We start from the raw sequence: 67,951 nt of genomic DNA on the forward strand, positions 1-67,951 counted from the left end.
TGGAGGGAACAATTACTTCTTTGTCCAGGGGCATAATTCAATAGTAGAGTGATGGCCTGACTTGTTAAGGGCCTAGGTTTGATGGCCAACATTGAAGGAGAAAGAGGAGGAAGAAGAAGAGGAGGATGGCAGGTACAAAAGAGGAAGGAAAGGAGAGGCAGAAGGAAAAGGAAGGAAGGAAGGAAGGAAGGAAGGAAGGAAGGAAGGAAGGAAGGAAGGAAGGAAAACATGGAAGGAAGGGCTTGCATAGATGAGGAGCTCTGGAAGTAGAGAGGATGGTAGAGACAGCAGAAGACCAGATGACATCTCTGCTGAAGCAGGAACTTTGGCACAGCCTGGAGAGTTCCAGAACCACCTTCCTCAGAGCTGACATGGAGCTTAGTCATAGGGGAACCTTCCTCTTTTCCTCCAACCCTGCATCAACCTAGGAACTGAGGCCTGACAGGGAAACTGAGGCTCAGGGGGAAGTCACTTCTTCAGCACTGGGGCTGTGACTGAGGCCAGTCTGGAGTTGAGCTCCTACTTTTCGTTCAGGCCTTCCTCTGGCTGCATGGCCTTTCCGTATATGTGCAGCAATGTTCAGCGCTGGTTCTCTGATGCCTTCGTTGCTGGAGGGGACAGGACAGTGGCCTGCATCCCAAAGGCAGAAACAGTGCCAGGCCACCCTGGTCTAGGACCTTGACCTTGAATCCTGCAATCTGCAAAGATGTGTCCCCTACTCCCTCTACAGCGCCCCCCCCCCCCCAGGTTGGGTCCTGCCTAGTCTTCTGGCCTCGGGATTATTTTGTGACTAGAGAGCTGCCCTTTGTCATGCTAATGAACCATCGTAATGGGGTGTCAGAACCCATTCATCACCTTCCCTCTTCCTTCTACTTGAATAGCTAAGTAGGTAATAAACACCCATCAGGCCCAGCCAGCCAGGCCATCCTTCTAGACTGTAAATCATCTGAGGATTATCACTGTCCAGACGGATGCATGGACACACAGGAAGCCAGGCCATGTGGCCCTGCACCCCCACGAATGCCTCCGCCCTGCCAGTCTCACAGGTCTACCTCCCCCGTGCCTGCTTCACCATAGGCCCCTAAAAGGTACCTGACATTCTGCTAGGCTAGGGACACTGCCTTCCTATCCTCAGGGAGTGGTGGCTATCCAGGGACCCCACCTGGGACTCTCCTGTGGTGACACCAGGGAGGTGTGAGCTGTCCCCATCACCACCACCGCTGTCCAGGGGATCATGCTGAACCCCTGTGTGGGCTGGCCTCCCTCTTCCTGTGTCCTTCTTCCCCTAATGGATATGGTAGCCCTGTGTGTGTGTGTGTGTGTGGCCTGAATACCTCCAACCCTCCACACACACCCTTGCAGCACCACAGAGCTTTCCAGACATACCCCCTAAGCAGCCTGCAGAACCTCTCCAAAGCCACATCCAGTGGTTTCAGTGAGCCAATGCTGTTTTGAACTGATCCCCCCGCGCTCCCCACCACGTCTCTGCCTTTATCAAGCCAGTCTCTGAAGTAGGAGAGAGCAGGCCCGCAGAGCTGGGGAGCTCACCAACGAGTGTCGGCAGACCCGGCCACACACATCAGACCAGTCAGAGCTGAAACCAAACCCACCAAGCCCTAGGAGATGATTGGAAGAATCTTTTAGTTTAGGCTTGCCAAAACAGAATCAAGTTCCTGTATACCTCTCGCTCAGCGCCTTCCTAAGATTCTCCTTCTATGTCCAATTCAGATAGCCATCTTGTGAACATTCAAGGTAGCCAGGGCTACTTTGATTATATATACATATGTGTATACATATATGTATACATACACACATGTGTACATATATGTGTGTACATGTGTGTATATATACATACATACACATATATGTAACGTAGGCTGCTCTCAAACTTGAGACCTTTCCACCTTGGCCCCCCGAGGAACTGGCATCACAAGAGCTTGTACTTACACTCTGAATGCCAAAGAGCTATCCTAAAATTCTGAGGTCGAAACCATGTAGAGGCAGTCTCTTGGGAAAAAAAAGATGTAGCCTTTGGGGAATAAAAAAAAAGACATACTTGTCTTAGAAATAAAAAACACATTTTTCAAAAAATTACAGCAATTCATCACCTCAAGTCCATAAAACCCCCAGCTACTGGAATTCAGTTTCATCTAAAACTGCATGCAAAAACTTTTAATTTTACATTGCCTTGTAGGCATTGCCTTGAGCTCAGAGCCTGGGCGCTGTCCCTGAGCTGTTTTTGCTCAAGGCTAGCACTCTACACTTTGAGCCACAGCTCTACTTCCAGTTTTCCAGTGATTAGCTAGAGATAAGAGTCTCACAGACTTTCCTGCCTGCACTGGCTTTGAACTGTGATACTCAAATGTCAGCCTCCTGAGTAGCTAGAATAACAGACATGAGGCACCAGCACCTGGCATTAGAATTTACTTTGAAACAATTCCAAAACCTAAAATGGAATGATGGATGGTGACAGGGAGGATATGACAAATGAACAGGTAGGGAGGAAAAAGGCAAGTTTAGTAAAACATTAATTATGGAATCTTAATCCCAGGGGCAGAGACGTTCCCAGTCGAGGTTTTCCCCTCATTTTTTCTTCTATCTTTGAACATTCTCATGATCAAAAGAAGTGAGGTTTTCTTCTGGAGCTCGTACGTGTGCTCCTGTAATAACACAGCTGCTGTCTGCTCCTGAGTGGATTTGTCGTAAACACTGTTTCATCTAAGGACTCCAAAGGGCACATAAAAGGAAAAGCAAGCGAGTCCATCCAGCAGGCTGAGCCAGATTCACGCTTTCATGGAAACCAAACCAATGATTCCTTAGACCCGGGCTTGGAGAATTCTGGGCACTCCTCTGGTGGGCAGAGGGGAGGTGCAACAACCCAGGAATTGAGCTGGTTTGCCTGGACTGTCTACAGATGCATCAGCTGAGGAGTGTCTATGTGGGGGTCACAGCGCACAGGGCCTGCCTTCCCTGGTTCCAAGTCTTCCTAGTACAGGATGGACACATGGCTGAACCAGAGGATTTCCTCTCTGCCCCCAGACACTGTGATCGGCTCAAGGTGAGATGCCAAAGGACTTCTCTTCAGGTTTTGTGTTGTTATTTGTGCTTTCGTGGCAATTAGGTTTAAAAGATGTACTTACACATACTCTCCATTCCTTTATAACAGGCAGATGTAAAGGAAGCTTGATGGGTGAACAAGGTGGAAATCCTTGGTTCCTGAGAGCTGAGCTTCATCAGACTTGGTTTTAAACTTCTGTTAAAGTAGGCATGAACACCTGGGCACTGGTGGCTCACCCCTGGAAATCCAAACCAGTCCTAGCTACTCAGGAGACTGAGGCCTGAGGATCGAGGTTAGAAGCCAGGCCAAGCAGAAAAGTCCATGTAACTCTCACCTCCAATTAACCACCAAAACCAGAGCTCTGGCACAAGTGGTAGAGCACCAGATTTCAGTGAAAAAGCTGAAGGACAATGCCCAGTTCCCAAGTTCAAGCCTCAGTATTGGCACTCGCACTCGTGTATACACACACACACACACACACACACACACACACACACACACACACGAAGCAAATACCATGTTTGCATAATGAGACCAAAGGCTTGGGAGAGGCATTTCTTCCCAGGGCAGCTGCTGCCAAGAGCCTGGCATGGCTGACCACTGTCCTGGAGAGTGGCTTGCTTAGAGAGGAGACAGAGGAAAGCATTATTTGAGCGCGTGCAAGCCTTCTGCTCGGGGCTCTGCTTTGACGTGAGCCAATATTTATTTTTCTATTAGGCTGTTTGATTTGGTTTTCTGTCATTTGCAACCTATTCATACTCAAAGGCGAAACCAATCCCACAGTTGCCTAACACGTGGGACTGAGAAATGCATCCTGGGTGTTTTTCATGTCTGAGCATACTTACACCAGACTGCTGGGCCGAGTGCACACCTGGGCCTGCTGGAACCCCACATTCCTCACCCACCGGAGGGGTGCCAGGTAATCACTTGGCCACAATTTGCCGTCAAGTGGCTGTAAGCTGACCCTGGGGTCCCAGTTGATCCCTAACACCTGCCCCCTTTGTCTGTGCCGCCTCTTTCCATCGTGTTCCCTTCCCCTCTGAGGAGGAAGATGACTTCTTTTCTGTTTTCCTAAGAGGGAGGGCTGGAGAGCAGTTATGGCTGGTGGAATCTGAGTGAGACATTCCAGCCACGTCAGACAACATCCTTCAACCTCCCCGCGGTGGGACCGAGCAGATTACTAATGTTGCCTTCGTTCCCTCCACCTAACCCGGTCCACCGATGACGCCACAGCCACGGGGGAGCTCAAGAGCCAAAGAGGACATCCACCCTTGGCTATTTCCTTGGCTTTCTCTGTGAAGTCATCCACAGGCTGTGTGAGCTGATGACTTCACTGTGCAAACGCGGCCCACCCCAGTGAAAGGCTGCCTGCTCAGCTGGGCCCTAAGACCATAAACACTACCATCGGCTGGGTTCAAAGGGGGAGCTGGTAATGGCGACCGCTAATGAGCTCTTCATCCTCAGCAGGTTTCAGCCTGCTCTGCGGGGAAGAGAATGTCTGCCTTTCCCTCTTCTGTGAAGCTACGGCAAGCAGCCTCACCTTGCAAGGTGTAGTCTGTCCATCCTGGCTTTCCAAACAAGAAGCCTGAGTGAGCCTGGTTGGCACGCTGTGGGAGCTGGGCTCGCTGGCTGCTGGCTGCCCAGCTGGTGGGTTCCGAACCTGAAACAAAGCACAGCCAGTTCATAGATCCAGAGCACCTCTAGAAGGTCCAGGGCCCCAGGCACTCCTGCAGCTGCTCTGAGGCCTGATGGGCTGGAAAGGACATGCCTGCCCTGCCCCCTCATTGGGCATTCTGGGTGGGGATCTGTTACTGGAACTTACCAGTCACAACACACTTTTCTTTCTTTCTTTCTTTCTTTCTTTTTTTTTTTTTTTGGCAGTACTAGGGCTTGAACTCAGGGCTTGATTGCTTGCTGTCCTTTAACTTTTTTACTCAAGGCTAGCACTCTACCACTTGAGCCACAGCATCGTGGTGATGTCATTCATCTCCAGCTCTGAGCACTATGGGGAGTGAGCTGTGTAGTATCCAGGTCCAAGTCTGCTGAGGAAATGTCCAGAGAGAACAGGGTTAAGTTGAAACTCAAACTGGTCATTTCTGACCACAGGTTTCCCCGGGGTCTGTGGCATTTCACTTACCAGGTGACAGGGGAAGGCCACCACAGGTCCCTCCCCCAGAGTCAGTTACCTCACTGTCCCCTTCTTAGGCTGAGAGCCTCGACATGGTTTGTCACTCCAGAGATTGAGGTCTTGCGAGCTAATGCTCAGCATGGGCCCAGAAGAGGAGCAGGCCCGGAACCAGAGGAGGGAGTCGGAGGTCTGGTCATGTGGCCCCTGGTGAAGCTGGATTTTCTGTGTAACATACAGACCCCTCTGCAGGAGTCCTGCCCACGCCTGAAGCAGAGCCAACAGCCAGGACTGCGTCAGATGACACATGGAATTGTCCCTTGCCTCCAGCAGCCGTGGACGTGGCTTGTTGGCCACAAGCAAGAACATTCTAATTTCATTAGCAAGGCCTCAGTAGCAGGGCGTAGCTGTTTCTGCCCCTCTGGGGAGCACAAAGGACCAAGCCCAAGGCAGCAAGGCCTCCTCTGGGCTCTGCAGGATCCTGGGGCATCACTGTGCCTCAGGTTTATAGCTCAGGGCCTCCACTGCCCACCTGAGAGGGAAATGTTCTGGGGTCTGTGGACAGGCCTGGGTCCAGCTCTCTCTCTGCTTTATCCTGGTCCCAGGTCTTGAATGTAGGCTGGGTCATTACTTGAACCACGCCTCCACCTCATTCATGCATTATTTGCAAGGTAGTCATTCGCTTTATGCCCAGTGCCTACCTGGGCTTCCATCCTCAGCTTGCTCTTTCTCTTCCTCGATGAGGTATCAGGTATAGACACCACACCCAGATGCGATGGATCTCGACCCTCCCCCACCCATCTCCAGATTTCTGCCTCTCAAGCAGCTCGGATTACAGGCCTGTGTCCCCTCACCCAGCTCTAGTCCTTCACTTTTTTGCTGCACACACATGGGTGTTGCCCTTAACCTCCTCAGCCTCAGTTTCCTGGTGAAGGTATTACAGCACTGACTTCAAATGTCCTTTGAGAGGACCCAGTGGGCCAAGAGCCCCAGTGAATGCTTCCAAGTAACCAAGCCATCCTACCACAGGGTGTCCGCGCTCCAACAACCTTGCACCAAGCATCTGTCAACACTCCAGGCAAGACGCCGAATGCTTCCTCGATTCTCACGGCAAACTTGTGACTCAGGGCTATGGCTACCATATCAGCATTCACCTCACAGAAGGTCCTGGGGCTGTCAGTTAACAAGGTCGATAGATTAGAGAATGAGGACAAGATGTCCCCTCCCAAGAAGTGCTGTCCACAGCCAGATCGTGTTCCCATAAAATCTTCAGGGACCCAAGAAAGATGTGTCATACATAGTCCTGCTCACTCCTGCACATCTCCTTCCTGGACAGGGAAGCTGTTCCTCTAAATCTGTGGCACTGTGTCCTGAGATCTCCAGGGGCACTGGCACTGGGGTTCACTCCACAAGGAGAGCTGACTCTTCCAGCAAGGAGCATAAATGGAAAGCTCTTTCTCTTCTTGAATGGATTTTCCAAAATACCTGCCTGGCCAGGAGCATAGCCCATGTCCACCAATGGATGGACAGACTTGTGCATGTGCAGTGTAAGGGAATACTCAGCTGTGCGTGAGTGTGGCAGGTAGATGTGATATGTTCACCGTTTCCCACCCTTCCTTAGACTGTGAGCTCCCTGAGGGCGGGCACTCGGCCTGCTGGGTCACACTGTGTCCTCAGAGTCCAGCTCTGCTTAGCAAGGGTAGGAAGCAGGAAGTACTGTGATAGCAGTACTATAAGGCTTCAACACAAGGGTTTGCATGTACATACCAAACACACACACACACACACACACACACACACACACACACACAGAGGCAACCATCACCAAGAATGGAGAGTGTATTAGATTTAGCAATTGGTTTCAGCAATTGAAGAAACAAAACAGGGGTGGATATGGTCAGGTGGTGTGTCTGGACCCCCAGCACCCTATCCATGCAGGACTGAGGCCTTGGAGCCACCTCGTTTCAGGGGCTCACCCTAACATCCCATGGAGTACAGGACTCGTTTCCTTCCTTCTCCAGGAACGTGTGGGAGAGAGCCAGCTAAGGAGCTCCTCACCCAGTCTGCAAGGAAAAGGTGTGGTACAACCATGGAATTGCCAGGTAGGCTGCGGGATGCCTGGCTACATTTGAATTTCAAGTCAGCAAAACAGTAATTTCTCTTTGTTTTCAGTAAAAATACGTCCCATGCAGCCAGGCGTCAGTGGCTCAGATCCGAGAATGGCGCTGTGGCTCAAGTGGTCGAGCGCGGGCCTTGAGCCGAAGAGCCCCGAGATGAGAGCTAGCGCCAGAGCCAGAGCTCAGGCCACGACAGACAAGGGAAAGTGTCCTGTGCAGGGCACGGGAGTCCCGCTCCCAGGGGACACAGGAGTTGACGCTCTGAGGACGGAACGACGGAACCCGTCACACGGCTGGAAAGGGGGAGCGGCAGAGGCAGCGTACATGTGTGGGGAGGTCACGATGAAATCTCTTCCGGTACAACTCACATACACGGGCAAAGCATTTTTTCTTTAAAAAGTTGAAGTCCATACGGTTTATCTGAAACTCAGAGGTAACGTGGGCGGCCTCCGCTGGGACTTTAGCCCAGGCCTGTGCCTAGGCTGAGACCGCGCGGGAGTCCCGCGCCTGCGCGCTGCACCCTCGGTGAAGCACGCCACTCCCCGCTATGCGCATGCGTCCTCACATAGCCACAGCGAGACAGCGCTATGCGCATGTGCCGCGCCTGCTCTGCGCATGTGCCGCCTCCTCTCAGCGCCTGACCAGCGCTATGCGCATGTGCCGCGTCCGCTCCGCGCCTGACCGTCCTGGAAGGCTGACGTGCGCACGTGCGTGCCCAGAAAGCGCGGGAAAGGCGCGCCGCCCGGCTGGCGGTGTGGAGGCCGTGGAGGCGGTCACCACCACTTATTCTCATGGCTTTTGCGCCCATGGGCCCTGAGGCCTCGTTCTTCGAGGTCCTGGACCGCCACAGGGCTTCTCTGCGGGCCTCCCTGAGCGCAGGCGGCGGGGAGCCCCCGGTGCGGGGGACCCGCAGGGCCTCCAGGTACCCGAGCGCGGCGGGGCGCGCGAAGGGCTGGGCCTGGCCTGGCCAGGGGGCCCAGGCTCCGGAGGCGGCCGAGGCTCCCTCCCGGAGGCGGAGGCGGCCCAGGCTCCGGAGGCGGCCCAGGCTCCCTCCCCGGAGGCGGCCCAGGCTCCCTCCCGGAGGCGGCCCAGGCTCCCTCCCCGGAGGCGGCCCAGGCTCCCTCCCCGGAGGCGGCCCAGCTCCTCCCGGAGGCGGCCCAGCTTCGGCCGGGTGGTCTGTGGTGTGGGTTTTTGCTTTAGGGCGGTGGGTGTTGGGTCTGAACCCAGGACCTTGCGCGCACCAGAAGCCGTGCTTCGGCCGGCATCCATCCATTTGTTTCCTCTTTAAAAATAACATTTTTTTCTTTTCTTTTTAACTTACAAAGCCTTCAGTACCAGGCACCAGGGGCTCACACCTGAGATCCTGGCTACTCATGGTTCGGAGTCAGCCCAGGCAGAAAAGTCCAAGAGGCCCGCCTATCCAGTTAAACACAAAAAGCCAGCACTAGAGCAAAAAAGTGAAGGGAAGGGCCGGGCGTGGGGCCCCTTGCTAGTGCTCACCCAGCACGCACCAAGCTCTGGGTTCGAGTCCCTGGTACCTCATACACAGACCAAGGCCAGAGGCAGGCTGTGGCTCCGGTGGTAAAGAGCCTTGAGAAAGCCCAAGGACAGTGCCCGGGCCTGAGTCCTCAGGACTGGCAACAAGTAAATAATGGAAAGCACACACACGCACACACACTCTTCACAGGGCGTTTCAGTGAGGGGAAAGGAAAACGGGAAAAGGAATGCTGTGTCTCTGCTCAGTGACTACAGTTTCTCACAGCAAGGACATCAACACACATCTTAAATAAAGGGAGCGATTTGTTTAAAATCAACTGGACACTCTTCTGGTACTCAAGGTAGAATTAACTACAGAAAATGTGTTTACACATGTACTTAGTTAACACTCCTTTATTGTTTACTTAAAATGCTCCATTGCTTTGCTTCCTTTACCTGTTTTTCTGGTTTATCAACCAAGTTTTTTATTCTAATTGAAGTCTTTATTTTATTTTTGGTCTGTCTTGAGACTTGAACTCTGGGCTTGGGAGCTGTCCCTGAGCTCTTCAATTTGAGGCTACGGCTCTGTCCCTTGAGCCACAGTGCCACTTTTGGTTTTCTGGTGATTAATTGAGGTAAAACTCCCACAGACTTTTTAGTGCCTGAGCTGGCTTTGAACTGTGATTCTCAGATCTCAGCCTCTTGAGTAGCTAGGATTTTTACCAAGGATTTAGTTTGGGGAGTACTCCTTTTTTAAAAAAATCAGTATTGGCAAATTAATCTGCTTAGCTCCTCTTAAATCTGTTTAAGTAAGTCATCCCCTGAAACTATTTTCCAAATTGGGAAAAATGAAAGGCATAATTGGGTGATTTTTTAAATCTCCTGGTATTATAAGACATTAAATGTTTTAAAGTTGATTTTCTAGTTTTCAGTAAAGTTCTGAAATTGTCACAGAAATGAAAACTGAGCATTTCATCCATTTGCTAGATTTAATTTGGTTCCCCCAATCAGACTGTGCACTAACATTCTGACAGAACAACATTCTTTGAAGCTGATGGTTTGTGAAGTGACAAGTCAGCAGACAGAAAACTGGACTCAATGTTAATGTTCTTCTGGAAAGTGTCTTCAGAATTGGCAAATCAATCCTTTAGTGCAGAATTCACATTTATTCTTTGTGTTGATAAACTTTCTTTTTGAGTCACAAAATTCAAAATGGGCCGATTCTTAAGCATGAGATCAGATGGGGCAATGTGCTACATGAACAGTTTCTTTTGGAATTCTTTTATATCACATTTTTGGGAGAGAAATTCAAAGCCATGTCTTTTCTCATGGCACTAGAGTTTGAAAGCAAGGCCTTGTGCTTTCATTATTTCAAATTAAATCACGAATCACGGGCCGGGAGTTTGGCCTAGTGGTTAAAGTGCTTGCCTAGCATGCATGAAGACCCGGGTTCGATTCCTCGGTACCACATACATAGAAAAAAGCCAGAAGTGGTACTGAGGCTCAAGTGTTAGAGTTCTATCCTTGAGAACGTCCAAGGACAGTGCTCAGGCCCTGAGCTCAAGCCCAGGACTGGCAAAAAAAAAAAAAAAAAAAGTAAATCACGAATCACTAATATTTCAAGACAGTATGTTTGTATTAACTTCCTAAGTCAGTTAGTATGACTAGATAAAAATATATTTGCAAATATAGTTACTAATTAATGCCAAAGGGCAAGATTACTTCAAATGGTAACCTGACAAAACTGCTTTGTAAGTAACCACTGTAAATACAGTTGTTTTAGGGCAGTATTGAGGTTAGGATTTGGTGGGAGAGATCACTATTCACATGGATTAAGAACAACTAATGAGTCTGGTTTCAGTAATTCTAGCCACTTTGGAGGATAAGATCAGAGGATCAGTGGTGCCAGCTGGGCGGGAAAGTTTTTGAGACTCTTATCTTCCAAAGAGCCAGAAGTGGAGCTGTGGCCCAAGTGGTAGAACACCAGCCTTGAGCACAAAAGGTCAAGGGTAGTAGCCAAGTTCTGAGTTCAAGCCCCAGAGAATACATACACACACACACACACACACACACACACACACACACACACACACACACGCGCGCGCGCGTGCGCGAAACCAAGTTTGGTTGTGTATAATTGTAACCCAGTACCCCAGAGGCTGAATTCTAGGCCAGACAGCAGGAAGTCTCCTCCCCACCTCTGAGAAAGAAGGTTTAGTATTGACATGAGGAAATGTTTTATGTTGTAAAGCATAGTTTGTCACTAAAATCAAATCTTGGTTTGTTTATTGTTTCAGTTCTGAGGTTCTCGAATCTATAGAAAATACCATACAAGATGTGATCACAAGCTTGGCCAAACATGAAGCACCTGCCTTCACAATAGACAACAGAACCACCTGGGAGAATATAAAGTGGGCCTTTTGCTACTTTTTTACCTGTATTGTCAGCATCAGTCAATGTGTTTTGAGTTAGAGGTCAAGTCAGAGTTTGTGCTTTTTATGGACTTTGCCATGCTTTAAAAAAAAAAGTATATACCATACAGGAAGTTGTGCTAACTACAAGTAGAAAGGACAAAAACATAGCTGGGCTATTACAGGCTCACTCCTGTAATCCTAGCTACTCAGAAGGCTGAGATGTGAGGGCTGCTGTTCAAAGCCAGCCTGGGCAGGAAAGGTCATGAGACTGTTGTCTCAAATTCCAGAAAACGGGAAGTGGTACTGTAGTTCACAGAGACAGAGTGCTAGTCTTGAGCTGAAGCACTCAGGTACAACACCCAGGCCCTGAGTTCAAGCACTATAACTGATGAAAAGGTTACACAATCTAAAAAAAAAAAAAAAAAGAACATTGCAAGAGGTTAGAACCAAAATGCTAAATGTAGGCACAGAGTTCTCCCACGCTGGGGGGTGCAGTCACCTCTGCCATAAAACTAAACCACTGCTCAGGGCAGCTCCTATTGGTCGTAATCACAGCCTGAAGGGAAAGTGTCCTGAATGGGGAAACCCCACCAGACACTCTCCTGAGCATTGGCCCCTACTTGGCCCAGAGCCAAGCCCTCAAACCTATGACACCATTTGTTTTCCAGTCTGTTGAAAGATGAAAACCAGAGCAGGGATGGCATTAGGGTTTCTAACAGTCACAGAAACAATGAAAAGAATATCAAGGCTCCTTAGTCACAGAGTATTATTTTATCCTGAATATAAATTAGTACAAACTGGGTATGCCTATGCCATTTTGCATCCCTTTAGAAAAATGGATTTCATCTAATTTAAAAGCAGCTGACACCTAGTTTCTTTGCCTGGCATCTTCTGCCACCTTCAGGAGAGGTTTGCTAGGTCCATGTAATAATCTAATACCAGCAGTTATTTCATAGGATGTCATTTTGCTAGAAATAAAGTACCTCAACATTTATTATTATTAATTGGAGTCAAATTAGTAAGTGGGTACATTAATATGTAAAACATAATAAACTATGAGGTCCAGGAGTTTGGTCTAGTGGTAGAGTGCTTGCCTAGCATGTATGAAGACGTGGGTTTGATTCCTCAGTACCACATACATAGAAAAGCCAGAAGTGGTGCTTTGGCTCAAGTGGTAGAGTGCTAGCCTTGAGGAAAAGGCCCAAGGACTGTGCTCAGGCCCTGAGTTCAAGCCCTAGGACTGGAAACAAGAACAACAACAAACTATGAAATACACAGATCACTCCACATATACTAAATGTCTTCCCAATAAAGTAGACACAGCCCCATCAGCAAATATATTTAGTGTAGACACTGTATCTTAGTTACCTGTGAGTTATAAAGCTATTTATTTGTCACCTGCAAAGATGAAGCTGTAAGTCAGGTGTCTCTAATGCTTCAGTGGGATTTACATGCCATGCAGAAGGGAATGTTGTATGTACTGTGTGTCCAGAAGTGAAGACCTTCTCATTTTTTTCCTTTGCTTTAAACAAAACAACAGGTTTGACGATTCTGTGGGTCTTCAGATGGTGTCTCATTGTGCCACAAGAAAAATCAAAAGTGATTCACCAAAATCAGTTCAAAAATTTGGTAAATCTTTCTTAGCATTCTGTAATAAAGAATAAATGAATGTAGGCTTATTCTAGATATTAGTTGTTCTCTGTTCAGTAATTTTGATTCTTTACTAGAACATTTCAACTTAAAATAATTGTCTGGAGTTTTGCATTGTTATGGAAGTAGATATCATTGTTATATTCCTGAGTAAATATGTTTCTCAAGGAAATGGTTATTGTTGTCGTTGTTGCTGCTGTTATTTAGTGGAAAATTATTCTGTCTGCTTTGCTGGTTATGGAAGTAACCAGGCAAGTAATTCTGTATTTAACCCCTCTCTTCTGGGAAGATCATTTTAAAGGTGTTATGGACAGTAATTGGAGACGGTTAAACATTTTTAAGAGCAGTATCTTTTTAAATTATTAGGGGAAATGAAAATGAATTGTTTGCTTTCTTTTTCAGCTCTAATTCTTAAAATATTGTCCATGATTTATAAATTAGTGCAGAGCAACACTTATGCAACCAAAAGGTAAATATATTATTCTGGAAATGCACCTTTAAATGCAGCGTGAGATTTAGTTGGATTAACTTTCCCTGTATGCTTTGAAAAGTCACGTAAGATTGGTTTTGGGACAGTCAATTACTTTCCATAAAGGTTGTATTTTACTTAGTTGAGATCCTTTCTTCAAATGCCTCTGGGATACTTGCCATATTCAAAAATGTGATGGTTAATTAAATCACACATTTAAAATCTACATAGAGACATATACTACACTGACAGTCAACTCTTTGGTAACCAGTCTGTTGTGGACACCATCATAGATGATATCTCGTGTATGCTCAAGGTGCCAAGGAGAAGTCTGCACATCGTAAGTAGCACTTCAAGCAAAATGTTTTGCTAAGACAAAATGTGCCTTAAAACTGAAATGAAAAGGAAAGCCATGTTTGCCTTCTTATGTGAAAGTGGCATTTTCACATTATAGCTTTTCTCATAATTTTTTTTGGCCGTGGGACTTGAACTCTGGACCTTGGCGTTGTCCCTGAGCTCTTCAGCCCAAGGCTACTGCCCTACCCCTTGAGCCACAGCACCACTTCCAGTGGTTTTCTAGTAGTTATTGGAGTTGAGTCGCAGGTCCTTTTGTGCCGGGGCTGGCTTTGAACTGTGATCCTCAGATCTCAGCCTCCTCACTAGCTAGGATTGCAGGCGTGAGCCACCATGCCCGGCTTTTTTCTCATAATTTTAAATAATCTGTTGCCTGGTTGGATAAATGGATCCAACCAGGTAGATAAACAAATATTCAGTACCTCCAAGAATTGAGTTAGTTTCTCCTGCATCTCTAGATCCCAGTCTGAGCTAAAATACAAGTGATTCAGGAGTTGGGTGTGACCAGGGTATTTAGCAGCACAAATTTAAAAGAAGAGGCACTCAATAATTTCTCCTTATTCTTCTAGCTGTCCACATCCAAAGGGCTAATTGCTGGCAATTTAAGATACATGGAAGAAGATGGTACCAGGGTGAATTGCACCTGTGGTTCCACGGTGAGCAGCTCTCCCGTCTCACGCCTCGGCCTCCCGTCTGTCCCTTCCATTAGAAATACATTTTATTTGTTTGTGATACAACTTGGACCTTAAGATTTTAAAATATAAATGAAGGCTGAGTAGGCAATCACTTTACAGGGATATGAATCCATCACATTTTAAAATATGCCAGCAGTCATATTAAAATAAAAAGACACATTCCCTTTAAAAAATAGACTATTCTGGGGCCAGGAGTTTGACCTAGTAGTAGAGTACTTGCCTAGCATGCACAAAGGCCCAGGTTCAATTCCTTGGTACCACATATGTAAAAAAAAAAAAGCTGGAAGTGGTGCTGTGGCTCAAGTGGTAAAGCTCTAGCCTTGAGAAAAATCCAAGGACAGTGTGCTCAGGCCCTGAGTTCAAGCCCCAGGACTAGCAAAAAAAAAAAAAAAGGATTATTCCTTTCAGGCAGATTGCCTGTGGCATGACGGTTTCAGAAAGATTACTATGTCACCTCCATAACCAACACATTGAACTGAAATTCTGGCTGGGCACCAATGCTTAGAGAGCCTGCAGCGCTGATCTCTGGGCTCCCAGAGAAGCTGGAATGGGAAGGGATTCCAAGAGAGCCTACTTCACCATGCTGACTCTCCTTCTGCAGTTTTCCTGCTTATACCACATACCTACAATGCTTCCAGAAATGCTGCAAGCTGGTGTGTGTGTGTGCATGTTCTTCTATAAGGGGTGGATCTAGTTCCTGTTGAGGGCACAGACCATTGAAAACAAAATTTTTTAATACACTTTAACAATGGAGTTTTACTTATTTTGTATTTGAAATAAAATGTCTGTTTTTTAATGTAGGCCACTGCTGTGCCATCTAATATTCAAGGAATTCGGAGTATCCTTTAAATGGGAAAACTAGGTAAACTTTGGGAATGCTCCTCTGTTCTGTTGACAAACCAGGTCTTCTCAATGTAAGGAACAAGTTACACCCCAGGGCCCATCAAGATGGACACGTGGACCCTTCTTCAGACTTCTCAGGAGCTCACCATAAGGTAGAAGGGACAGATGACTAAACAGATCTGTTTATGTAACTGAAGATAAAAAGAAAATATTTTCTCTATAGCTGCTTCTGAATCTATGTATCCAGCATTGATAGTTAGATATGAGACTGAAATACTCTACCTTCAGCGTTTCAGCCTTAGCTTGACAGACCTGATTACAGATGCGAAGTTTCTGTTAATTGTAGAAAAAGATGCAACATTTCAACGGCTCCTGGATGACGACTTTTGCAGTAAACTGTCTCCATGCATCATGGTCACGGTAGAATATCCCCCATCCCTTTGTGCCCTTGACTAACATGCTGCTCCGGTGGTGGCTGAGTTGTCCACATCACCTCTGCTCCTTGGGCGACATCCTGGTTTTGTCCAGGGTGTTTAACAAACCTCCTTAGATCTGACTGAAATTGAGACCAGAGCCCTGATCAGTTGATTCATTGGTGGGTTTTTATCAGTCATGAGGCTTGAATTCAGGACCTGGGCACTGTCTTTGGGCTTTTATTTTCAACCATTTTTTAGGTCATTAATTGGAGTTAAGCATCTCACAGACTTTCCTGCCTGGGCTGGCTGTGAACTATGATCCTCAGATCTCAGCCTCCAGGATAGCTAGGATTACAGATCTGAACTACCAGTAACCGGCTTGAGATTTTTTTTTTTTTTTTTTGCCAGTCCTGGGCTTGAGCTTAGGGCCTGAGCACTGTCCTTGGACATTCTCAGAGCTAGAGCTCTACCACCTGAGCCTCAGCACCACTTCTGGCTTTTTTCTATGTATGTGGTATGAAGAAATTGAACCGGGGTCTTCGTGCATGCTAGGCAAGCACTCTACCACTAGGCCAAACTCCCAGCCCCGAGATTTTTTTTTTTTTTTTTTTATGCCAGACCTGGGGCTTGAACTCAGCACTTGGATTCTGTTCCTGAGTTTTACTGCTGAAGGCTGGCACTCTATAACTTGAGCCAGAGCTCTACTTCTGCCTTTTTGGTGGTTAAGTAAAGATAAGAATCTCACCAACTTTCCTGCCTGGGATCTGGCTGTGATCCTGAATTGTGATCCTGGGTAGCTGAAATTACAGGTGTGAGTCACCAGCGTCTGGCCTAGGGCCTGATTTTTAAATTCCCATGATTTTCTGATAGCAGGGGACTTTCCCTGGGCCCCTGGTGTCTCCCTCACACCACTCCCCCACGGTACTATTGGTGTTAATCATGGGGCTTCTCAGTGTTCTTCCTCCACAGGTAACTTCCTTAACTCACCAGAGGAGCTTGCCTTTAAACACACAGATGTGCAAAAACGAGCAAAGAACATGAAAGCATATGCGTGACTCCTGTGGCTGGGAAGACTGGAATTCTGCACTGCTCGGCACAGGCCATGTCCCAGCCAGCTCACCTGCTGCATCCCTGCAGAATGGATTTCTCTGCAAATGAGCAAGTTACTGCTCACAGTTCTGCAGGCTGTGAGCCCCAGACCGAGGCACTACAGGGGCCCACTTAGTGGCTCCTCAGACTGTCCTCTTCCTGTTGAGCCTGCTACTGGGCTACAGGATGAGGTGGGAGAAGCCCATAAAGCTGGATTACCAGTGAACCTGCCAGAGGAGGAGAGGGAGAGGAGAGTGGAAAGAGCTTAGGGTGTGCTGGCTGCTGCAGAGCCAGAGTGTGGCCAGGCACCACTCTTTCATGCTCTTTGCTCAGCCTTTTGCTTTGATAAATCTGTGCTAAAGCCTAGGTCTTTGAAGAAGCAAAGCTCTTCTACTTAAAATTCCACTGGCTTATGAGATTACCAAGAAGTGTGGCATTGTGGGAACAGCAGGTGTTGGGTGACTCCATGGGGCTGTGGAAGGCATGGCTAAGTCCCCAGGTGTATCTGACCTCTGCAGAAATATCAGGTGCCATGGAGGCTTTTGAGCTGGGGGGGGGGGTTGTGGAGGGGGGTAATGACCGGGGTTAGCAAGGGCCTGGAAGGAGGTAGGGACAGTCTCTCCCACAAGCACAGAAGGGGATAGTGTTGGGAATGCATCATAAGGGTTTGGTGGCCCCAATGTGAGAAGCAAGTCAACATGACCCTACATGTTGCATCTCACAGCTATCCCTGCTGACAGCCATGGGGCTAGCAGCCGGTGTACACTGCTCTTCCTGGGAGGAAGTTTTGAGTGTGATCTTACCCATGTCAACCCAGTGATCAGCAGGAACTCCTATTCTCTAACATTGAAAAGGAAATGCAGACAGAGAGCCCAGAGGCAGAGGTGGGGGCGGGGTCCTTGAAATGGATAGTAGCTCCTTGGTTGTATGTTGTAGTGTGCTGTAGCCAGCCAGCATTGTCTGCTCTCACCCCCTGACTAACCAGGGCCATACAGCTACAAGCAAGAGCTACCACCCTGGGATAGCCTTGGGCCTCTGAATTCCATCCAGTACTAGCACAGAGGCCTGGCTCATGTCACATTTGAATGAAGAGAAGACATAGAGGTGGTGATAAAGAGCCCACATTTTTAGAGGGAGAGGTCATACACTGTCCTGCTGCCCGAGGCCCCAGCCCTTATCTGAGTAAATGAGCACACAGACAAGGCTGGTGCTGCTGTGGTACCCTTACTCTTAGCTTTGTTTGTGGTATTTCCACATGATTCCTCTGTTGCTTGCAGGGCAAAGGCATTCCTGATCTGAACACGAGACTCTTAGTGAAGAAGCTGTGGGATACGTTTCACATGCCTGTGCTCACGCTGGTCGATGCTGACCCCCACGGTAACACAGCCCCACACCACCCACAGCCATCCCCACATCAAAACCCTACTTCTACCTGGGTTCTCTGCTCTGAGGAAACGTTTACACAATATTGTTAGAGAATATTATTCCACTCAAGGGAAGGCTGATTATTTAATTTATGGTGGACCTTTTTTAACAGGCATAGAAATAATGTGCATCTATAAATACGGATCTATGGTAAGTATAAAAAAGTAGTTTTCATATTTTCATTACTTAGATATTTTACATTGACTGATGGCTTTTCCATTTACTTACCACTCTCTAATAAGCTAAATACTCCTTAGGGAATCAGTGTCTAATGTGTCAATCTGTCCTTCAGTGGCTCTGAGGCCAGCTCCCAGCATGACCCATGTAACTGGACAGTACAGACCCTCTCCCGGTTAGTCACACTGTCACCCTGCATCTTCCAGACTCCTGCAGCAACTGCAGGCCCACGACCTTCTCCACCAAAACATGCTTTGAGTCTTACAGGTAGCATTGAGTTCTGACTTTGTCTTTTCTCTCACCATAAAGGAGAAGCACCGCTGATTTTACCCATTAGACTGTGCAGTGCGTGTGGCAGTGGCTCTCAAAGTGTGGTCTCAGGCCATGGCTTCAGCATCTCTTGAAAACTTGTCAGAACCACACATCCCTGTTTCCATCCAGAATGAATGGTAGTCTCCATGTGGCTCTGAGGCCTGGCCACGTTCACAGCCCGTGAAAGGGTGTGAGCTATGTGCTCACCAGCAGTGATGGGAGCAGACATTTGGTGTTTCACTCATAGGAAAGGAATACGGTCTAACACTTTGTCCTCCTTATTAGAATTTGGTTTGTAAAAATAGGTATGCTGGACTTTCTACATTTAGTAACCTCACCTCATGTACATTTGCTCTTTGTTTCAGTCCATGTCCTTTGAAGCCCACAATCTCACCGTGCCTGCTATTAGATGGCTTGGTCTTCTCCCTTCTGATATTAGAAGGTCAGGTGGGGCAGCAGATCCGGGGCATTTGAAATGGCGATTCACCAGGGTTCATAACAAGTCTGACCAGCACTGTAAAGACACGCATGCCATTTTTTGTATTGATATTGTCCGCTATGAATCAAGATGATATAACTGTGGGTTAAATTCACCAGTTCCTATTTCTACCACAAAAATACTTTCAATTAGTTTGGTTAAATGTGCTTTCAACAAGCTATAAAGGTTTGTTTCTAACTCCCACGGTTAAAACATCTTGATTTTTTTATACCTAAAGTCTAATATCTGAGCTCCAAAGAAAACCATAATCATGATAATACTATTTGCCATATGATTCAATTTTAACATGCATTAAAAATTTTAACTTTATAAAAATCACATATTAGGATTAGTAAACCTTGGAGAGATCAAGTGTGGCAAATTTAATACCTATTATCATTATGGGAGACATATCAATAGGTAGTGACAAGAAAAGCAAAAGGGAGAGCTGGGCTGCTTTGCTCTCCCACATCATTTCTTATTTTCCCAAAGGTGTGATCTCACCCAGCTCTTACTTTTCTCACCTGCCTCCTGTCACATGACACCCTGTGGTTAGTCTTCCACTGCTCTCTGTGTTGTTTCACCTTAATGTCTCCCATGGCTGGGTACCGACTGGACTGACCACCAGCACTCCTGTGTTTAGCTGGCCCTCCCCACCTGAAGGCAGTTTCTGTTCTCATTGTTCATTCCCTGAGTCTTCCTGTAAGAACTTCAGAGTCAGTATCCACATTTGTGGCCTCTGGGGGCCTTGGCTTCATTGGCTCTCTTTTTTTTTTTTTTTTTTTTGCCAGTCTTGGGCTTGGGCTCAGAGCCTGAGCACTGTCCTTGGACTTTGTCAAGGCTAGCACTTTACCACTTGAGCCTCAGCACCATTTCCGGCTTTTTTTCTATGTATGTGGTACTGAGGAATCGAACCCGGGTATTTGTGCATGCTAGGCAAGCACTCTACCACTAGGCCAAACTCCCGGCTCCATTGGCTCTCTGTTAAGAGATGAGAGCAGCTCTGTCTCCTCTCTGCCACTGAGAAATGTTTTGATTTGCCAGTAAGATTTCTTTAATCAGTGTGTAATTCCCCAGCTTGAGGTTCTAACTTCCTAAAGCTGGAATGTGAACAGTCATAAAATGAGAGGAAATATGTCCTTAGATTTGAAGTTTTTACATCTAGTTAACTAAGGCTTTATCCAACATAGTGAATGGCAGTGAAGACCATTTCTAACATACCTTCAGGACAAGTGGTCTGATAGGTTTTAAGGTAGAAGATGTGGAGAAATAGTTGTATTATAGTTCCAGCAGCACCCTCAAAAGCACCCGAAAAACATGCCACCAAGGGAAACACTGACAGCCACACAAACATGCTATGTGAGGGCTCCAGCCTCCCTTCCAGTCACAATGCCTCCCATCCATCCCATCACAGGGACATTAGAAAAGACCACAAATAGAACTCTCCTGGGAAATGTAGGATGTGTGACTTCAAAGACGCGATCACATCACAAGTCCCAGACCTCTTGTGGTCTACTCTGTGTGTGGGGGGGCTCAAAGTTAGTACTCTGCCACTTGAGCCACAGCTCCCTTCTGGCATTTTGGGGGAGTAGGGTGGGTTCAGTCTAGTTTATTGGAGATAACAGTCTCAAAGACCTTCCTGTCCAGGCTGGCTTCAAACCGCAATCCTCAGATCTTAGACTCTTTAATAGCTAGGATTACAGGCATGAGCCGCCAGCACCCAGCGTCATGTTCTATTTTTAAAACATAAACCAAGATAAAATTACACTCCCTTTTTTCTAATTTAAAATTCAGTAGGTGTCTGTGTCTTTGTCTGTGTACTTGTGAGGAAGGGAACAGGTCTGTGCCAACCTTCTAAATCCTCCACAAATGACAGAGATGTAGGCTGGGAGAGGTGAATCTCAGCTGCCAGCCATGTGTTAGAGCTCATGGCTCCTGGAGCGGGAAGTTCATAGGGCCTCACTCACGCCTCAGTCACTGACTTAGTGTCAATATACTTGATGTCAGTGCCATGGGGATTTGTTCAGTAACTAATGTCTGTCTTCCTGTCATCAGAAAATTTTAAAAATTAAATCTTCGGGGTTGGGAGTTTGGCCTAGTGGCAGAGTGCTTGCCCAGGTTCGATTTCTCAGTACCACATACATAGAAAAAACCTGGAAGTGGTGCTGAGGCTCTAGTGGTAGAGCTCTAGCCTTGAGAAAGCCCAAGGACAGTGCTCAGGCCCTGAACTCAAGCCCAGGACTGGGAAAATAATAATAATAATAATAATAATAATAAATCTATGGAAACACAAACCTTCACTATGAACCTGAATGCACGCTGGTACAGGACATAACAAAGATCCCAATGGTAGATTTCAGAGGAAGATCGGTGCTGATTTTCTGTGCACTTGTTTTTTCTGAGCTTACTGAGATGACATGTTTGTGTTATAGAAACCCCTTGATGGGTCAGAGACATGGCTCAGATGGTAGAGCATCTGTCCTGGAGCAAAAGCCTCAGATACCAAGTTCAAGTCACAATCTTAGACAAAAAGAAAAAAAAAAAAAAGATTCCTCCCCCCCCCCTCTGTTTTCCAGGCTAAATATACCAAAAGACAGTTTGATCCCTCTGACAAAGCATGATCACGTGAAACTCAACAGTATTCTGAAGAGACCTTACATTCACTGCCAACCGCTCTGGAGAAAAGAAGTAACTGATGTTTTACTTTAAAATTCAAGTACTGGGTATTTGCTTGTCTTTTACTTTACTGATGCCTGTTCATGTCCTATTTTTAAAGTATTCTTGAAATTCTGGATAAGTAACTTATGTGAGTATGGTTTGGTAGTAAATGCTGGTTGGAACTGAGTCAGAGGAATGAGTGCTGATAGATGAGTTGAGCTAGATGGAACAATCCTACCCTCAGCAATGCTAGCATCCCAGTATATGGCATCGTTCTAAGTATTTTCTGCTGATACGTTTACCTAGAATAGTTCTAGAACATGTTGGCTGATGCTAATGATTTACTGCCTTGTGGTTCTTCACCTTGGCTAACTTCATGAATTGACTACACCGTATCAAAGAGTTCTGTTCTGACTCTCTTTTGCCTTACTGGCAGATGGAAATGATGGCAGAGTTGAACATGAAGGCAGAAATCCAAGCTTTGACTTTCCTGTCGACAGATTATCTTTCCAGAGTATATTTGCCCAACAAACTGAAATTCGGAGGCTGGCTATGAATGAGGATTGGAAGAATGTGTCACAGCTGGAGGATTTCATCAGTTTCCTTTAATTGGTAAAGACACTGTAGAAAAAAAATACATAATCTTAATTCTATAAACAAAATAATTTCCATTAATCGTGTTTTGCCAAACCAAATGTTCTATTAGAATGCTCTAATATGTTCTGTAGGCAGTTTTATTTTATCCTCTGCAGAGACTGAATTTTATTTTGTTTTAGATTAAGCTAAGGTGATAAATTTGATTTTGACTTTTCAATTTTATTTGGAAAAAAATATTTTGTGTTATAAAAGACCGAGATGTTGGCCTGGGAGCGTGGCCTAGTGGTAGAGCGCTCACCTAGCATGGGTTTGATTCCCTGGTACCACATACTCAGAAAAAGCTAGAAGTGGTGCTGTGGCTCAAGTGGCAGGGTGCTAGCCTTGAGCAAAAAGTGTCCAAGGACAGTGCCCAGGCCCTGAGTTCAAGACCCAGGACTGGCAAAAAAAAATGACTGAGATATTTTCTATACTTCCTAAGGTACAATGAACATAAAGTTTAAGTATCTTCTTGGTAGCAAAATAATAATAATGTAAATTTGTGGAGTGGTAACACGAAGACAATATAGCAATGAAGTACTCCAGTGACCAGGGGCTCATGCCTGTAATCCTAGCCATTCAGGAGGCTGAGATCTGAGGATCATAGTTCATAGCCAGTCCAGGCATGAAAGTCTGTGAGACCCTTATCTCCAATTAACCACTAGAAAACTAGAAGTGGTGTGTGGCTCAAGGGGTAGGGCGTATCCTTGGGCTAAGAACTTGGGGACAACGCCAGACCCAGAGTTCAAGTCCCATGACCAACCAAAAAAAAAGTGCTTAGTTAGCACTCAAATAGCAAACCTTTTTCTAGTCACTTTGCAAATGATTATTCATTCTACCTTCGCACCCCACCCACCCCCACCCATGAGCTAGAAACTTTCACTGATATCACTACTTCACACATAAGAAAGTAAAGGCCCAGAGGAGTTAAGTAATCTCAGAGGTCACAGAGCTCATAAGCAATGGACCTGGGGTACCACTGCCCTGGTCTGTATGATGTGCTTGGTGTGCAGCCTGGGAATACTGTGCCAGGGAGGGCTGTGCTCCGCTGCCCCATACCACCTCTGTGGATGTGACACTCCTAGCACACCACTCGCCTGGGACACACCAATACCAAACATCTTGAGAATACTGAAAATGCTGTTTGACTTCATTGTGAGACCATCAAAAATTCTGAGAACAATTTTGGAAGTCATAAACATTTTTCTTAATCCCTTAACATATAATACTGTCTCTACATTTTGTCAGTTTTGGTAAAAGAGGAAATTACTAGCCCACAAAACATCTGGGTTAGACTATACTGTCAAAATTAGGAGAAAATGGAAAATGTACAGTTGTCATTAAAATTTGGAAATAAATTTGAAGATGGCTTGTGGATAACACAAAGTTTGGAGAATTAAATCATCTCAACTCTATGGTTGGAACATCTCCTAACCATTTTCAATTATTTGGAAAATGAAAATAGGAACAAGCTACATTATAATTTCTCTTTATTGCCTGTGTTTATTCGATGAAGATGGAAAAAATAATGCTGGTAGCTATTTGGGAGCCATGTAGAATTCTGATTCACAAGATTGTCTTCCAAAAAGGATTACTAGAAACTAGCTGGCATCTGACAGCCGACAGTCTATCCACTGTCATCCCTCAGGTCTATTTTGAATATTCCCACAACTTGAACCTAGGAAGAACACTGGATTGGAATCTGTTCATAGTTAAGAGGAGCAGTACAACAAAAAGATGTCCAGAGACTCTTGTTTTTTTCCTGAGGGGCTCATAATGACATGCACAAAAGCTGTCTATAATATTGGATTTCTGGGAAATTTAACTTGTCATCATTGGTGATGCTAAGTGATTTCAGAAGTGCGATTTCACAAAAACCAGACAAACAAACAACACAGTGTACTTTGTACAAAAACAGGTCTACCCTCTAGCGTCTCCATGTATGGCTCCCCTAATCCCCAAACCCCAGTTTACTGTTAAGGTAGGTATCCACTGCCCATTTTACTGTCTGCTGAAAAGAGCAGAACTAAGCCTTGGATACATACACATTAAAAAATTTTCAGTGGAATGTCTTTGTAGTAAACGATTGGGCAACATTTCTATTAGTAAATAGCACAATAAAACTTAATCCTGTAAAATAAGACAAGGGCACCCTCTGCTGGCAGCAGCTCATTAACTGAACTAACAAATCCACTCCTTTGGGTGGAAACTTCTTGAAAGTATTTTCAAGTGCATTTTAAAAAATCTTTAAGTTGTTATGAATATGCCTTCCAAGAACCACTGGAGTCACAATGATAGACATGAAAAATAAAGGATTGTCTCAGCAAGGCAAAATTTACTTCTGCAGAGGGTTGCACCATCACCCAGAAATGTGGAAGGCAACACAGCAGGCTTCTCCACTATTTGTCCCTGGGAGCAGACCCTGCCCCTGGCCTCAGATTGATTGAGCTCAGGCTCACAATGATGGAGTCAGTTTTTAAAGGAATGATATGGAAGACCCTGAGGTACACACCCCCACGTGTGTCCAAGTGCACCCACACAGCCTGGGCAGCAGTGAGGACTCCAGATGCCCCTTCCTGTTGTGCTAGGACCTGCTCCCATTCCCCTGTGCCCTAGGGAACTAAAATTTGTGTGAATATTTTGCAACAAAGCTGTTTATAAAAATTCAGGCCAGCCTTTTCAAAATTTTAAATTAAAACTTCAAAAGTAAGGGCCAGGAGTTTGGCCTAGTGGTAGAATGCTTGCCTAGCATGCACAAAGACCCAGGTTCAATTCCTTGGTACCACATACTTAGAAAAAGCCAGAAGTGGTGCTGAGACTCAAGTGGTAGAGTTCTAGCCTTGAGAAAAATCCAAGGACAGTGCTCAGACCCTGAGCTCAAGCCCAGGACTGGCAAAAAAAAAAACCCCAAAAACCTTCAAAAGTAAATCAAAATGGACAGTAACTGGTACTAAAACTGTCCATCCACTCAGTAAATGGTAGTCATTCACATCCACCCACCAGTATAACAACGCCAAAACTCAACTTCAGGTATTTTCTAGTTTCAAATCATTTTTTGCTAAACCATATGGCTCAACCATCACATCAATGGATGCTAATTTTGATTGCTATCCCTTCTTTTTTCTAGAGGGAAAATATGAATGACCATAACTTTGGAGCAGACCATTCATGTACCAAGTCTGCCTCTCCCCCCACCCCCCAAGTCCTGGGGCTTGAAACCAGGTCCTTTGAGCTTTCTCAAGGCTAGTGCTCTACCACTTGAGCCACAGCACCACTTCTGGCTTTTTTCTGTGTATGTGGTACCAAGGAATGGAGTGAGGGCTTCATGCATGTTAAGCAACCACTCTACCTCTAAGCCATGCTCTTGGCCCCAGGTCTCCCTCTTTGGACTCTCTGCCTCTGTGGAGGGTACAAGCTAGACTCTGATCTCCGACTCACTAGCCACACAAATGGGTCACTGTGAGGGCTAAGTGCAGCTATTCACATAAAGCTATTCAGAAAGTCAGAATGCAATGGGCAAGTGTACTAAAGTTGCCAGTGCTCTGATATTCCACGCAAGAGCAATCCATCTAGTCCCTATCTCTAACAGCAGGGGCCATGGCTGTGTCTCAGGTCATCTAGGACCCTTTTAAAAGACAGTGATTTTGGGGGCTGGGAGCTTAGCCTAGTGGTTGAGTGCTTTTCTAGCATGCATGAAGACCAGGGTTTGATTCCTCAGTACCACGTACATAGAAAAAAGCTGAAAGTGTTGCTGAGGCTCAAGTGGTAGAGCTCTAACCTTGAGAAAGTCCAAGGACAGTGCTCAGGCCCTGAGCCCAAGCCCAGGAAAAAAGACAGTGATCTTCTAGGTTCTGTCCCAGACCTACAAAACCAGAATCTTAGAGATGCTGCTGTCCCTGTGTGCGCTTGTGCTCCTGCTCTCCCGCTCTCTCTCTTTTGCCAGTCCTGGGCTTGAGCTCAGGACCTGAGCACTGTCCTTGGACTTTCTCAAGGCTAGAGCTCTACCACTTGAGCCACAGCTCCACAGCTAGCTGGTTTTCTGGAGGTTAACTGAAAGCCTCCTGGACTTTCCTGCCAGGTCTGGCTTGGAACCCAGGTCCCCAGATCTCAGCCTCCTGAGTAGCTGGGATTAACTGGCATGGGCCGGCATTGCTCTGCTGGGTCCAGTTCCTTTGTTTGGAAGGATCACAGCAGAGGGAAGTTCATTATCAGATCATTTGATACTGGCCCGTGGAGGAAATGTGGCTGAGGCCTCTACTTCTCCCCTCCCCACGGTCCCGGGGCGGGAACTCCGGCTCCGGAGGCTATCCGTGAGCTCCTTGGCTCTCCACCCCGTGGACCCACAGCACCACTCTGGAGATGAGAACGTACAGGTGTGCGACATGGGTATCTCGGAGACGGTGCCCAGGCCGGACGGGAAGCCCGAGACCGACCCCTGGCCAAAGGCACGGGGCGTGAGCCCGCAGTTCCGCCGTCCTGCTCCCCCTGGAGCTCGTTCTTCGTTCCCGGCGTGCCGTCTGGCTCTAGAGCCGCCCTCCCTTTGCTGCTTGGGGACCCTCGTTGTCGGATCTTCGGGTAGTTTACCGCCAGCCTCGCCGGGATGGGCTGTGGTCCCGCGGCGGCCGGCACGGGGGTCCCGCGGGCAGCGGCGGCGGCGGCCACCCGAGGCCGGCGGCCTGGGGCTGGAAGCACGGGCGATTCTTCCAGGCTCTCAAGCAAGACAACACATTGCCCCGCTCGCCACGCGTGCGAACGACCCCGCCAGAAGCCCGGCTGCGCCAATCGGAAACGCGGCTGCTCGGCAACGACCAGCTTCGCTTCCCGTCCGCCGGTTCGGACCCGGCGGGCCGACCACGTCCTCATGACGTCCCCTGGACGTCCCGGCGTCGCGGCGCATGCGCGCGCGCAGAGCGGACGGGGGTCCTCCTCCCCCGCTCCCTTCCGGGACGCGCCGGAAGCGGCTCAGAAGCGCGTGCGCCGTTTCCCGCGGTGTTTGGGTGCCGGCGCAGCTCCGGGCATCTCGGGGCCGTGTGCGCCCGTCGCCCTTCCTGGCGCCCTTCGCCCTCGCCTCTTGCGCGGCCCGCGCCCCTTCCCCGCGCCCGTCGTCCTCCCGCCTGCGCCGAGCAGGCTTGCGGGCGCCCAGCGCCCCGCCGCCGCCGGGCTCTCTCTCCGCGGACGCCCCCAGGTAGGTCCCGGCCGCGTCCCCGCGGGTCCGCCGCCTCGGCCCCGGGTCTCGACCCCGGCGAGCTCCGTGGCCGCGGGCCGAGCTGGGGGGCCCTCGGGGCTGGGTAAACCGAGGCCCGGAGCGCCGCCCCGTGGACGGTCGCGCGCGCCCCCGCCGGACGTCGTTCCTCACGGACGAGCCCCTCCGGCGCTTCACCAGACCAGGCCCGCCGCCGCTCCCGGCCGGAGTCCGCGCCCCTGCAGACCGCGTTCTGACGAGCGGGGCAGTGGAGCAGCCCGCGGTGGAGCTGGAGGGCCAGCGGCTCACGGCGGGAAGGGTGCCTGCCTGGGTCTCCGGAACAGGGCCAGCAAAAGCACCGCTGCTGCCTAGACTCAGACGTGAGAACAGGCTGTGCTGCGCGGTGCCGGGCCTGTGCACACCCCGGTAGTCCCAGCAGTGGAGAAGGTGCAGATAGGAGGCCGAGGTCAGCATCCCCCAAAACAAACAGGATTGGGCCAAGGAGGTGCACGGCCTCCCAGGAAAGCCCACTGTGTTTCAAGCACTATGTGCGACCTCCCCATAGTTTTCATAAGGCCGACAAAATAAATATTAGAGTCTCTGTTTTACAGGGGAAGAACTCAAAACTACATTTTTTTTCCTAGCTGATAACTCCTGCCCAGACCCTGAGGATCCTTTACTTTGTCACTCAAGCAGTTACCCCGTGTTTCAGGTGTGTCCCAACTGAGGACAGAGATGTGGCTGGTCCTCACAAAGGCCTGTGGTACACATGTTCACAGTAGCGGTCCTGACCCGTTATTTATTCATTGGGAGTTGCCCTGTCTGAGGAAGCAAGTATATCACTTGGCTCTGGCATGTTTTGCAGAGGGGACAATGTGATAGGGTTCTAAGTGTAAAATGTCATAAACACTGTAGTCAGTAACAGAATTGAAATGTGGCATTCATATTAAGTGAGTTCTTAGGGAGCTGCAATGCAAGTTCTAAAGGACTTGTTCTTATGTCATTTTTGCTGTTGCATTCCTAGTGATCCTGTCTAAAGTGCATAACTAATGCACACACTTAGAACAGTCTCAGTTCATTAGATAGTGATTCGTTAGTGGTGACACCAGACAGTCTAGTAGAAGATGCAAAGAAAGCCGGGTGCTGGTGGCTCTCACCTGTAATCCTACCTACTCAGAAGGCTGAGATAATAGGGATCAAGGTTCAAAATCAACCTGGACAAGAAAGTCTGAGACTTTTACACCTCCAATGAACCACCCAAAAATTGGAAGTGGAGCTGTGGCTCGAAGTGGAGCACTAACTTTGAGCAAAAAAACTTAGGGATGGCACCCAGGCCATTCAAACCCTGCAAGCATCCAAAACAACAACAAAAAGAAAATGAGGATAAAAAGGATAGGTGAAACTGGAAATGTAAAACTGTTCAACGCAGAAAGCTTATTTTTAGAAAGTTTTCTGCTTCTTGCAGGGTTAGATCCTTCTGAAGAGAGATGCCTGGCCTCCAGCCACTTGGACTGTTTGCTTCTGTGATCTGTGCCTCTCAGGGATGTTTCTTTCTTCCTTTTTTTAGAGAGCCAAAATGAGTCTGTTTGGCACCACCTCGGGGTTTGGGACTGGCGGAACCAGCATGTTTGGCAGTGCAACCACAGATAACCACAATCCCATGAAGGTGAGCAGATGGCTCGTTGGGTGGCCTAGGAGACTCCTTTAGGACAAAAGCTCTGAGACTGTCTGATATTGGAGCACAGACATGATCTGTTCTTGGCTAGTATCCACCACCTTCCCACCTGCCAGGTCTCTAGATTCACTAAGCTGCCCAGGGTGTACTTAGGACTCAAGGAGGGGAGGGCAGACTGAACTGGGGGCCTGGGCAGAGTGTGGCTTCAGCTAGAGCTCTTCTCTGCTGACCAAAGTAAGGGAAGGTTTGATTGGATCTTTTCTTTTCTGTGCCAGTCCTAGGGCTTCAACACAGGGCCTGGGCACTGTCCCTGAGCTTCTTTTGCTCAAGCCCAGCACTCTACCACTTGGGCCACAGTGCTACTTCCAGCTTTTTCTGTTGATCTGGTACTGAGGAATTTAAACCAGGGCTTCGTGCATGCTGGGCAAGCACTCTACCACTAAGCCACATTCCCAGCCCATCTAATTGGATCTTGAAGCATGAAGTACAGTGCTGAATGAGGAAGGTCTAACAGTGTCTTTCCCAACAGGACATTGAGGTGACGTCTTCTCCAGACGATAGTATTGGGTGTCTTTCCTTCAGCCCTCCAACCTTGCCCGGAAATTTCCTAATTGCAGGCTCCTGGGCTAATGACGTAAGTGTACCTCAGATGCTTCCGTGTAGCCGGGACTGCTCCCCCAGAGCTGCATCTGCATCATGCTATTGATTGAGTTGGGGTTCTGGGATCTGCCTGGCCCCAAACTGAAATTCTCCCAATCTCAGTTTCCCAAGTAGCTAGGATTGCAGGCATAAGCCCCTGTACCCAGCTTAGTTCAATATGGTGAAGTACATTCCAGAGGCTTTTTTTTTGGTCGTAGGGCTTAGAGTCTGGGTCTGGGCACTGTCCCTGAGCTCCTCAGCTCAAGGCTACCACCCTACCCCTTGAGCCTCTGCAACACTTCTGGTTTTCTAGTGGTAATTGCAGGTAAGAGTCTCATGGACTTTAGTGCCTGGGTTAGCTTTGATCTTAGCCTCCTGAGTAGTTAGGATTACAGGTATGAGCCACTGTGACTGGCAGGTTTTATTTGTTTTTGCCAATCTGGGACCTTAAACTCAGGGCCTAAACACTATCCTTGGGTCACTTCTGGCTTTTTCTATGTTTGTGATACCAAGGAATTAAACCCATATCTTCATGCATGCTAAACAAGCGCTCTTACCTCTTGGCCAAACTCCTGGCCCCCAGCAGTTTTGTTTTGGGTTTTTTTTTATGTATACAAAGATCAGTCATAATAAGCCAGGCCTCAGTGGCTCACACCTGTCGTCCTAACTACTCAGGAGGCTGAGATCTGAGGATCACAGTTCACAGCCAGCCCTAGTATGAAAGTCTGTGAAACTTTTTTTTTTTTTTTTTTTTTGCCAGTCCTGGGCTTGGGCTCAGGGCCTGAGCACTGTCCTTGGACTTTCTCAAGGCTAGAGCTCTACCACTTGAGCCTCAGCACCACTTCCGGCTTTTTCCTATGTATGTGGTACCGAGGAATCAAACCCGGGTCTTCGTGCATGCTAGGCAAGCACTTTAACCACTAGGCCAAACTCCGGCCCCCAGGTTGGCTTTTTATGTGTTGTTTCTGAAAGGCATCATTTGATTTGTTGCCAGAGAGTTAGGAGAGGGTGCAGGATCCAAGGTTGCGCAGGTATAGCCAGGGTCCTGGGATCCTGAATCCTTGGGGCACAAGTGGACAGGAGGCTAAGCATACCAGCAGTAGGCCTGGGGGCAGGGCGGGGCAACACAGCAGTCAGAGTATCCCAGCTGTTCTGTCCTACTTACAGCCTCTCTAAGTCAAATCTGTTACTTTTATGAGCAAAGGAGAAATGATTTTTAAAAAAAAGTGGAAAGATAAACTTGCAACTCAGTCTCTAGTCTGAATAGGTATGTGTGAGCAGTATTCTGTTCTGCCATAAATGGCAGATGATGCACCTGAGGCGGACAAGTGATCTTGAGCTTTATGTTCTGTCTCGCTGGTTTAGCAGGAAAGTGACGGCGGCATGGGTATTTCAGGGTGTTGTCACCTAGGTAGGTAGGTCGATAGAGGAGCGGGGTGGTGGACCGTACCCCATCAGTTACGCTGTGTCGGTGGAATTGTCTTGCTGCTGCAGGTTCGCTGCTGGGAGGTTCAGGATAGCGGGCAGACCATTCCAAAAGCTCAGCAGATGCATACCGGACCGGTGCTTGACGTCTGCTGGAGTGATGTAAGTTCTGGTCCACTTCTTTCTGGCTTTGGTGGTGGGCTGGGATTTGCACTGAAGGCCTTGCACTCACTAGGCAGAAGCTCTTGTACAGCAGCCACACTCCCAGCCCCTCCTTGTGCTCAGTGTCCACGAGGTCTTCCGTTGTGCCTAGAGCTGCCCTCTACCCAGGTCCTCCCGTGTGGGAAGACAGGTGTACACCATCACATTCCACTTACTCGCTGACGTGGAAACTCAAAACCTTTTTGCCCTGTCTGGCCTCAAAACACGATCCTCCCGACCTCTGCCTCCTGAGTTGCTATGATTACCGATATGAGCCACTTGGTTTAAGTCCATTCCTGATATTTTTGGGGGGGCAGGGTGTGTGTGGGGGGTGTGTCATGGGGCTTGAACATTGGGCCTGGGCACTATCCCTGAACTCTTCAGCTCAAGGCGAGTGCTGTAGCCCTTGAGCCACCGCACCACTTCCAGTTTCTGGTGGTTAATTAGAGATAACAGTCTCACAAATTTTCGTGCCCAGTCTGGCTTTGAACTGTGATCCTCAGATCTCAGCCTCCTGAGTAGCTAGGATTACAGGCATGAGTCACCACGCTCCATTCCTAATATTTTCATCTACTTAAAATACTGTGTAGGGCCAGGAATTTGGCCTAGTGGTAGATTGCTTGCCTAGCATGCACGAAGCCCCGGGTTTGATTCCTTGGTTACCACATAGACAGAAAAAGCTGGCTCAAGTAGTAGAGTGCTAGCCTTGAGAAAGCTCAAGGACAGCGCCCAGGCCCTGAGTTCAATCCCAGGACTGGCAAAAATAAAAAGTAAAACACATATTTTATTGACAAGTTACCTTGAGCTGGGAATTCTGTAATTTTGTAATCTCTTGGCTGTAGGAGTTTGAACTTGGCCTCTTGCTTGCTAGCGACAGGTGCTCTGCTGCTGAGCCAAACCCATATAATTCCTTAATGCCTTTGCTTTCTATGCCGGGAAATTACTTTGTTTTTAAAATTTGAAAGTTTACTGTCATAGAATATCCTAGAGTGGAAAAAAAAAAGGCTTCTATTATTAGACCGTTGAAATATTTGGCTTATTTGGGGTTCTCTTTCCTTCTCAGACTTTGAACTTGAGCAGTTTCCATGCTTCTGAGTGTCCTTTCCCTTTCCGGGGAGCCCCACTGGGACTGCAGTGGGCAGTGCAGAGCAGGGAAGGGCTGACAGCTAATATCTCCTTGCCCTGTCAGCCCTGCTTGGCAGCCAAGCCCAGCCTGAAGAAGCCAAGGCAGAGAACCCACAGTGCTCAGAGCATTCTCAGGCCTCTGTCCTCTCAGTTGCATTGCTTTATTACAGTTGTAGCAAAGCTGAGCTGCGTACTATAGCCCAGTTCTTGGCAGAACATGATCTTGGTCCCAGCCATGGTCTCCAGACCCCCTTGGGTCTGTAGTCAGATCTACCCACATTCCAACTCCTAGAACTATCAAGTTTTCCATCCCTAAGTTCTAGCGATGAAATGTGCAGTCCGAGCCTCTGGCTTCTTCCCCTTAGCACAGTGCTTTGGAGATCCACAGACAGTATATGCAGGTGTGTCCTGTTTGTGGCTGAGCAGGGTCACAAGAGGAGGTGTGGCCATTTGCTCCATCCATTTGCCAGAGTTGTCTTTGCAGGACCTATAGTGTCATTCCCCAAAGTCCTCGGGAGACAGAGGAGCAAGTCTCCCTTGACTGGTGGAGGAGTGGCAGCTTCCAGTGCGCAGACTGAGCGGCCCAGGTTTACAGAGTGCCCATGAAACAGGTCTGACCTGTGGCCTGTGTGTGAGGAAAGCTGTGGGACGTGCTGCTCCCATATCACAGGACACCCCGGGCCAGGGAGAGTCCCTGGGTCTTCATTTCGCCAGCTCATGGCTTAGGATCAGGACTGGCGTTCTGGATGGTGAGAATGCTGACAGGTGGATAGTGTTTCATAGAAGTGGTGATTATGGGCAAGTGTGCTGCATGTTTTTGTCAGCCAATCTGGGTGAAAGTTGAATATTTACATGGTTTTGCAACTTTTTTAAAGACTTAAATAGTGGGCTGGGAGTTTGGCCTAGTGGTTAAAGTGCTTGCCTACCATGCACGAAGACCCGGGTTCGATTCCTCGGTACCACATACATAGAAAAAAGCCAGAAGTGGTTCTGAGGCTCAAGTGGTAGAGCTCTAGCCTTGAGAAAGTCCAAGGACAGTGCTCAGGCACTGAGCTCAAGCCCAGGACTGGCAAAAAAAAAAAAAAAAAAAAAAAAGACTTAAATAGTTTACTAAAGTAAGAAACAATAGTGTCCCAAAAAAAGCCTTTGAGAGGAAAGTTAGGATAAGGGGGGAAGACTATTATTATATAGCTTTAAATGCTACTTTGATTTATTTATTTTTTTTTTTTTTGGTTGGTTGTGGGGCTTGAACTCTGGGCCTGGGTATTGTCCCTGAGCTCTTCAGCTCGAGGCTACCTCTCTGCCATTGGAGCCACAGCACCACCTGATAATATTCGTGTGATGGTGCCTCGTGTTTATATTCCTAACTACTCAAGAGGCTAAGATTTAAGAATCATGGTACAAAGCCTTCCTGGGCAGAAAAACATATGAGGCTGTTTTCAGTTAACCACCAAAGAGCCAGAAATGAAGCTTTGGCTCAAGTAGTAGAGCACCAGCTTTGAGCAGAAAAGGCCAAGCGAGAGCATAAGGTGCTGAGTTCAAACCCCAGTATCGGCAGATGTGTACACAGTGTGTGCACCCACTCACACAAGTCTGCTTGTACTTTAACTCTTAATAAATAAATAGTAAAGTATGTGCTGCTTTTGGTAATCTAGTTTGAAACACACTGGGTCCTAAGGAAAAAATAATAGCAGAATGGGTACATTAACTTTTTTATGTGTGTGTGGGGGGGTCATGGGGTTTGAACTGGCTGCCTGGATGTTGTCCCTGAGCTCTTCAGCTCAAGGCTACCGCCCTACCCTTGAGCCAGGTCCTACTTCCGTTTTCTTGAGGGTAATTGGAGATAAGAGTTCAGGTCCTTTTGTGCTCAGGCTGACTTTGAACCTTGATCCTCAGATCTCAGCCTCCTGAGAAGCCAGGATTACAAGTATGAGCCACTGCACCGACTTTAATGGTCTTTTAACGGCAGGTTCTTATTTTATTTTAGGATGGGAGCAAAGTGTTCACAGCATCGTGTGACAAAGCAGCCAAGATGTGGGACCTCAACAGTAACCAGGCCATTCAGATCGCACAGGTACCAGTTACAGGAGCCCAGGCTGGCGGCCTTCTCTAGCCATTTGGTCTGAGCTGAGGCACCTTTGTAAGTGTGCAGTGCCCTAACAGCTCACCAAACCCTCATCGGAGACGATGGTGTTAGAGTCTGGAAAGACGTGGATCGCAGGTGGTCCTGGGACATTCACATTTGCACATACAACACCTGTGTGCCATTCATCGCTCAGCAAGTGGTTTGCTGAGCGCCCACTGTGTGCCTGGCACTGTCACCAGGGCAGGTGTGGTCTCACATGACACACCTGAGAAATGAAGGTGGGGGCCTGGCCTGAGGATGCATGGAGTCAGAGAGGTGCTCGCCACATCAACGCTTCAGCAGTTCAGAGTTACACACAGATCACAGCACCTCATTCTAAAAGCATCTTCCAGGGCAGAGCTTGGCGTGACTCTCACTCCCATATTGTGCTGGATGCTTCTGGTCTTGCAGAAGTGCTGAGCTGGAGCTAGCCCGGTGGCTCACGCCTGTAATCCTAGCTTCTCAGGAGGCTGAGATCTGAGGATCAAGGTTCAAAGCCAACCCGAGCTCAAAACAACTTGAGACTCTTATCTCAAACAGATAGGACTTGGCTCAAGAGTAGGGTGGTAGCCTTGAACTGAAGAGCTCAGGGGCAGCACCCAAGCCAAGTTCAAGTCCCATGACCCACCAAAAAAAAAAGGTGCTGAGCTTGTGTTGGTTTTGTCTACTGTGACCTCAATATATAAATTCCCTTGATTTCCAGAACCACAGCATTTTAAGATTGTTGCATTGATCTGTCTGGCTTTGTCTTATTGAAAGCACGATGCTCCTGTTAAGACCATTCATTGGATCAAAGCCCCAAACTACAGCTGTGTGATGACCGGAAGCTGGGACAAGACCTTAAAGGTAAGCTGTGTTGCTAGGGGCAGGGTGGCCTGGTCAGGGGTGCATCTGTCCTCATCATGGAGACTACGGCTCCAGCAGTCACTTCTGCCCCTTCTCTTGCTTTCAGTTTTGGGATACCCGCTCATCAAACCCTATGATGGTCTTGCAGCTCCCTGAAAGGTGTTACTGTGCTGATGTGGTAAGGAACAGTGTTTTAATCCTTTAAACAGGCAGAGCTCACCTGCTGGTGTGCATCGGCCATTATCTAAAGCCTCTCAGCTTTCTTAGGAGCCATAGATCACAACCATTCTCTGCATCTCTGGAGACTGCTTTATCAGAGTGGGGGTTTGTCCCTTGTGTGCACACAAGCCACTGGCAGCATGTACCAGGATGTGGTAGGAGGGCACTGGGTCTCTCTCCCCCTCGCCCTCCACCCATTCATCTTCTGTTCTATGTGATCCTGCCCCAGAATCCCACTTGCAGCACTTTGTCGGTGCAAGTTCTGTTGGTGTATCCTAGACAAGTGCAGAAGCGATGCACTGGGCTAGCCCCCACCTGTGTGCTTTGGATGTTACCCTGCTCCTGCATGCCTTGAAGAACAGCCAGTGGCAGAGTGTGAGCCCCCGAAGTACACTCCAGGCCTGGGACAGTGGTGACTCAGGTTGCAAGCTGAGCTTCATATGATGGAGGGTGAACATCAGTTGTGACTACTAAACTTAGAATTGCAGGATTTAGCATTGAAACGGTTGGTCTAATCCTTCAGTGTAAACACCTTCTCCCTCCTTCATTTTACATGGATCTCTGCTTTCTCCCGTTCCCTAGATATATCCAATGGCCGTGGTGGCCACTGCAGAGCGAGGCCTGATCGTCTACCAGCTGGAAAACCAGCCTTCCGAGTTCAGGAGGATAGAGTCTCCTCTCAAACATCAGGTGAGGCAGAGAGCACCAAGGAACAAATAAGGCCGGGGCTAGGAGAGGGGCTGTGGCAAGGAACCCCTGTACTTATGCAGAATTGCAAACATTCTTTGTACAACTGCTTAACCGAAGGGGGGAAAAAAAAAGAAAGCTAGACTCAATTGCTCTTGCCTGTAATCCCAGCTACTCAAAGTGGAGATTAGGAGAATCATGGTACGAGGAAAACCTGGCAGTAAGTTGATGACACCCCATCTCAACAAGCTAGGTATGGCGGCCAGGCGTGCAGGTCTTTTCACAAATGTCAGGTGCCCTTTTTAGCCTGGAAGGTCACTGTGACTTTCACCTTGCTTTGAGTGTCACTTGCTTGTTACAGGGCATGCCATATCACAGAGTCAAGGTCAGGGACACTCAGCAGCTCCCCTGGGATTCAAGCACCACTGATGACCAACAGCCCTGACAAGACTGGAAATGTTTGAAACACCTTTTTTCTTTTCTTTTTTTTTTTTTTCTTTTAATTTAGGTTATGTTTTTGTTTTTGTTCTGCTTGTCAAAACTATGCAATAAGGCAGGCTTACCAGACTGAAAAGAGCTGGTGAGCACTATGTGGATAGGGACCCTGGACGTGTCAGAATCAGACCAGCATGGGTTCAAGATCCTGCTGGCTGTCAGCCAGCTGAGCCCAGATCAGGAGCTGGAGAGAGAGCCCCACTTCTGGTCTGGTGGCTGTGTCCCAGCAGCCAAGGGAGGGGAGGGGTTGTGCCGAACACAGCACAGACAGGCTCTTCCTAAGCAAAAAGGGGGTCTGCCATTGTATGAGCCAGAGGAACCAAGACCCACTGTGTGAATCAGCCTGCTGAGAACATGTGCCACCCAGTCCCAGACACAAAACCTCGGGGCCACGGCTGTGGTGGAGGACAGCATGCGGCCAAGGCTGTAGCACCACAGTTTCAAGGCTCAACTCCGGAAAGCCTTTGTCTTCGTCACCCTAGGTTTCTCTGAGGGCTGTCTGCCAGATTGCCTCCATCACCCTGCTGGGCAGGCCCCTTGCCTGGCTGAGGCTGGCTGCAGGGCACATCTGGAGTGGTCATCTGGAGGGCATCGGTGCAGAGCACTAGGTATCCACAGATCAGGCTAAATCACGTGGCTCTGGAAAAGACTGAAAGAATTTGCTGGGATGAAAATGCCTCAGTCGGGCCAGGAGTTTGGCCTAGTGGTTAAAGTGCTTGCCTAGCATGCATGAAGACCTGGGTTTGATTCCTCGGTACCACATACATAGAAAAAAGCCGGAAGTGGTGCTGAGGCTCAAGTGGTAGAGCTCTCGCCTTGAGAAAGTCCAAGGACAGTGCTCAGGCCCTGAGCTCAAGCCCAGGACTGGGGGAAGAAAAAAAAAAGAAAATGCCTCGGTCGCACTTGGTAACTGTGACCCCTGACATCCACATTAGCTGTGTTGATTTTCCTTTTAGCATCGCTGCGTGGCTATTTTTAAAGACAAACAGAACAAGCCAACTGGGTTTGCCCTGGGAAGTATCGAGGGGAGAGTGGCCATTCACTACATCAACCCCCCAAATCCGTAAGTGGACTCCACCTCTGGGGTAGTCACGCAGACTTAGAAGCACAAGCTAAGGGGATCCTCTGCTTTTCAGGGCCAAAGACAACTTCACCTTTAAATGCCATCGCTCCAACGGAACCAACACCTCTGCTCCTCAGGACATCTATGCGGTACGTGGAGGGAAGCTGGACTTCCACCCTGGAAACTTCCGGAAGGACTCGGAGCTGGTGCCCCGAGTGTTGAATGATCAGAAAAGAGTGATCCTGCTGGGTACCTATGGCTCTGCCTGTGATTCTAGCTATGTGGAGGCTGAGGTCCAGAGGCTCTTGCTTTGAGGCCAGCCCAGCCCACAGATCCCTTCCACACAGATAGCTGGGTACATTGGTCCAGAGCTTCACAAGATGCTGAGATCCAGGAAGTCCAGGCAGAAAATGTGTGAAACTATCTGTAGAAGAAGCTGCGTATAGTGACACATACCTATCAACCCAGCTACAACAGAAAGTTTAACATAAGTACAATGCAGTCCAGGTGTGTGCCCAGGTACATATCTGAAAAATGACCTAACAAAAAAGAGCTGGAGCTGGGTATTGCTGGCTCATACCTGTAATTCTAGCTACTTAGGAGACTGAGATCAGAGGATGAAGGTTCAAACCGCCCAGGCAGGAAAGTCCACGAGACTATTTGCAATTAACCACCTGAAAACTGGAAGAGGTGCTGTGGTTCGAAATGGTAAATCACTAGCCTTGAGCAGAAGAGCTCAGGGACAGCACCCAGGCCCAAGTTCAAGCCCCACTGATCACCATCCCACCACCACCAACTCACCCCCCCCCCCAAAAAAAAAAGACCCTGGACAGAGTGAGGTCTTGAGTTCAAACTTCAGTGCTGCTTAAAAAAAAAAAAAATCCTTAGCTGCCAGTTGTAATCCTAGCTACTCAGGTGGCTGAGAGCTGAGGCTTGCGGCTGCATGCCAGCCCAGGCAGGAAAGTCTGAGAGACTCATCTCCAGTTAACCCCCAGAAAACCGGAAGTGGAGCCAGGGCCAAAGTGATCGAGTGCTAGACTTGAACACAAAATCTCAGGGACAGCAGCCAGGCCCTGAGTTCAAGCCCCACTACCAACTACAACAAAAAATACCTTTGAGGGGCCGGGAGCATGGCTTAGTGGTAACATGTTCACCTAGCATGCATGAAGCACAGGGTTCAGTTCCATGGTACCACATGCAAGAAAAAGCCTGAAGTGGCACTGTGGCTCAAGTGGCAGAGCGCTAGCCTTGAGCAAAAAGTGCAAGGACAGGGCCCAGACCCTGAGTTTAAGCCCCAACATTAGCAAAAAAAAAAAAAACACAAAAAACCTTGGAAGAGCCTGTGTGCTCAGCTGTGCATCTCATTTCTATTTGTATATGCAAATACACTGACTGTTCTGGTTTGTCCAGAACACAGGCTTTTCATTCCTGTTGTAATGAGTGCTAGGAATAACTTCCCACACAAGAGAAGACATGGCTTCCGGTTGAGCTGCAGGCTTTAGTCCTAGGCTGGCTTAACTCAGGGAGCAGGGTGAGTTAGTGAAACAGCACATTGTTTAGGGCAAGCATGCATGGGCAGGAAGCAGCCTTCACCCCTCTCAACCTCTGCTGTTCACCATGCTTGTCTACCCCGCAGGTGAACGGCATCGCCTTCCATCCTGTCCATGGCACTCTTGCTACTGTGGGGTCCGACGGTCGGTTCAGCTTCTGGGACAAGGATGCCAGAACAAAGCTGAAGACGTCAGAGCAGCTGGACCAGCCCATATCTGCATGCTGCTTCAATCATAATGGCAACATATTTGCTTACGCTTCCAGCTATGACTGGTCCAAGGTGAGCCACCACAGGCAGGCCAGGGTCCTCTGAGGCAGCAGGAGCAGGCCTGGAGGTGTGTGTCCCCCTGTGGGGGAGCTGCAGGGCCTCCTCCCTCTCAGTGCCCTTTAATTGGAGCCCAATGCAGGCCATCAGGCTGCTCTACCCTTTGGCACAGGGTGGGGCAGGCTGGGGCTGGCACCCTGGAGAAGGGGCTCTGGTCACTGCTGGGAAAATCGGGAGGGGTCATGGAGCTGTCCATGGTGCCATTGGTCGGTTTATGGTTTGGACAGGGGAAGTTAGTACGTCACATGTACTGGAGAAACCTGTTGGGCATGGGGCCGAGGCTCAGCCCACCGTGGGCAGTCCCTGAGCTTCTGCTGTGAGCTCTGGACAGTGTCATCCTGCCACCTGTCCTTTGCCAACCTCATGCTTCGCTGGCTCCTGGCTTCTCAGAGTCCATCTTCAGCCCTTCCTGTGTGTGAATCCAGCCAGCCTAGAAACCTGTTGTCGTGCCATGTGCCAGCAACTCAAACCTATATAATCCTAGCTCCTCAGGAGGCTGAGGTCTGAGGATTGTAGTTACCTCGGCATGAAAGTCCATCAAGTGTTTTATCAGTTGACCACCAAAAACCAGAAGGGAAACTGTGGTAGAGCAGGGAATCACGTAGCTTGAGTGGAACAGAAAAAAGCCAAGCAAGAACCTGAGGTGGGACGTGGAGTGTGCCCTAGTGCACAGTGTTTACCTAGCATGCACAAAGCCCTGCGTTCAGTTCCTCAGGACCACATACATGAAAAAGCTGGAAGTGGCACTGTGGCTTAGATTTGAGAATGCTGGCCTGCAGCAAGAAGAGCCCAAGGACAGTCGTCTCCCCCCCACCCCACAAAAGGGAGAGACCATGAGGGGCCACTCGCAGGGTGGGGCTGAGTTTACCACAGAGACCATGCGGTCGGTATGCACACTGGCGCTTGTGTTGGCCGGCTGCACGTGGGGACAGCACTGCCAGCATAGTGAGGACTGGCTCACTGGTGTGTGTCACCCATCCCACACATCCTCGAGGGTTGGGGTTGGGCCTGGCTGGTCTCATCTCCCTCGCCTCCCACAGCACCTCACTGGTCCACTTCTGCTCAGCCCAGCAGCCAGTCTACACTCATTTGCCAGGGCTTGCTGCATTGCCTGTAACCCTGGCTGCTCAGAAGACGGAGGCAGGAGGGTCTGGAGGTTGGGGCACGTGTGCATGCACGCATAGGTGTGCATCTCTGCATCGTGGTCTAGCCTCTGTCAGGCATGCACAGAGCAGTGAAAGGCTCCAGGAAGCCCTCACTGAACATCACTCAACACCAAGGCCTCACGGGTCAGAGTCAGCCCCGCTCCCCCAGCCACATGTCGTTCACGCCAGCTCCCAGCCAGACGCAGCCATCCGAGAAACGCTGCACACCTATTATGGTGGGCATCAACACTCTTCATGGACCAGCTCATACTTGGAGAACTTTCTAAACATGCCTTTGGGGATGAGAGTAAAACGTGTCATGGCAGAACAGGTGCAGAGTGCCCCCAGCGGCACCCACCTCCCTGCAGGCCTGCGTCTGTCTGCACCCTGTCCTGTTGCATCCCTGTCCGTTGTTACTCTTGCAGTGTGTTGTGTCCAGGACTTGGCTGCCAGCTCTGCCCTGTAATGGGCAGTGGCTCCTATTCTCCAGCTCTGCCCCAGCATAGGCCTAGCAGCGACATGGCCTTGGCCTCTGCTGCCCTGGCAGAGCGGCTTCCTCCTGTCCAAGGCCCCTTTCCCACGCTGCGGCTCCCTTCCCACGCTGTAGCATAGATGCCTCTACTCGGAGCTGGCGCTGAGCTGGGGCCCCGCTCACCTGACAGTGAAGGCATGGGGGCCCAGCGCTACTGCGTGTGCTCCTACCAGCCCTCCACCATTCAGGACCGGGGAGATTGGGGTGGTGCTCGGGTTGAACCTGCGGCCTTGTAACTCTCCGAGCCACATCCCAGCCCTGAAGTTTGTGTTTAACCTTTGGCTTTTATTTCTCTCCATAGTATAATGCTTTGTTTTGTTCCCCCTTCAAGCATTTAGCTGTGTATGCAAGTAACGCCCACGGTGCTAGCTATGCATGTAATGGGATCTGTGGATTTTTTTTCCTTTCAGGGACATGAGTTCTATAACCCCCAAAAGAAAAACTACATTTTCCTGCGGAATGCTGCCGAGGAGCTAAAGCCGAGGAATAAGAAGTAGTGGGGGCTCAGACATGGAGTGCCTCCACTCATCCTCCGCTGCACAGATTTGGGGCCTTGAAGGTGGTGCCAGCCAGGGTGTGCACTGCCACCCAGGAGGAAGTCAGCCTGGCCAGCCTCCACTGCCAGCCCACTGCCTGCTGCCCAGCTCTCCTGGGACCAAGGACCGAGGCCGCCATGGAAGCTGGATTCTCCACCATGGAGAGTCTGGGAAGCTACCAGTGCGCCCTGTGCTGTATTTTATAATAAAATATTTTGAAGATTGCATGTTTCTTCTCTTTTCCCAACCGTCCTTGCCCTGCTCTCAGGAAACGGTGTTCCTTCTAGACCACCATCAAAAGCAGAAGGTGCGAGAATCTTGAGCCCAGGGAGAAGGAGTGCCCAAGTGGGTGGCACTGTGTGGCCTGGTGGGGACCGTGTCCTGGCCACTGGCCTGCTCTGAACTGCACCTGGCTAACGCTTGGTTGTGTCACACAATTAAGATTCCTGGTGTGTATCCATGGGGACACCCCACATTTGGCTTTGAGCCGCTGTGTGTATTCTTGTCTCAGCGTTGCTGGTTCCGTGGACTGAACTCAGCTCGGTGGAAATCTCTGTCAGTGAGGTTCCCGCGTGTTTGTTCCATGCGGCGTTCTTTGGGTAGATTATAAGCGAAGTCTGACCCATTAGCTGTAGGCCTCAAAGGCAGGTGCCCTGGAGAAGGGAATGTCAGCTCTTCCCTCTATGATTAATCAGCTGTGGTTGCGTGGTCGGCATGAGTGGGACCTGTCGTGGGTGGGAAGGAGGCCTGATGACCTCCAGGCTGCTTCGTTTTAGGTAATAGGCTTGTCAGCCTGCGCTTCATTCCCAGACACATTCCCTAGCCATGATTGACAAAGGAAATCGTTGAGAGCCTTTCCCAGAGCCGGGCCCCTTCTGTGTTCATGACTGGCAAGCTAACACTTGGCCAAGTCTGGCTTGGGCAAGGCGACTTGGAGCCAGGAGTGAGGGGCTCTGCTGCCAGCAGGGCTCCCCCTGGTGGCAGCCACAGCACTGGCCCCTCCACTCTAGACTGTGTGCTGCCCTTGGCAGTGATGACCCTTCAGGACCCCTGCTGTGGGTGAGCACTGAGGATCCCAGGGCCTCTTCTCTCCAGAGCACCCTGCGACCTTGACCTGCTTTATCAGTCAGGCCCTTCTGCCTTCACTTCTCTTCCCAGAGGAGCTGACAAGCTGCATGCTCGCTCTTCCGCTTTCCCTTTCCCTGAAGTTTTCTGACGCAAGTATCCCACAGTGAATGCTGTGGGACTACCTAGGTTTGTATTTGAACTTGTTTGTTCTTGCCTGCATTTCTCAGCCCTTTGGTGGGGAGGTGGTAGACAGTGAGTTGCCTTTCCCTGGCCTGCCTGCTCTGAGCTGTGCCTCTGCTGGAGACACTAAGGGAGACCACAGTCCCACTTCCCCTGCCCCCCGCCCCACTGCCACCTAGATTTTTAGAAACCTAATCCCTGGCCAGTGGTGCTGGGAGATTGTGTGAGTGTGTGTGTGTGTGTGTGTGTGTGTGTGTGTGTGTGTGTGTGTGTGTGAATGCTGGGGTTGAACTCAGCCTGGGCTGTCCCTGAGCCCTTTTTATACAAGCCTAGCTCTCGACCACTTGCAGGCACCACTCTGCTTCCAGTTCTCCGGTGGTTAATTGGAAATAAGAATCTCAGAGTTTCCTGCTGGCTTTGAACTGTTATCCTGGGATCTGGGCCTCCTGAGTATCTAGGATTACAAATGTGAGCCACCAGCACCTGGCAGACACGGGACTTTAAGAGGCCATGTGTCACCAGCTCCACAGGAGAAGACCCTTCATGGAGGAGTGGGCTCCTGGCAGAAGCATGGGCTTCTCTTCCCCACTCCTGCTGCCAACAGGTCTTGCCCACCAGCAAGAGAAATCTCTGAATTCTTAGTTTACAACCTTTTTAGCAATACAAAATGAACCAAGACAATCAAATACTATGGTTCTTTGTAGAACAGCTCAGCATAATGACAACTCAAACCATTTGACCAAGACAGCCATATGATTATAGTCTGTCAGCTGCACACTGGTGGCTCCTGCCTGTAATCCCCGGTACTCAGGAGGCTGGGATCTGAGGATCCGTGTTCAAAGCCAACCCGGGCAGTAAACTCCAGGAGATTCTTGTCTCCAATTAGCCACCAGAAAACTGCAAGTGGAGTTGTGAGTCAAAATGGCAGAGTGCTAGAGCATCCAAGCCCCAAATTAAAACCTTATAACACCCCCCCCTAAAAAAAGACTGTTAAGCCATGTACTGGTGGCTCCCACCTATAATCCTAGCTACTCAAGAGGCTGAGATCTGAGGAAAGCGGGTTGAAGCCAGCCCAGACAGAAAAGTCCATGAAACTCCTACCTCCAATAAATTACCAAAAAAACCAGAAGTGGAGCTGTGGCTTAAATGGAAGAGCACTACCAATCTTGAGCAAAAGAAGCTCAGGGATAGCACCTAGGCCCTGAGTTCAAGCCTCAGGACTGCACACAAAAATTTGTTATGCAATAATCAGCAAAAAGCTGGGCTTGAGGCATGATGTAAATGGTAGTGTGCAAGCTGTAAGCAAGCACGCCAGACAAGAGCTTGAGGCCCTGAGTTCAAACCCCAGGACTGGCAAAATTAATCAAGCATAGCAACGTAATTAAGACATGCATAGACACAGGCGGGCCCTCTGTGAAGGTAACATCATCCACCATCCTTAGTGTGACTTAGGAAATGACTTTTTTCTCGCTTAACCAGGACTTGGTGTTCTTGGGGGATGGTCCTGGCAAGAAGTGAACTTTTGTGAGCTCCTGAGCATACAGGGCGCCTGGGCCAGCGGGAACGGACAGAGTCACAGTGTCGTCTTTGTGCTGGGGGCTGGGGGCAGGGAGGGTGCTGCTGGTACTTCGGGATGTGTGTGCACTGCCCGTGTGCATCATGTATTCGAAGCTGGTATCGGTCCCCTGGCCCGCTCTCTTTTCTGGTCTTCGTTTCTGTTCTTTCTGAACTTGGCCTTGTGCTTCTTAAGCAATTCTTCGTGACTCATATCTCAACCGTTTTTTGATTTGCTTTTCAGGCTGCTTTTCCCATTTGTACACACACACCCCAGCCATCCTGGAAGACTGGTATTCAGTAATCAGAAATGAAGCCCAAGCCAGGCGCAGTGGCTCATACCAGTAATCCTAGCTACTCAGGAGGCTGAGATCTGAGGATCAAGGTTCAAAACCAGCCTGGACACCAAAGGACCTGAGACTCTCATCTCCAGTGAACCTCTAGAAAACGGGAAGTGGGGCTTGGCTCAAGGGTAGGGCGGTAGCCTTGAGCTGAAGAGATCAGGGCCAGCACCCAGGCTAAGTTCAAGTCCCACAACCCACCAAAAAAAAAATCCCAAGTAACAGATGCTCTCAGGTGCTGTTTCAGTCCCACCAGCAGGTGGCGCCAGCGTCCCCCTCACCCCCTCCCCACTGAGGATGGAGAGGGTGCTCCTGGCACAGTTTACTGTTTGCAGCCCCCACCCCAGATCGTGCAGGCCTCACCCGCCCCTGAGAGCCAGGCTCAGATTCGGCTGCCGGGTAGTCCTGCTGGCGCAGAGGAAACTCCATCACAAAGCTACGGCACCACAAAGCGGCCTGCGCTGGGGCTCGGGGGAGGCCTGTGTGAAGCCACACCATCACTGGGGTTGGGGACACCTGTGGAGCCACCATTGGGGGGGCAACAAGCAGAGGATCCCACCCCCTCCCCGTCCCCCGCTGCTTGCCCGGTTTGTGACTGGAGCAGAGGGCCTGAGCCTGACTATAAAAAAGGGTTCTCCGTGGCGCGTGGAGATGGGTGGCGAGGGCCTCACTTGGTGGTGTGCTGATGGGAGCTGGGAGTCTGGCAGTTGGGGGGCTGCTTGCGTGGCTCAGGGGTTTCATTCATGCAGGTGAGGGTCTGTGATGCTTCACACCTTATGGTTGAACTATGCTTGATGTGCAAACACCCGTGCAGGTGACCACAGCAGTTACACGCCTGTAATCCCAGCACAAGGAAGGCGGAGGCAGGAAGACTGAAAGTTCCAGGCTGGCCTAGGTACACAGCGAGACCCTATTTAAAAAGAAAAAAATCAAGCATGCAAATTTGGGTCCAGTAAATCCTAACGTCTACCCCTAGATGCCCGTAGCATTTCCTCCTCCAGCTCCAGACCACACTGTCAAATGTTCTTTGGGTTATGCATACAACTCCTGTGTCTGTGGCCTCATGGACACAAGAAGTGGGCCACAGCGCCAGACATTACTCCCAGGTGCAGGGTAGAAAGAACAATGAGGAACCTGTACTCGCTGCCTCTCTCTCTCTTTCAGAAGGAAAACGAAAGCTTCTGCTGAGGTCCTCACCGATTCCCGTGGGTCTCCCCGGCCACAACCTGGTCGTTCTGGCCGCCTGCCCCAGCAGTGGCTCAGGCACACAGGTGGCCCCCTTGCTGCAGGGAAATTGCAACCGCAACTGCTTTTCTGAGTTCTTCTGTGGTAGTGAGAAGGGAAGAAGAGAGGCAGGGGGGCTGCTCTCCATCCAGCCCAGAGGCCCCCACAGCCCTGGAGCTTTTGCCAGAGGGCCTGTCTCCACCAACACTGAGCCCTGAGCTTGTGTGCTCAAGGCTAGTGCTCTGTCATGTGAGCCAGCGCTCCATTTCTGGCTTAACTGGAGATAAGAGTCTCAGGGACCATACTGCTTGTGCAGGCTTTGAACCTCGATGCTCAGATCTCAGCCTCCTGAGTAGCTAGGATTACAGGTGTGCGAGCCTCCAGCACCCAGAAAGCTGACAGTTTTGAAAGGTGGGGACCCCTTGACGTCTGGTGTGTGTGCAGACCATGCCCACAGCCCCCAGGCCTCCCTCTGGCTTCCTCATTGCCAGTCTGGGTTGGTGGCTTAGTCCTTACCTGACCGCTCCAGCCTCTGCCCAGAACAGGGTCTGCCTGACAGTTCAAGGGGTCCATGCCCAGCAGAGCTGGGGTGCTGGTGCCCCAGCTCCGCCCCCCAGGCCATGGATTCCTGACCTTGTGACCCGTGCTGCCGTGGTCCAGGCCAGGCCCCCCACAGCCTGCCCAGAGTCACATGTCCAAGACCTTCTGACAACTGCCGCCTTGTCCCAGCAAGCCCTGGACTCGAAAGGGCCATGGGCTAGCGGAGCCCAGAGCTTGTGCCACCCCGAGCTCACCAAGACTCTCCTCCCCAAACCCCCCTGCTCATCCACAGAAATGAGTGTGGGCTGTCCCATCCCTGCTACTGAGGGGTGATCAGAGCCGTGAGGCTGCAGCCACTGCGCCCAGCCGGGTCTGCACCGCCTGTCAGGGCGTCTCCCCAACCCTGGAGCTCTGGTCCTCCCTCGTTTTACCTGTCCACCCAGTGGCTGCTCCACCAGTCCAGCACACAAAGCTGGAGGCCTGTCCTCTTAGACTGCTGCTGAGGACAAGATGGGCTCCTGGGTCTAGTCTGCCAGGCACTGACCCCAGTGGTCACCCTCTGAAGCCCCAAGTTAGTGTGCCCACATGTGGCAACGGTGGGTGCAAGGCTGACTCCCTGAGACATGAGTCACGCAGTCCAGGAGCAGGCTCTGAGACTGGCACTGCCAAGCAACTGGTCCTTATGACGAGAGAAGAGAACTCACAGTCCCGCGTGCCATCCTGCCTACCTGGGAGGCAGCAGTCTGAAGACGGGCGTTCAAAGTCAGCCCAGGCAGGAAAGCCTAGGAGCCGCATCTCCCGTTGATCAGCAAAAATCTACACGTGAGGTGTGGTTCAAATAGTAGAGCACAAGCCTCGACCAAGAAAACTAAGAGACAGTCCCTAGGCCCTGGGTTCAAGCCCTAGTACCAAGCACACACACTGCTCGGCACTGGGAGAAGTACACAGTAAATGGCAGAAGTCGTAGCCGTGGTTGCTGAGCCTTGGCGTTCTCTGCTCCGATACTGTTCCTTGTGCTCAGGGCTTGTGGTCCTTGTGCTTCACAGCGCACACCACTGCTCCCCACGTTCCAGAGGCTGACCCTTCAAAGGCGCCTGGCCACCCCTGCACGGCCAGCTCCTTGCATCCTGGCCAGAACTTTCTTGGGAAATAGATACATCTTACGGCCACAGGTGCAGCAGGACGCACCTCTCTCCCACCTCTGGGAAGGCCCTGGGCTTTTGCGGTAACTGCACTGGCACTCCTGCAGGAGGCCATGGGGCTCAGGCCGAGGCTGGTGAGGCCCAAAGGGGCAGGGGTGGGTCCGACTTTCAGGCCTCCCACCCCTTGCTGCTGGTGCCCTCCGTGCCTGCAACACCCACCTAACTCACTCCCCACCCCCACGGCGTGCCCCCAACTTCCACCGCGCCCCCCAGGGTGCGGCACCCTCCGCAGGGTGAGGCAAGGGAGGGGGTGGCCTGGGGTGGTCAGGGAATTGTGGCCCACATGTGCCACCCAGCCTCAGCCTGTCCCAGTTGCCCCACTGGGTGTCACAGAAGGGAAACTGAGTCCAGGCCGGTTCAAGACGATGCACCTGCTCCCTTCCAGGGCCTCTAGTGGGCAAGTCAGGACCACAGGTCAACCCAAGGCCCCGGGCAGCGCTGGACGTGGCCTTGCCAAGGTAGCTTCGTAACACCCACAGTGGTGTCAGGGACAGGTTTCCCAAAGGAGGCCTAGCTTGGGGTGACAGGGGAGGGAAGACTGGAGGCCGGATCAGAGCCCAGGGGTTGAGGCCACCTTGGAGGACTTGGGGCGCCCTTCCCAGGGGCCTGGGGTGGGGCGGAGGCACATCAGACCCCGCTGAGGTCCGGCCTGGGCACCGGCTGGAGGGCGGGCCGGGCCGCCCGGGCCTCTCCGCGGCCGCCCGCTCCTCCCCTCTGCTCCCCGGGCCGGCAGCACACTCAAACTGAAGCTCCACGTCCAGGCGGTGCTCTGGGCAGGGCCAAGGGGACAGACGGTGGCTCTGGAAAAGCCAGCTGGCAGAGGGGGACCCGCCGGCCTGGCTCCGGGCGGGAGCACGGCGCTCCCTCCACCCCGCGCGCCGCCTGCGCCCCACCTGGCCGGGCGGGGTCCGGACTACACTTCCCGACGGCCCCAGCGCGCGGAGGGGGCGTGGCCCGCCGATGGGCGGGGCCGGGGCGGGGCCGGCCCGGCGCGGGGGGCGGAGCCTGCTACAAAGCCCGGGGCGGACGCCGAGGCTCCGAGTTCGCGAGGCGCCGGTGCCGAGCGAGGTCGGGCGTCGCGGGCCGGAGCGGACGGACGCGCGGACGGGCCCGGCGGCGGACGGCTCCGCGCCGCGCCCCATGAGCTCAGCGCCGCGCGGCCCGGGTCCGTAGCGGCGGGGCGCCCCCCATGCTGCTGCAGCCCGCGCCGTGCGCCCCGAGCGCGGGCTGCCCGCGGCCCCCGGCCGCCCCCGGCGCCATGCACGGCTCGCAGAAGGACACCACGTTCACCAAGATCTTCGTGGGCGGCCTGCCGTACCACACCACCGACGCCTCGCTCAGGAAGTACTTCGAGAGCTTCGGGGACATCGAGGAGGCCGTCGTCATCACGGACCGCCAGACGGGCAAGTCCCGCGGCTACGGCTTCGTAAGTGCCGGCGCCTCCGCGCGCACCTGCGCCCGCCGCCGCCCGGGCGCGGAGCCCGGCCCCGGGGCCCCTCCCCGCTCCCCCGCTTCCGCGCTTCCCCACGGACTCCGGGGCCGCCGCCGCTGCTGGGGGCCCCCGCCTCCCCCGCCCCCTCCCCCTCCCCCACGGACTCCGGGGCCCCCGCCGCTCCCCCGGGGGTGGTTTCCGCCGACACCAGACTTCTCGGCCCTTCAGCTCTGCGAAGGCCGGATTCCGGGGCTGGGGGCCGTCGGGCGCCCGGGGCGGGGGGGGGCCCAGCCGGCGCGGCCCCGGCCCGGTCCCCGGGGGCCTCTGACCGTCTCTGCCGCTCCAGGTGACCATGGCCGACAGGGCCGCCGCCGACAGGGCTTGCAAAGACCCCAACCCCGTCATCGACGGCCGCAAGGCCAACGTGAACCTGGCGTATCTGGGCGCCAAGCCTCGCAGCCTGCAGACGGGTGAGGGCTTGTGTTTTCCTCCGGGCGCCTCTGGGCTGCTATATTCGGCGCGGTATCTGTCCGGGGGAAGAGGGCCCCCTCCCTGCGGGAGTGGCAGTCAGCTATCGTGTGCCTGCAGAGCCCTGGCTGCCGGCAGGCGCCCAGCCTGGGAGCCTGACCCCATCTTGTCAGCGTGTGGCCCCAGGGACGGGTGGGAGGGTCCAGGCCCCAGACTGCCAGCTGCCGCTGCTTCTGCCAGGGAGGAAGTTGCCCCCAGGGCTGCATGCTGAGCCTCACCCAGAGAGGCAGTGTCCCCTCTGTCCCCCCGGGCTGGAGTCTGCTTCAGCTGGTGTGGGGGGTGGGGGATAGGGGGGATCTGGGAGGGACCCTTGAGACTGGGGGCGTTTGGTGTGCTCGCCTCCCCTGACACCCTCTGTGCACCCCTGACACCTGGTGTGCGCCCCTGACTGGCCTCTCCTCTTAGGGTTTGCTGTCGGGGTGCAGCAGCTGCAGCCCACCTTGATCCAGCGGACCTACGGGTGAGTGGATGTGGCCGGCGTGGGGTGGGCGGGTGAGTGGATGTGGCCGGCCGAGGGGTGGGCTTTTCTAGTTGGGAAAGCGGGTTGGGGTGTGTGTATGTGGGGGGATTTCCGTTTCTCAGAAGGTGACTGTGGTGTGATGGTACACCAGGAAGGAAAGGCAGAGGGACTTCTGCCTTGGGGAAGTGCTTGAGCCTGGGCGCTGCCTGCCTGCCTGGTGCACCCCCCCTCCCATCTCCCCTCCGTGCCTCTGCCTCCTCACCCTGTGAGGTGTGGTGGGGAATGGAGGGCTTTGGATTTTGCTCAGGATCCTGGGCAGGATGTTTGTTGATATTCTGGGGGACCAGTGAGCTGGACTCTTCCCTGAGAGCCCTCAGACCTGCTCTAGTGCCAGCAAGGTGGCAGCAGTGGGTCCCTGCCCCCTGGGGTGGGTCCCAGCCCAGGAATGATGGTAGGCTGGCAGTTATGTGACACTCGTTAGAGCAGCATGTCCTACTGTCCATGCTGGATATCTAAGGCCTGGTAGCCGCTTGGGGCACAAAGGACCCTGTCCTGGGTCCTGCCTGTTGGTGCAGGAGTCAGGGGGTGGGGCTGGCTCCAGAGCAGGCCTCAACTCCTGAACAGAGGTGGGCAGCCTCATCTGAGGCCTCTCAGTCCACATCCAGGCCCCTGGACTGTGGGTCGCAGTTTGTGTGTGCAGGCTTGGGGCTGGGGTGTGGCGCAGGCTGGGTGCAGTGAGGCAGGCAGCCCCAGGGCCAGTGTTGCTGGCCCTCCCTGCGTGCTGTTGTCCTTCCAGGCATGGCAGTGGTGTCCTTTAGCTTGGCAGGCTGGGCGGCAGGGAGCTGGAGGCAGCCTGCCTGGAAGCGTGTGTCCCCCGGGGACGGGCTTGCAGTACCCCAGGGTGTGTGATTCTCCACGCTGTCCTTTCCCTGCTATCTGTGCACTAACAGTCCAGGGCCGTGTGGGAAGGTGTTTGGGGGGCATTTCCAGCCTTTATATCTTCAAGGGTCCAGGCTAGAGAGGAGGAACTTCCTGTCTGTGTCTGTGAGTCTGGTTGAAGAGCAGTCTCTGCCGCCTTCAAGACAAGGCCTCCCGCCAGCACTGCCCTGCTCTCACCCATTGGCACTGCCACAGTGACCAGTGCCTGGCCTCTGTGGATAACATAGGCCTGGGTTCAAATCCCAACTCTATAGCAGGGTCCTGGCACAGGCCACCTTAATTTTCTCATCTAGCCCAGTGCGTGGGCTGAGGTACCACGCCCCCCACAATCCTCCCTATTCATCCTTACAAACCAGCCTCAGAAATGGGGACCCATACCACGCACAGGGAGACTGAGGCAGGGATGGGCTGGTGGCCTTTCTCAGGAAGGGTGCTAGGTGGTAAGTAGAAGGACAAATTAAAGTTGCTTGCTCCACAAGCTTTTTGGGGGTGAGAAGGAAGGGCCCCTGACGTGACCTTTACCTTCTCTCAGAGTCCCTGGAGCCACCAGCCTGGATTGTTGAGGGAAGGGGCACAGATTCACAGTGGTGGTAACTGGACCGCCAGCTGGTCGTGCAGTGGCCATTTAATACTGTTGAGCGGTTGCCAAGAGGTGGAGGCCCAAGCAGGGACAGGTCAGAGAGCTGGGACTGTCCCGAGAACGTTCCCTCTCCTTCCCAGAGAGCACTGACCTGAGCTCCTGCCCCTGCTCAGGTCATGGGGAGGCCCTGTGGCCAGGGGAACCGACAGGGTAGCAGAGCAGTGGCCAGCCCTGGCTGTCCAGGTCAGCTGTGAGCCCGGCTCCCGCCCTCGGCCGGCCTGGAGAGCTGGGCCCTGTGCGGCCCCTTTGTCTGTGCAGACAATTGGGCTGGGGCACAGAGGGCCTGGCTCAGCTGGCTGTGTTGTCAGCTCAGGGCTGGCAGTGGAGGCCCGGCCTGCTTGGATGAGAGCACCATGGGGGCCAGAACTGGGGAGTTGGGGGCCCAGAGGGCCTGGATAAATGTTCCCCAGGGTTTCAGGCCCAACCTTACCGGGAGCTCTTCCTCGCCTGGCTGCCCAGCCTGGGCGTGAGCTTGGCGAGAGCCCCCAGAAACATCTGCCACTGTTGTGGGCCTGGTCCCACTTTGCCTTTCCTTTCTGAACCAAAGGCCATGGGTTTCCCTTGTGGATGCATTGTGTGCTGGGGTGGGTGGTGGGAGTAGTGTTCAGAGATGTGTGAAATTGTAGGGGGAGACAGGGCCTCAGGCACCCAGCAGAAGGGTTCGTGGCTGACTGGAGTTCAGTGCAGGCTGGAGGTTTCCTGTGTCCAGGCAGTGTACTTGTCTGGCCTGGAAGGGCCTCTGAGGGTCAAGGGCATCTGTCCATTCTAAGCTTAAGTCATCCAGAGCCCAGAAGGAGGCTGTACTGGCCTGGCTGCCCCTCGGGCCTCTGTGGACTATTTCTGAAGCATTTCTATCAGCCACCCCCCTCCCTGTTCTTAAAAAAGATCTTGGCTGGTCACCATTGGCTCATTCCTAAAATCCTAGCTACTCAGAAGGCTGAGATCTGAAGATTCAAAGCCAGACCCGACAGGAAAGTTAGAGTCTTATTTCCAGTTAACTGCAGAAAAGGAAAGGAAAAAAAATCCTAAAGCTGTGTGTCTCAGGTGATGAAACACCTTGAACAGAAAAGGCTAAGGAACAGCAGCACTCAGGCTCTGAGCTCAAGTCCAAGCTGTAGCCCCAGGACACGGGCACACACACACACACACACATACGACTTTGCTGTGGGCTCCAGGCCTGGGCCCACCTGTGTGTGGCCTCCTGGCCACCTGGAAGATGAATGCTGTGCTTGGCGCACACGGGCCAGCCTGGCCGTGGGCATCTTTGGGGTCTGTCTCACAGCAAGAACTGCTGGCTTGTGTGTGAAGTGGCTGAGGTGGCAGAGGTGACCCGAGCTGGAGACGGCAGGGCCCACATTGGCTCTTCTGAGCCCTGTGTGGCCCTGTGGCAGCTCTTGGTTTGATGGACCCGGCCTGGGCTTCCCCATAGGTGGGTCATCTCAGGACACTAAAACTCGGCCGTGGGCGTGTGGCAGAGCAGACCCCTTCGTGCCTCGTGTTCCGAGTGCAGTAGGGTAGAGGCTGAAAGAGCTCCCTTCCAGGTCAGCCCTGAAGCATAGCAAGATAGTCTGCCCAAGTGCCACAGCCCGTGTGCTGGGTGGCGTGGTGGAGAGTTGCCAGCAGGCAGTGCCGGGTTGATGTCACGGGGTGGCTGAGCCCACATGAAGTGGCTGAGTCAGAACAACACAGCATGTGGGGCTGGGAGTGTGGCTTAGTGATAGAGTGCTTGCCTGGCATGCATAAAGCCCTGGGTTCGATCTCTTAGTACCACATATATGGAAAAAGCTGGAAGTGGCGCTGTGGCTCAAGTGGTAAAGTGCTGGCCTTGAGCAAAAGAAGCTCAGGGACAGGGCCCAGACCCTGTGTCCAAAAAAAAAAAGATTAACAGCATGCAAAGAAGCACGCTCCATGCAAAGCATGGCTTGGCCCTCGCCCAGGACCTGAGTTGTCAGTGCACCTGGCAAGGGAGGGTGGTGGGGCACAGGCTTCGTGGTGAGGGAGGGCCGTGGGTGTGTAGAGGTCACAGGCCTCGTGGTGAGGGAGGGCTGTGGAGGCACACTGGCCTCATGTGCTGTTTCTGCACCTCAGCGTCTATCAGGCAGGGAGAAGTCAAGCCGGGGGTGGTGGTGTGTGACGTCCTGTCCTGCAGTCCCGTCTGCCAGCCCATGCCGTGGGGCCGTGCTCCAGGCAGTAGCCCTGGAGGGGCTGGGAGGCACCGAGCCCTCCCTCCCCACGTGTGGCATCACCTTTCTCTCGCAGGGGTGCCTCAGGGTGGCCCTGCCCACTCCCCCAGCTGCTTCCTGTTTGGCAGGCTGACTGGAGCCGGAGCGTGGGCTGCGCCCGCCCCTCCTTGGCCGCCTGTGCTGCACCTGTTGTTTGTGCCCAGGCTGTGACGGAAGCCAGCCTTTGGGTTCCTCTCCAAGGCTGAGTTCTGACTCAGCCTCAGGTCCCCGGCCGTGGGCTCCTGTGCTGGAAAGGGCCTCTCTTCTGAAGCCTCAGACCAAGAGGCCAGGACCTTAGTCCCAGGAGAAGCCAGACCCTGACCGAGGCGGGGTACAGCCCACAGCTATACACAGGGCCAGGCAGAGGCACCGGGCGGGCTGAGTGAGCCCTCCCTGCCCTGACCAGGAGTCTGGATTCCCCGGGTTACTCTGGCCTGCCGTGGAGGTGGCTCCGTGGCCCTGTCTGCCAGGCGGACATACAGGGCACACAGGCATGGAGCTTAGCTTACCTTTGTGTCAAGGGGAGCCTTGTGGGGCTCCTGCCAGCCGGTGGCAGCGCCCCCTGCAGGATGGCTGTGAGAAGGGATGGGGAGGGAAGAGGGAGGAGGGAAGAGGGAGGAGGGAAGGCAGCGCCTTCATGGTGGACATGGAAACTGGGTGCCCCTGGCTACCTGTCAGGTGCTGGGCTGAGGAGAGATGCCAACGCGGCCTCTCCGTGCTGGGTTGAGTGCTTGCAGAGCAGCACGTTGGGTTGTCTGGTCTGACTCGGGGGTGTCTCCTCAGTGGAGGTGCAGTGGCCGGGTCAGCAGTGATGTGGACGAGTTCACGTGTGCCCCATCCCTCCCACAGGCAGCCTTCCCTGCCACTGCCACCTGCCCCCACTGGAGGGGTGGGGTTCCCAAGATTCCCCAGAGGCCTGATGTGCCACCGGCTGCTGCACCCCGGGGCGTCCCTCCCTCCATCTGGCCCTCGCACCTCCAGTCTGCTGGGACCAGGCTCTCAGGGCAGGAAAAGTGAACGGCCCATGTGCCTTTCCGGGGTTTATTTTCAGCAGGGGCTCTGCGTTCAGGTCCCCCCCACCCCAGTCCCCCCAGCTGTAGCCCTCCCCTCCTCCTCCCTCCTGGCTTTGAGTGTAGTGACAGTGCGTGCCAGGCCTGCCTGTCTGGGCACCATGGTGGGGGTGACTTGTCAGCAGCCATTCTGTCCACTGAGGGCTTGGGCGCCCTGTTCCTATCCCCAGCCCCTTCTAGGGGCAGCCAGGACCCTGGCACGCTCAGCCTTGCACTCCGGCATCCTTAGTTTGCAGATGGAGAACTGGGGCCAGAGTGGCTGTACTGGGGCCAGACCCGGCCCCCGGCCTCCACGGCCGAGCTGGGAACCCCCAGGTGGTCCTTGCTGATCTGGCCTGACCCACCTCAGTGGGTGGTGAGGTCTCCCCCGAGGGGCTTGTGTCTGCTGGGCTCTGGACACGAGGGGTCGCAGAGAACCCTGGTCAGCACCTCAGTGGCTTAGGCACAGGAGGTCTGTTCTTCAGGTTGTAAGGAAAAGTAAAGCTGTAGCCAGAGAAAACTCCTGGGGAGGGGAGCTTGCTTCCAGCTGTAGGAAGGAACCCGCAGGCAGCAGCGTGGCAGGTGCCAGGGCCTAGGGCTGGTGGGAAATGGGGTGGAGTCCGGGAAACAGGAGGAGGCCCTGGAAGTCTTCACCATGACTCCCTTCCTTCTCCTGTTGTCTCCAGTGGCCCAGCCCAGACCCGTGGGGAGAGGCTGAGCATGGCCACACAGGCACTGGGTGATTGGCAAGGAGCGTGGTCAGGGCATCAGACAGTCTGGTGGCTGTGGTGCCAAGGCAGGGTGGGTGTCCAGCCCCATCTGGTGGCAGATGGGGCAGAGGAGCCCGTGTGGGCCTGCTGTCCCTTAGCCCTGGCTGGAGGGAGGCTAGTGCCCTCTTTGGGGCCTGAGGGTCAGGGGCAGAGCTGGGGACCTTGCTGAGCCTGGTGGACGGCAGGAGGAGCGGGCAGAGCTGGGAAGGTGGGACTTGGTCTGCAGTGATATGTGTGGGTGTGGGGCCCAGGGTTGTGGGGTTCTGTGTATACGTGTGTGTGCGTACACGTGTGCATGGGCAGGTGTCAGCCTCCTGTCCTCACTGGGCGCCTCTGGGCATGGTCTCTGGTCAGCTCTGGTCACCTCTGGTGTGTCTGTGCTGAGGGCTGTGGAGCAGAGCTGGTTCTTGGCTACTGAGTGGTTGTAAGCGCGGTGCTGGCAGCAGCCTGGTCTGCAGTGTGCCAGGAGCACCCTCCAGGTCCCTTGGTGTGACACAGGGAAGTGCCCCCCCGGCCTCTCCCCACACACCGCCCCCCACACTGGACCCCTCCCCGCACACTGGACCCCCCACGCTGGACCCCTCCCCACACACTGGCCCCTCCACGCTGGACCCCTCCCTGCACACTGGCCCCTCCCACGCTGGGCCCCCCACACTGGACCCCTCCCCACACACTGGCCCCTCCCACGCTGGCCCTCTCCCCACTCACTGTTCCCTCTCCCCGTGGCATCACAGCTCAGCTCATCCCGCCTGGGGTGCTGCCGAGGAGGAGCAGGGCCTCCTGTCCTTGCTCTTCTGTCCAGCCTGCAGGCAGCCAGGTGGGCCAGGGAGAAGGTCCCCCGCAGCAGCTAGGAGGCCTGCAGGCCCCGCCATCCTCCCAGGTGACTGGTGGGCCTGGCCGCTGTCCCGCTGGGCTTTGTTTTAGGCTCGCCTTCCTCCTGTCCCAGGACACTGGGTCAGGACTTCCAGAACCCCCGAGCCTGTGTACGCAAGGTGCCATGGCCAGGCAAGCAGAACTACCCCAGGACAGCATGGCGGTCACAGCACGTGGGCAGGACTGGGACTGCAGGCCCAGCAGCTGTGTGCAGGGCCAGCTGAGGGCGGCCAGGGCTGGATGCGGGGGTGCCGTGGGGCAGGGGGTCTAGTGGATGGGCTGCGGCTGGGTGGCACGGGGGGGGGGGTGGCCTTGCGCACCGTCCTCCAGGCTGCGCCCTCCCTAGGGGACCGGCCCCTCCCGTCCACCCGGGTTCCTATGGCTTTTTCTGGAAGTCAAGCCCAGAGGACAGGCAGCAAGCTCTGCTCACGGCTGGCGTCCCATTAGGAATGAGAGGTGGCGTGGAGGCAGGATTTGAACTCGGGCCTGGTGTTGTTCGAGGTTGGCAGTCTCCAGGAGTAAAGGGCGGGCTCCTGGCCCAGGCCTCACCCTCCCCGCTGTGGGGAATGTCGGCGCGTGGCACACAGCTCTAGACAAGCGGGGGCACTGCCCCAGGGCCGCGAGCCAACTCCCTGGCGCAGTGGCCATGCTGTCGGCTTGGGGTCTGTGCCGATGTGTGTCATACGTGCCTGGTAACACTGAGCGGCCATCGCCACTGCCTCCCCAGGGGCCGTCCCCACCCCTGCTTGGCGCCTGCACGTGTGGCCTTGGTGGCTGCCATTCCTGCGGGGGGGTCTTGAGGCTCTCTCTGGCAGCAGCAGTGACTGTGGCTGTGTGCCCACGCGTGGAGAGCCGTGGCATGCGCCCGTGGCACATCTACTTGGAACTCATGGGCGTGCGTGCGTGGAGTTTCCTGAAACCCTCTGCCCCATGAGGCGGCTCAGGTCCCTGCCGGCCCTGAGGCCTTGTCACACCCCACTGCCGGCTCCTGGCTCCATGTGCCAGTGGGCACTGGTGGGACAGAGCTTGGCCCTCTGCCCCTCCTTCGCGGGGCCCACGTGCTCTCCAGAGCTCAGCCAGAATAGCACGGATGCCTGGGGTGAGGTGGGGCTGGGTCGGCAGTGCCCCCTCTGCCACCAGCCAGGCTCAGCTGTCCCCTGGGGTGGGGTCCGGGTGGGCTTGCTGGGCGGGGTGCTGCAGGCTGTGGGTAAGCACCGCTGTCCCTGGCTGGGCGGCGGCCTGTCCACCACCACCTTGGCCATCCGCTCTTCCCTGGTGGCTCTCAGCCGGTGTGCCCTGCACAGCCTGGCCTGGAGCCAGGCAGAGCCTCTGCGGAGTGCTGCAGGGCAGGCGGTGGGCAGCGAGCAGCGGGGCAGGGGTCGCTGTGCTGGCTGGTGGCCAAGCCCTCCGGTGGCCTCCGGCTAACTCATGCCCTCCATCGCTGTCTTAAAAGGCTCAGGGTTGTTTTTTTTTTGGCCAGTCCTGGGACTTGAACTCAAGGCCTGGGCACTGTCCTTGGGTGTCTCAAGGCTAGAGCTCTACCACTTGAGCCACAACGCCACTTCTGGCTTTTTCCGTGTTTGTGGTCCTGTGGAACTGAACAAGTCTTTATGCATGCTAGGCAAGCACTCTACCTCTCGGCCATACTCCTGGCCTTTCCCCCTCCCCCCCGGGTTTTTGTTGTTCTTGTTTTGTTTTTTCTCTCATGGCTAGCACTCTACCACATTCCAAGTCCAGAATCCCCAGTGTTGAGTCAAAATGGCATGCTTGTGGTCGTGGTGATGGTAGTGGGTCATGGCGTTTGGACTCAGGGCCTGGGCACTGTCCCTGAGCAATTTTGCTCAAGGCTAGCACTCCACCACTTTGAGTCACAGCTCCAGGGTTTTTCTGGTGGTTCGTTGGAGGTAAAAGTCTCACAGACTTTCTGCCCAGGCTACCCTAGAACCGTGGTCTTTCACACCTCAGCCTCCTTGAGAAACTAGAATCACGGGCGAGAGCCTCTAGTGTCCAGTCACAATGGCATTTTTTTTTAATGGGTCATAGGGCTTGAACCCTGCCTGGGCGCTGTCCCTGAGCTCTTCAGCTCAAGGCTACCGCCCTATCCTTGAGCCAAGCCTCACTTCCCATTTTCTAGAGGTTAATTGGAGTTAAGGGTCTCAGGTCCTTTTATGCCCGGGCTGGCTTTGAACCTCGATCCTCAGATCTCAGCCTCCTGAGTAGCTGGAATGACAGACGTGAGCCACGGTGCTCGGCTCACAATGGCATACTTTAATTTGCTCTGAGCTTTCTAAATCTCATGGTCCCGCAGGAAATATGAGGTGAGGGAAGTGAGGGAGAGAGATCCAGTCTGGGAAAGCTTTGTTGGGGTTCCCTTGCAGGGTCCTGGCCAGGTGTCCTGCAGGGAGCAGGGCACAGCCTGTGCAAAGGCTCTGAGGCACAGGCCAGATGCTTCTGTAGCCAGGCCCACAGTGCCACGTGCTCTCCACACCCCGCCTGCTCCGGTTCCTGTCTCCCCTACTCTGCCCTCAGCCCTGATTCTGCTTGGCCCACAGGTTGACGCCCCACTATGTCTACCCGCAAGCCATCCTGCAGCCCAGCGTGGTGATCCCAGCTACCCCCGTCCCCTCCCTGTCCTCGCCCTACCTGGAGTACACGCCCGCCAGCCAGGCCTACGCCCAGTACCCGCCAGCTACCTATGACCAGTACCCGTACGCCGCCTCGCCCGCCACGACCACCAGCTTTGTGGGCTACAGCTACCCTGCCACCGTGGCCCACACGCTCTCGGCAGCCCCTGCGGGCACCACCTTCCTGCAGTACCAGGCCCCTCAGCTGCAGCCTGACCGGATGCAGTGATGCCAGGCAGGGCATCAAGTGGCCCCTCCTTCCGGAGCCCCCGACGGCCAGCCGTGACCAGCAGCTCTTGGGCTGCGTCCAGGGCCCTGTGGGATTGCTCTGCTCCAAGGCGAAGACTTCCGGCTGTGTCCGTTCTCAACGGAGGTGGCCGCCGCCAGAGCCCCCCGCTTGGTTTTGACTTTGAGACTTGTTTCTGTGGATGGCGTTTCCACGCACGGGGCAGGCGGCAGCCGGAGCCCCGGGAGCTGCCCAGGCGGCCCGGCCCGCGCTCTGGTGGCCGTCCCCGCACCACGTGAGGCCTTGTCCCTTCCCACCCTCACTGCACCCCCGCCCTGTTCCACAGCTGCCTTCAGGGGTACAGGGCTTCCCTCGTTCTACCAGCCTGGACGCCTCCTGCCCCGCAGAGGGGAGTGGGAAGCTGCCCCACGGCATCCCAGCGGGGGCCCCCACGCGAGGGGGGACACCTCACCACAGCGCTGGGCTCCTGCGGGCCAGGCGGCGCTGTCCCCGCACACCTACCTCAGGGAGCTGAGCGTGCGCGTGCCCCAGCCACGCCTGGCAGAGGCCAGGCCCAGAGAGTCAGGGTAGCTAATATTATTAATATTTTTATTAGAATGTTCAGATTATAAAAATAAACCTCGTTTTCTTTAGAGAGAAAGGTGGTTGGTGGTTTCCCTGCCCAGTTGAGGGGCCGTGGGAGGCCTCGTCTGCCCTGGGCCCCGCGGTACCCTGGCCCTCTGTGGGCCTGCGAGGGGTCACCCCAGCTCTGCCCTCACGCAGGCCTAGTTTCGGTAGTTTGAGCCTGGAACTTGCACTTTGCTAAAGCAAAGAGGGCTGAGTGGTTTAGGACCTGGGGTGGTGGGGACAGGAGGGGACTGGTGCGCTGAAGCTGACCGCTGAGATGCTGGAGCTTGGGCCACAGAGGCTGGGACAGAGCCCCGTGGGACACCTCTGAGGGGCTCGGGAGAGCGGGGAGGGGGGAGGGTCACCCCTGAAGACCTGGGGGCTGTGAGTGTCTTGGGGGCAGGCCCTGGCCTTGGGGCCAGATGCTGGACTTGACCATAGAGTCCCCTTCCTGCCCTGTGGCCAAAGGTTAGGTCCCCTGACATCCCGGCTCTCTCACCTTCCTGCCGCGGCTGTCCTGGCGCTGCCATCTGCCCCGGACCCTCGTGGCAGCCTCCGCCCCTGCCCCGCACGCCCCAGAGACCAGCAGCCTCACCTTGCCCAGCTCCGAACCCTTGCTTATCCTCCGCTGCCCTTGAGTGGGAAGCCATGTGACCTTGGTGGCTTGTGGCACCCTGGCCACCTGGCCTTGGCTCACTTAGCGCCAGCCATGCCCACCCTTTAGCTGTTGATGACCGTAGACAGGGCCACCACAGGGCTCCTGAGGCCTCCCCAGCTTTGCTGGCGGCTGGCTCACAGCTCGGGGAGGCAGGGGAGGAGCCTCGCCTGCCTGCACCCACGAGAGATGGGACAGCCACTCCAGATGAAAAACAGGCCATCGGCAGAGAAAGTCCCAGGGAGGAAGCAGCTTCCTGGGTGGCTGTGGGACAGAGGAGCAGGTAGCGAAGGCAGAGTCAGCGTGGAGTCCTCCCCCCCTTCCCCTCGCAGACAGGAAGTGGAGGTACAGAGGCGACGGGGCTCGCCCCAGGCCACACAGCAGCAGAGATGTGGACATGCTTCAAGTCTGACCCCACGCCCGTGGGCTGCTGTCCCCGGTGTCCGCGGTCCAGCGCCAGGCTGCCCCTGGTGTCACTTTGCCAACACAGAGGGCGGGGGCCCCAGGGGAGAGTGTGGCACCCGCCCTGGCCAGGCCTGCCGCTCCTGATAAGCCTGGGGCCGGGCTGGGCGGCGGGCACTGCCAGGGTTATCAGCAAGGCCACGATGGCCACCGTGTTTCCTGTCCCTATCAGCCCACGGCAGCCCATGGGCTGCCACCGGGAAGTCGCCCTGGATCCCAGGGCCCAGGGAGCTGTCTCGATGGGGAGCCCAGCAGGGAGGCTCCAAGGGTCACCTCACCAGCAGGACAGGGACAGCGTGACACTGCCCGCAGGCACCGCCCACAGGTCGTGGGAGGCGGGGAGGCCCCAGCCACGCCCTCCTCCGTCCCTTCCCCTCCCCTCTCTGTTCTGGGGGGTGCAGGGCATCTGTGTCCCCTACCCCGGCACAGACCCTGGGAACAAGGCCTGGGGCCTCATCCCTGACTGTGCACAGCATGGCCGCCGGGGCACACAGCTGTGCACACGTGTACACATGTGCTGCGGGACACGCGTGTAGACAGTCACACGTGTGCCCTGCTGGACACAGACGTGTCCACGGATGTCCTCACCCCTGTGCACACACACACCTGGGCACACCCCCACCCCGCAATGAGCAGAGCCACCAGCTCCACACCGCGGGCCACACGCGGCTCAGCTGTGAGGACCACGCTGCCTGGTGACTGGAGGGAGGGGAGTGGGTGCCCCTGCCTCAGGAGAACTGGCGGGGGCCCTGGCAGCCACGCTCGCCTGGCACCCCTCCCGGGCCCCTGCTCCCTGGGGGCCGTGGCGTGTGGGGTTCTGCCCACAGGGACAGCCAAGAAGGGGTCAGCCACACCGCGGGGCCCCAGGCTGGTCAGAGCCTGGATGTGTGGGGGCTCCCTCCCCTCCACCCTGCCCTGCCTCCCTCCCCTGCCCCCTGCACACCCACAGGGCGCCTGACGCCAGGGCTGGAGCTCTGGAGACCCCCCCCCTCCACATCCACACCTGCCTCCTCCGGCTGTGAGCCCACTTGCAGGCAGTGAGGCTGACTCCTGATCAGGCCTGGGGTCCCCACCGTCCCCAGGGGCAGAGTCTGTCCTGGGCTCTCTCCCAAGAGCCGTGGAGTGACTGCACTTGCACGCACAGTGGGGTCGCAGGCAACTGAGGAAATAGCCTGCCACCCTCTGCCCTGGGTCTGGCCCATTTCCTCACACCCCCGGGGGTGGGACATCTCAGCCAGGGCAAGGTCTCCCAGTCCCCCCTTTCCTCCCCCAGGTAAGCAGACACCCCCTCCCTACACCTGGCCTGCAGCAGGCACAGGCCAGAATGGTGCAGAGGGAGGCCAGGTCTGGACACTGAGGCTCTACTGTGCTGGATCTTAGATATGATGGCTGGAGCTCTGACAGCCATCTTGGTCCTTGGGTGATGGCGCCATTGTTTACCCCCTATAGATGAGCTAGTAGGGACAGTCCTCTCTACCAAGGCTTGTCATTGAAATAAAAGAGGGTGACGATGGGGACCAGGAGTGTGACCTAGTGGTAGCGTGCTTGCCTAGCATGCATGAAGACCCGGGTTCGATTCCTCGGTACCACATACATAGAAAAAAAAGCCAGAAGTGGTGCTGAGGCTCAAGTGGTAGAGTTCTAGCCTTGAGAAAGTCCAAGGACAGTGCTCAGGCCCTGAGCTCAAGCCCAGGACTGGCAAAAAAAATAAAAATAAAAATAAAATAAAAGAGGGTGACGAGGACAATGGATCAGTGATGTGCTGAGCCCACAGGGCCCCACTGCCAGCAGGGAAGCCTGAGAACGAGAGGCATCCATTCACATGAAGCCTGCCTATTGCCCAGGTCCTGACCAGCCTGCGCCAGCCTCTTCCATAGCCACTGTTCATGCCAGGTGCCCACCCTCACACCTGTCATCCCGGCTTCTCAGGAGGCTGAGGTCTGAAGATCACAGTTTGAAGCCAGCTGGGGCAGGAAAGTCTGTGAGGCTCGTGTCTCCAGTTAGCCAGCAAAAAGCCAGACATGGTGCTGTGGCTCAAGTGGTAGTGTGCTAGCCTTGAGGGAAAACGTTTAGACAGCACCCAGGCCCTGTGTTCAAGTCCCAGCACACACGCACAAATGTGTGCCCTCCCGCACTGTCCTTCAGGAGCTCTTGGGGGCCGCCTGTGGCTGCCCCTGCATCCTGACCTCCAGACAGAGGCAGAGACGGGGCCCCTGGGCTCCCCGGGCCTCCCTTCTCTGCCCTCCCCGCCCTGCAGCCCTCCGTGCCCCACCCCGCCCCGCCTCCTCGCTGGGCCACGTGTTTTCCCCAGAGACATAAACACCAAACCCGTGTCCCAAGGCAGAGTGTCACTGGGCACGGAGGGTGGCACCCGGCTCCCCATACCTCAGGACTCCTGGGAGCGGATAAGCCCAGCCATGCTTATCAGCACTGCCCACATGGCTCATCCCGTCTCCGGGGTGACAGTGCAGGGAATGAGCTGGCGCAGGGCCGCCCCACCAATGCCGGAGGGTGTGGAGGACAGAAGCCTGGGCGGGCGTTGTTGTCTTGTTTTGTTTGTCTAGACAACCTCTGCTCTGCAGCTCTGCCTCAGACGCTCCACCTTCACACCTCCGCACCTGTCTAGGCCAGCCCTGTGCCCTCCCTCCCTCCCTGCCTCCCTCCCTCCCTGCCTCCCTCCCTCCCTCCCTTCCTTCCTTCTTTCTTATTTTCTTTCTCTTCCTGTTTTCTGCCAGTACTGGGCTTGACCTCACACACCCCCTTCTTTTCTCAAGGCAGGTGTTCAACCACCATACACAAAGACCCGGGTTCAATTCCTTGGTACCACATACATAGAAAAAGCCGGAAGTGGTGCTGAGGCTCAAGTGGTAGAGCTCTGGCCTTGAGAAAGTCCAAGGACAGTGCTCAGGCCCTGAGCTCAAGCCCAGGACTGGCAAAAAAAAAAAAAAAAATTCTCACTGACTTTCCTGTTGAGGATGACTTTGAACCCTGATCCTCCTGAGCAGCTGAGACTACAGGTGGGAGCGGCTGGGCCAGTTCAGTACCTCAGTCAGATGCCCCCCCTCGCCCCACCAGCAAAGGGTTTTGATCAATCAGCTGAGGGAGAGGTGGCCCCTCCCCCTCCCCCTCCCCTCCCCTCCCCCCTACCTCCCCTTTCCTCTTCCTCCCTCCCACTTCATCAGTTCAAAAGACCTGCAGGCTGAAGCTGGAGAGAGCCCGGCCTCCTGGAGCTGGAAGAGGAGAGAGGCAGGGGCGCTGCTGGAGCCCCTCCACCTCCACCGCCCTCCACCAGGTCTCACCAGACCACAGGTCCTCCTCACGTCCTGGAGCAGACACAGCTCAGACATCCAGCCTTCAACAGCGGCCACTGCCATGGCACAGAGGGCTGACCGCGGGTGCTCACGCTCCGGGCTCCACTCCTGGGGAGCCAGCACCCAGCAGGGAGCACTGAGCACCGAGCACCAAGCAGAGAGGAGTGAGAGGAGTGGGGGCTGGCGGGCGGGTGGAGGCCAGCTTTCCTGAGGGCCGTGGCAGAGAGCAGAGGATGGAGCTCGGGGCTGTGCCACCCCCGGGCTGCAGGAAGTGCACCCCCAGAGGGCCTCAGCAGTAGGTTGGGGTAACTGAGGCAGATGGTAGAGGAACACAGCAAGAACCTTCTAGAAGAGCCAGTGCCCTGGGGAAGAGGCACCCGGGCCCTTCCTGCAGAGCCAGGGGCTCCACTCCAGCCCTCCTGCAAGGTGGGCAGTGTGGAGAGGGGGGTGGGGGGCTGTGGAAATGCACAGGGCCTGAGGGTGGCGGGAGGCCTAGTGGGGGGCCAGGGAGTGGGGGAAAGAGAGAGGGAGGAGAGAGAGAGAGAGAGAGAGAGAGAGAGAGAGAGAGAGAGAGAGAGAGAGAGAGAGAGAGAGAGAGAGAGAGAGAGAGAGGGTACGTGTGGGTGCACGCGTGCCACACACGTGTGACTCCGGGGGCCCAGGGAGCAGGTCGGAGCCCCTTCCTCCCCGCTCAGCCAGCCTCAGGCTGTCTCCCAGGGCCCACACCCACACCGGCCCTCTGCCACCCGGCAGCCATTCCATCACAGAGCCCCCCGGGCCCTCACAGCCAGCCTGGCCCTGCCCAGGGTGGTTTGAGGACACGGGCCACCATCCAGCCCCTCTCTGCTGTCCCCAGGGAGGGTGGCTGCCCTCAGCCTGCCTGGAGTCCCCTGGCAGCCAGTCGGGGAGGACACAGGCCAGGCGGAGAGACGCCCAGGCCCGGGGCACTGTGCGGGGCTGCGCTCTGCACAGCAGAGCGACTGGCCAGGGCCTCTCAGCCCTCCGGACCTGCCCTGCGGGATGCCAGTCCTCTCCCCACACGGCAGGGCAGCGCAGGACCAAATGGAAGGACAACGCATGCGTTCAGGGCCCGGGGCCTGGGTTTCGTCCCCGCTTCTCCCAGGGTGGGGCTGAGCTGTCAGGTCCTGGCGCTGGCCCGGGCCGGATTCCCCTCGGGGGGGTTCTGGAAAATTCCCTGAGGGGCCCAGTTTACTCAGGCCTGCTCGGCGTGGCCAGGGCTCCACCCGGGAGGCCCCCAGGTATGGATTTCTGTGCTCTTTGCTCTTCCTGCCCTTTCTGGACTGTGTCCTCCTGCTGTCCACCGTGCCATCTCAGGACGGCCACTGTCCCCTTGGCCCACCCCTGGTGCTCAGTGCTGTCACAGCTTGTCATTGGCTTTTGTCTCCTTGGGTTTTGTTCCCATCTCCTTCTGGAAGAAGAGATGCCCACATGCACAGAGAGGAGCGGAGTGAGGAATGAAGGGGGAGGGAGGGGAGAGGGAGGGGCAGGGGGAGGGGAAAGGGGGGAAGGGAGACTCAGAAGGAGATGGGATGAGGGCAAAGGAAAACAAATGGAGCCCTGGGTCCTGAAGCAGATAACCACACCAACCTCCCCTCCCCTCCCCTCCCCTCCCTCCCAGTGCTCAGCCTGGGTCTGCATCCTCCAGGACCACCCTCCTCCTCCCCCCTCCTCCTCCTCGTCCTCGTCCCCCTCCTCCTCCTCCGCCCCCTCCCCCTCCCCTCCTCCCCCTCCCCCTCCTCCTCCTCCTCCCCCTCCCCCTCCCCCTCCTCCTCCTCCTCCTCCCAGCACATCTGCTGTCTACCCAGCAGGACGACTGGTTTCTGACTCTTTGGAGATGGTACTTTAATTTAGGCAGCAAAGTCTATTTAATAGAGAAGATAAAACCGTAACAAATATAAAAGATACAGAGAATTACGATGCAGGATGCTATGCGGTGCCACAGGCACTGGAAATCTTTTTTTTTGGCCAGTCGTGGGCTTGAGCTCAGGGCCTGAGCACTGTCCTTGGACTTTCTCAAGGCTAGAGCTCTACCACTTGAGCCTCAGCACCACTTCTGGCTTTTTTGTATGTATGTGGTACCAAGGAAACGAACCCGGGTCTTCATGCATGCTAGGCAAGCACTTTAACCACTAGGCCAAACTCCTGGCCCCTGGAAATTTTTGTAACAATTGTCCTCTCTCTCTGTCTCTGTGTGTCTCTGTCTCTGTGTGTGTCTCTGTCTCCCTCCTTCCCTCCCTCCCTCCCTCTCTTTCTCCCCTTGTGCTTTGTGGAGCTTGGTTCAGTTTTCCCCTTCTACTGGAGCCCCCCCGCCACCATCAGCTGACTTTGTAACGGCATTTAAGGAAAAAATTTAAGTGAAGAGACACTGGACTGCTTTTATATTTATTAAGAAGAGTCACTTTCTTTTTTCTGGTTGTTGTTGGTCGTGGGTTTGAACTCTGGGCCTGGGCATTGTCCCCGAGCTCTCCAGCTCAAGGCTGGTGTTCAACCACTTGAGCCACAGTGCTACCTCTGGTTTCCCGGGTGGTTAATTGCAGATAAAGTCTCATGGATTGGCTTTGGACTGCGATCCTCAGGTCTCAGCCTCCTGAGTAGCTGGGATTACAGGCGGGAGCCACCGTGCCCACCTTCCTCAGCTTTCTCTCCTGTCCTGCCCCACTGCTCCCTAAACAATTTTTTTAACCAGTCCTGGACTTGGGCTCTGGGCCTGAGCACTGTCCTTGGGTTTTCTCAAGGCTGGAGCTCTACCACTGGAGCCTCAGCGCCATGTCCAGCTTTTTCTGTGTATGTGGTACTGAGGAATCGAACCCTGGCCTTCGTGCATGCTAGGCGAGCACTCTGCC

General features: G+C 53.5%; 3 protein-coding genes and 1 long non-coding RNA gene across 10 annotated transcripts; 3 read left to right on the plus strand and 1 right to left on the minus strand.

Annotated features, from left to right (window-relative positions):
• Nucleotides 1–8,060: 8,060 nt before the first annotated feature.
• Spo11 (SPO11 initiator of meiotic double strand breaks) lies at nt 8,061–23,046 on the plus strand. Of its 2 annotated transcripts, none has more exons than XM_090352558.1 (13): nt 8,061–8,222; nt 11,074–11,187; nt 12,731–12,819; nt 13,243–13,309; nt 13,541–13,649; nt 14,233–14,319; nt 15,160–15,196; nt 15,512–15,621; nt 17,984–18,083; nt 18,244–18,281; nt 18,986–19,062; nt 21,675–21,786; nt 22,193–23,046. In XM_090352558.1, the coding sequence occupies exons 1-13, from the start codon at nt 8,092–8,094 to the stop codon at nt 22,310–22,312; spliced, it is 1,191 nt and encodes a 396-aa protein (XP_090208684.1). In that variant the 5' UTR covers nt 8,061–8,091; the 3' UTR covers nt 22,313–23,046. The 2 variants fall into 2 exon arrangements, with proteins under 2 accessions (XP_090208684.1, XP_090208685.1); XM_090352559.1 differs by lacking the exon at nt 8,061–8,222 and adding an exon at nt 9,049–9,138.
• Nucleotides 12,551–27,213, minus strand: LOC150050640 (uncharacterized). 3 transcript variants are annotated; one of them, XR_016538685.1, is made up of 5 exons: nt 26,761–27,213; nt 22,120–22,377; nt 18,959–19,134; nt 15,484–15,757; nt 12,551–12,838 (listed from the first exon to the last, which is right to left on the minus strand). It is a non-coding gene; the product is annotated as an uncharacterized LOC150050640 (long non-coding RNA). The 3 variants fall into 3 exon arrangements; XR_016538686.1 differs by lacking the exon at nt 15,484–15,757 and having other exon boundaries at nt 22,059–22,377; XR_016538684.1 differs by lacking the exon at nt 15,484–15,757 and having other exon boundaries at nt 26,761–27,212.
• Rae1 (ribonucleic acid export 1) lies at nt 22,352–42,122 on the plus strand. Of its 3 annotated transcripts, XM_090352561.1 has the most exons (13): nt 27,357–27,574; nt 28,216–28,283; nt 29,139–29,237; nt 29,776–29,880; nt 31,380–31,472; nt 34,624–34,710; nt 35,521–35,607; nt 35,714–35,785; nt 36,409–36,516; nt 37,965–38,071; nt 38,145–38,220; nt 39,708–39,902; nt 42,035–42,122. In XM_090352561.1, the coding sequence occupies exons 3-13, from the start codon at nt 29,148–29,150 to the stop codon at nt 42,119–42,121; spliced, it is 1,107 nt and encodes a 368-aa protein (XP_090208687.1). In that variant the 5' UTR covers nt 27,357–27,574; nt 28,216–28,283; nt 29,139–29,147; the 3' UTR covers nt 42,122. The 3 variants fall into 3 exon arrangements, with proteins under 3 accessions (XP_090208688.1, XP_090208687.1, XP_090208686.1); XM_090352562.1 differs by lacking the exons at nt 27,357–27,574; nt 28,216–28,283 and adding an exon at nt 22,352–22,368; XM_090352560.1 differs by lacking the exon at nt 28,216–28,283.
• A 7,213-nt stretch (nt 42,123–49,335) lies between these two features.
• On the plus strand, nt 49,336–60,687 carry Rbm38 (RNA binding motif protein 38). Of its 2 annotated transcripts, none has more exons than XM_090352893.1 (4): nt 49,336–49,672; nt 50,048–50,171; nt 50,635–50,689; nt 59,735–60,687. In XM_090352893.1, the coding sequence occupies exons 2-4, from the start codon at nt 50,054–50,056 to the stop codon at nt 60,033–60,035; spliced, it is 474 nt and encodes a 157-aa protein (XP_090209019.1). In that variant the 5' UTR covers nt 49,336–49,672; nt 50,048–50,053; the 3' UTR covers nt 60,036–60,687. The 2 variants fall into 2 exon arrangements, with proteins under 2 accessions (XP_090209019.1, XP_090209018.1); XM_090352892.1 differs by having other exon boundaries at nt 49,371–49,695.
• Nucleotides 60,688–67,951: the final 7,264 nt, after the last annotated feature.

This window comes from Megascapheus bottae, chromosome 18, assembly GCF_031878675.1.
Source record: "Megascapheus bottae isolate mThoBot1 chromosome 18, mThoBot2.hap1, whole genome shotgun sequence".
Classification (NCBI taxonomy): Eukaryota; Metazoa; Chordata; class Mammalia; order Rodentia; family Geomyidae; genus Megascapheus; species Megascapheus bottae.

Coding starts and splice junctions, on each gene's coding strand:
- Spo11 (XM_090352558.1), top strand. CDS start 8,092: ATGGCTTTTGCGCCCATGGGCCCTGAGGCCTCGTTCTTCGAGGTCCTG. Junction 15,197..15,511: donor TAATATTCAAGGAATTCGGA/GTATCCTTTAAA, acceptor TTAGCTTGACAG/ACCTGATTACAGATGCGAAG. Junction 15,622..17,983: donor CTCCATGCATCATGGTCACG/GTAGAATATCCC, acceptor TGTTGCTTGCAG/GGCAAAGGCATTCCTGATCT.
- Rae1 (XM_090352562.1), top strand. CDS start 29,148: ATGAGTCTGTTTGGCACCACCTCGGGGTTTGGGACTGGCGGAACCAGC. Junction 35,608..35,713: donor GCTGGGACAAGACCTTAAAG/GTAAGCTGTGTT, acceptor TCTTGCTTTCAG/TTTTGGGATACCCGCTCATC. Junction 36,517..37,964: donor AGTCTCCTCTCAAACATCAG/GTGAGGCAGAGA, acceptor TTTTCCTTTTAG/CATCGCTGCGTGGCTATTTT.
- Rbm38 (XM_090352892.1), top strand. CDS start 49,459: ATGCTGCTGCAGCCCGCGCCGTGCGCCCCGAGCGCGGGCTGCCCGCGG. Junction 50,172..50,634: donor GCCTCGCAGCCTGCAGACGG/GTGAGGGCTTGT, acceptor CTCTCCTCTTAG/GGTTTGCTGTCGGGGTGCAG. Junction 50,690..59,734: donor TTGATCCAGCGGACCTACGG/GTGAGTGGATGT, acceptor CTTGGCCCACAG/GTTGACGCCCCACTATGTCT.